Consider the following 69,175-nt stretch of genomic DNA (forward strand, 5'->3'; position numbering starts at 1 on the left):
TAAGATTTGGACATAAATTTCGACTGAAAAATCGGTGTTCAGATTTTAATGCCAGATTATTCTAGAGGTAAAACCATTAAGAAAAATACAAATCTCGTGAAAATCGGATGAGATTTGACCGAGTTATGGGGGTTCTAAACCTTCACCCATGTCTATATACGAATCTTGGGGTAAGATTTGGACATAAATTTCGACTGAAAAATCGGTGTTCAGATTTTAATGCCAGATTATTCTAGAGGTAAAACCATTAAGAAAAATACAAATCTCGTGAAAATCGGATGAGATTTGACCGAGTTATGGGGGTTCTAAATCTTGACCCATGTCTATATACGAATCTTGGGGTAAGATTTGGACATGAATTTCGACTAAAAAATCGGTGTTCAGATTTTAATGCCAGATTATTCTTGGGGTAAAACCATTAAGAAAAATACAAATCTCGTGAAAATCGGATGAGATTTGACCGAGTTATGGGGGTTCTAAATCTTGACCCATGTCTATATACGAATCCTGGGGTAAGATTTGGACATGAATTTCGACCAAAAAATCGATATTCAGATTTTAATGCCAGATTATTCTTGGGGTAAAACCATTAAGAAAAATACAAATCTCGTGAAAATCGGATGGAATTTGACCGAGTTATGGGGGTTCTAAATCTTGACCCTTGTCTATATACGAATCCTGGGGTAAGATTTGGACATGAATTTCGACCAAAAAATCGATGTTCAGATTTTAATGCCAGATTATTCTTGGGGTAAAACCATTAAGAAAAATACAAATCTCGTGAAAATCGGATGAGATTTGACCGAGTTATGGGGGTTCTAAACCTTCACCCATGTCTATATACGAATCTTGGGGTAAGATTTGGACATAAATTTCGACTGAAAAATCGGTGTTCAGATTTTAATGCCAGATTATTCTAGAGGTAAAACCATTAAGAAAAATACAAATCTCGTGAAAATCGGATGAGATTTGACCGAGTTATGGGGGTTCTAAACCTTCACCACCATGTCTATATACGAATCTTGGGGTAAGATTTGGACATAAATTTCGACTGAAAAATCGGTGTTCAGATTTAAATGCCAGATTATTCTAGAGGTAAAACCATTAAGAAAAATACAAATCTCGTGAAAATCGGATGAGATTTGACCGAGTTATGGGGGTTCTAAATCTTGACCCATGTCTATATACGAATCTTGGGGTAAGATTTGGACATGAATTTCGACTAAAAAATCGGTGTTCAGATTTTAATGCCAGATTATTCTAGAGGTAAAATTTTTAAGAAAAATACAAATCTCGTGAAAATCGGATGAGATTTGACCGAGTTATGGGGGTTCTAAATTTTGACCCATGTCTATATAGGATACAATATACATATGTGTGAGCTTATCACCCAAGGAAGCATAAATGCTGCGAAAAGTTTGATATAAATGTTAACAAAGATACTTGAAAATAAGTTTGAGGCCGATCAGATGTTAAGCAAAAATTGCATTCATACGCTTTTCGCGATTTTTCCACGCATGCGAGTGGAATTTGCCGAAACCCAGTATTACCAAAGTTAAGCGAAAATTTAAGCTCCCTGGCTCTTACGGCTTGGGATGTACGTCGATTATAAATCAGTCAATCAATCAATCAATCAGTCAGGACAAATAGTTCTATGTACAGAGATTTGTAGAAGCAGGCTGGCATGGTTGTAACAACAGGGTATCTACGAGTTGGTCACGCCCGACTAGAGCACTTTTACTTGTTGCTGTTGTCGTGGCAGTTGTTTATAGCATTGGCATTTTGGGGCGTGCGCCAATTTGAAATGTATTCAGAAACCAAACAACAAAAATTCAATAAATAACACAAACATATTCCGCTCAAATCGATCGGAAAGTCAATAAAATATCAAGTTTTATATGCAGCAAGTGCTTGAAGCTGTTGCTAAGTCACACACACACACACACACACACACACACACACGCACACCAACTGCATGCTAGTATCTAGAGCATGAAATTCAAGTGGACTTTCAGCAAGTGGCCAAGTTGATTGGCAGAGCGATTTGCGTTTAAAAACCAATTGGCTAAGCCGAAGCACATTTCGGGCAGAACATAAAATGCTTCGAGACCGGAAGATACCCTGCATTCCCTGACCAAACCTGAACTGACAGGGTGCCAGCCCAAGTTTGGCTCGCATTTAAAAGGGGCTTACATTAAATGCCATTTCATAGTTAAATATATATACCCCCTTTCACTTCTTGTATGATTGCAGGGTATGCGCTAGCTAACTACTAAATTGGTAAACGTATTTAATGAAATTTTGAAGTAATAATCGACTTTATTGTTTACATAATTCTAGAAAATCTTTCCATAAAATTTGAAATTCAGAAAATGTTATCTAAAATATTATTTTCTTATACTAATTTTATTTCAACTAAATATAAATATAGGATAGATATATATATAGTATATAGTATATAGAATATATACACTTGATATTCTGCACTTTTTACCCATTGAACCCATTAAAAATGGGTATTAGGGTATATTGTATTTGTGCGAAATGCAAATGTAGTAACAGGCAGAAGGAAGCATCTCCGACCCCATAAAGTATATATATTCTTGATCAGCATCAATAGCCGAGTCGATCTAGTCTATGAACGCCAGGATCTCAGAACATATAAAAGCTAGAGAAATTTTAGATGCTCTTAGAGCCTGCGCAGATCGAGTTTGTTTCCGATAAACGATAACTTGCTCTGTTTCCAAGCTATCGATAAAAATCGATATCGATATCATGTTTTTTGTGCAATTTTGGTAAATAATAAGAGCTAGAGTCACCAAACTTGACATATAGCTTCTAAAATAGAATATATATATGCATTTGATGTTGGAAGAAGAGGGTTCAGGGTTTACCCTAGTCGGGAGCTCCCGACTAGAACCTCTTACTTGTTTTCTCATAATATAAAACTTTTCAAATCTATGCGCACCTTTCAAAATTCACTTCGCGCCGCATTGTTGTGGTTGTTGTGCTTATTGCCAGCACACAAACAATGCCAAATGCAAGAAACTGCAACAACAACAACAACAACTGCAACTGCCAGCGACCAATTACTCAATTCGCATGCAGCCAATTCGCAGTTTAAAGTTGAAGTTAAATTGCATTTGTGGAGTGATCGAAGCTGCCGCCGCCCGAACTCGAAGTCTCTCCCCGCTGCCCGCTGTCACCTTCTGTCTGTCTACCGCCACGCCCCGCGCCCCCCGCCCCCCGCCCCGCACCGTTGCGCACTGCTTGACTACTGCGCGACACTCAAATTAACCAGTTAAAGACTAATTTTGACACACATACACGCACACACAGTCGTACACTATCAGGCTCACGTGCGGACATGCACCTTGTTGCCCCCTTTCAACCCCTCTCCCCCCCCCCCCTTACCGGCCTTGCCTTGCCTTGCGAGAGGGTGCGCGCTGTCGTCGGCTCGCGTTCGTTTCTTAAGTCTTTCGTTTCGCCTGACACTAAACTGTTGCACTAAAGTGTTTGTGTTGTTATTGTTGTTGTTGTTGTTGTTGTTGTGGCTTGTTTGTTGTTGTTTGCCGCCGCTTGTCGAATTGCAGCCGAGTTTGTTTTGGTGTCTGTTTTTTTTTATGCATGCATTGGGCTTTGCTTTACTAGTTGGGTCAGGTTGCAGATTCGAAAGTGGGTCAATTTATTACTGCAATGCATTTTTCACTCCGCGTGCTGCTCAGCTTTAGTGGGCCAGGTTTTTTCTTGGCGAGGCGCTCAATTTTGAAGGTGGGCGTCAATTTGAGCACAAATTTTAATCACATTTGAAGTCGTTTGCTTAAGCCATAATCATTAGCCAGCGGCCCGAAGGTCGACCAGGAATCCAACATGTGGGTCAAATGTTAGTTAAAAGCTGAGCACAGAATTGCATAACTGAGCAGCAGCCCGCGGGCAGAGGGTGGGCAGAGGGAGGGCAGAGGGAGCGCAGTGAGGGGGCATCTCTACTGCTACTCTAATGGGAATTGCAATCCGTATGTTGTTTTCTCTAATGGCTTCGATTTCGGCTTTATGTGTGAGAAAACGCGGCGCAGACAAAACGCATTGGCCATTGACGGTTTTTTATGGCTTTTGGTTGCAAATAATTTAAGGCATTGCGAATTGGCCATTGTGGGAGTTGCTTCAGCTTCATGCAATTTGTTCGAGCCGCTCGCTCGTTCATCTTCGCATTGGCAACAAAAGCGGCTAAGTTGAATTGAATTAACTGCATTTTTGTGGCTTGTTGCTTAAAGAAAAAAAAAAAAACTAAAATAAAACAAAGAAAAAGCTTCAAAAAACAACCACGCACTGCTTGCTGATCGCTGCTGTAACAGCTAGCAATTGAGCGTGCAGCAAGCAGTGCGCACTCTTTGATCGAGTTGGCAGCGCCCGTACACTTGCTGTACACTGCTTTCCAGCACTTGCTGCTGGACAAATTACTCATCGATACAACACCATCAAAATGATCGTTGATGGTTTAAAAATAGTTTACTATCATAAAATAATTGATATTGATTGTAAACTATTTCAACAGCTTTTGTGTAATCAAAACAGTCAAGCGTTTAATCAGCCTTGGCATGTTCAGCTGTTCAGCAGCCCAACACATTGCCAAATTAATAAATATAACTGGATAATTCCTAATCGACAACTGTTTTCTACGCTTACACATCAATAAAAAACATGATACGTCTTTTTGTGTATTTCAACTTTTAACGCTTGACTGGCAACAATTATCTGGTAATCCGATGCCCACTACTGGAGCTACCATTTGGTCTCTCCGATTCCCAAATCAAAACAGCGAAATAATCAAATATCGTTAAGAGTTTTTATTGCATAGAGTTATTTTTCATATAAACAAATAAACAATTATTCTAGTGTGTAAACAATTACAGCTAGCATCCTAGCCCAATTTCCAGTTCCGAATTTCGATAGTTGACTGCGAAAAAGAAAAAGTCGGAGACAAGATTATAGCAAACGCCATGTTTAAAATGCACTACAAACATAGAAAATGTATACATACAGACATACATACAATACATACAAACATTTTTCTGTTCTTTATCAGTGCCATGCACACACCCAGCGAAATACATATATACAAACATTGTTGCTGTACACGCTTATCCACATTTCATTATATCTCTTCCTTCTCCTCCTTTCTCCTCTCCGTTTTCCGTGACGCTGTCGTTACAGTTATCAGCAGCATGTTTTGCTATTACGGTAATCGGCAGTTCATTTCAATGGACCCCGACGACGCCCTCGCTGCTTGACCCCTTGGTACACCTAACCTCTCATAGGCTATGTCTGATCGTATATCGAATGCACAGACAAAGCCTAGTAGAGGCTAGATTTATAAGGAAATTTGTCGGGCGCCGCCCCTTGAAAAAAAAAAAAAAAACAAATAACGTGGCAACACATTTTTCTATGCTTTCCATGTCTCTTTCACTGAGGCTCAAAGGCGGACATTGAAGAAAATGAAGCGGGGGCGCAGCTGTGCAAAATCATTTGCCGCTGCGCCGCTTTCTTCTTGTTTCATTTACGTTTGCGTTTTAATTTATTAACTTGTTGCTGCCGTTTGCTTCGTGCTTTGCGTACGTACGTTTTTTTTTTTTGCTTAATATATATTTAAAAAGTCACGGGCCAACGATCTTTTTTTTACTCTTAGCAAACTTTCACTTTTCTCGCATTTATTTATCGCATTTTCGTCAAGTAGCAAATTAATTGCAAACAAATGAAATTGAACAGCCGACTTTTCGTGCGAACAAACCGAACGCCGATTCGCGAATGATTTAAAGCGAGGAGGCAGACTTCAGAAGACCGTAAAATTTGGGCCCAAACGCCAACTAGAATAACAGCAATAAATTCATATGTACGTTACGTATATGCGTGTTTTTCTGTATGTATGTGCACACACATACATATGTATGCAGTCTGTTACTGTGACTGAGTGCATTTAAAGTTCAAGTTCAATGCGACGGTCGCTGCTGCTGCGCCCGCTGATTGCTTCGTATTAGAATTCTTGCTTGGCTCTCGCGTTGTCGCCCAGCTCACACACACCCACACAAACGGCCTGACAAAGTGCACGTACACGCGAATCGATACGATCCGATCGTTGTGGTCGTCGGCGACGCCGACGCTGCCTTCTAGTCGCTTTCTATTTGGAAGCTCGCGCTGCTGGCACGAAGTTGTCGCTCTGCTCTGCTCTCTTGTTGGCTCTCTCGTCCGTGCCCCAAACCTTGTACCTGCTCGTTCATACGTCATAGACGAAACTAACGCTAGTTTCTCTCTGTTGCCATTGTTGATGTGTTGCTGGGGGCAGAAGTAATCCATGTCAGTAGAGCACGAACACTTTCGATTTTTTGTTGTTGTTCTATTTGACGTTGCGCGTCGCGTGGCGTCTGTTGGGCGTGCGCCTAGTTTTTTTTTTTTATGTTTTGTATTTTCTCTTTTCTTGTGCTTTATTTCGATCAAATTTAATTCAAATGTTTTTTTTCTGCGCATATATCACTTTTTAAAGGGCTACGCCTTATTTCACAAGAATTTTGTAGCTGTGCACATTCATACATATTTATTTGAATCAACTCTCGACTTGAACGATCTTGACACTCGCACAGTTTTGGTTTTAATAAACTCGAGTATGAAGCGAGTTTAAGCTTTTATACTCTCCAGCGGCGTCGACGGCCAATGGCGGCGCACGCAGCGTTGCAGAAAAAAGTTGAATTACGTGTGCGTGTGTATGTGTGTGCGTCTGTGAGTGTGTGCGCGCGATCGCTGCTTTCGTATGCTTCATTTTATTATTTTGTTGACTTTTTATATTCGAATTCTTGGCCAGCGAAATATGTACATACAGAAACGAAACGACGTCGGAATGAACATTTTGCATCTTTCGATCGTCGTTTATATTGGCAATGGCGATGGCTCTGCCGACATCGCGACTGCGCTGCTGCTGTTGCTGCTGCTGCACACACGCACACATGAATATGAGTTACTTGAGCATCATTTTGTTTTGTGTTGTTTCGGTTGCGGTTTTTTCTTCGCTTTTTGGGCAATTGTTTTGCTGGTTTTTTTTTTTTTTTTTGGGCGATTTTACACACACACATTGATATCTGTTCTTTCTGCAGCCTGCGTCGCCCACTCTCCCCATTGCCAGACGTGTCGTTGTTGCTTCTGTCTCTCCTCTCTCTGTCTATCTTGCCGCGTATTGTATGATGTGTTTGTATTTGTATTTGTGTTGTTGCTGTTTTTGCTGTTCTGCCTGGCATGGGTGTTGTCTGCCTTTTTCTGAGGGCGCAAATTAAGTTCGACTCATTAAACCGGTCAGCTAAAATAAGGCAGCATCTGAAACTTAAGTGAAAAGCAGTTCATCAAGGAATAAACAACAAATTTCCTGCTGTTTTTCTTGTTGTGGTCACTTATAAGCGTTTTGCAACAGTCCCCAAGTTATTGACCGACTTTGCTGTAACCCGAGCGCACATGAAACTTAATGCCCTTTTCGAGTAACCGAGAATAAGCAACCGGAGAGGCGCCAGATGACATACCAGCACTGGCGGGCACTTTAACGGTAAGCTGGGCAATGTAACTGTTCAGCTTAAGCACTGAATAGGACATTTTTCTCTTCCGTTATCAAACCATAATTATCGATATTACATATTTCAGCTGGTATTTCGAGTGTATGCATGTATATATGTGCATTGTGTGAATGTGCCCAAAACGACAACAGTAAAGTTGATAAATTAACTTGCACTCTCTATGCACGCGCTGGTTATGATTAAATACAATACATATTCATATAGGCTTCTGTATGTACATGCATGCATATTTACATATATCAGTCGTCGTTCCTGTTTTATCATGCGATCGAATACAATGAACTTAACGACTTTGCGCTTGTTTCTTTTTAAATAAAAATAATATACGAATTTAAAACAAAAGAGCTCTAGTCGAGAGTGCCCGATTGCAAAATATTCTCTGCATAGCTTCCAACTGCCGTTACTCACATGTACGCATACATACATATGTATGTAGAGTTAAAACTCTCCAGCTTTTACATGTTTTTGCCCTGCTGAGGATTATTTTCAAAATCTGAACTAACTTTGATATCATTTGTGATTTTATGTTAACAAATTTGAAAATATAAAAAAAAAACAGATTGATAATTACAACTTTAGCCATTAGCTTTATTTTTACTATATACTCTTCAGAGCCGTATATGTCTCTACCTGTATTGCATATATTTGCACAACTTAATTATACCCTTGTTACTCACTTATAAGTGCAGGGTATATGCATAAATAAAAAAAGAAGCAACAAACAAAAATTCTTTGTTTACGGCGTGTCCAACCTGTGTAGAATAAGCGATCAGAAGAGCAAAGTCTCCGGCAATGTCTCCGTCTCTGTCTACTTCTCCGTCTGTTGTTGACGCTTCAATTGGGGCGCAAATTGCAAAAGCCACAAGAAAAAAAACAACAACCAAATTGCAGCCCAAAACCGGAGAACATCAATTTTCGGGTGAAGAGTTTGCAATGAGTTCATTGGCATCGAATGTAGCTTTATGTAGAATTTATTTATCACTTGAAATATTTTGCTAACAAATTGCAGTCAATGACATTTGCTCTCCACACAAAAATACTTGCACATACGCATGCATATGTATGTACGCATATACACAAGTGTACACGCATGCACACAAAAGTTTTGGCAGCGGATGTGCTGCGCCTGTGTGCGTGGGCAGGAGATAGAGCAAGGGGTTGAGCCGAAAGGCAGAGAACAACAACAGGTCACGCAGGCGTGCTAAAGTTTATTCATCTCGCCCAAAATGCGCAGCAGCTTCAAAAATCGACAGCAAGTCTGAAATGTGGATTGAATGATGATAGGAAGGAGAGAGAGAGAGCGAGAGAGCGGCTCCTGCACACTTGTGCAAAGCTCAGACGACGACGACAACAACAACTAGCTACATTTGGAGTTGGCAATGTGTGGACTGAGATAACGAAGGTGGAGAGACGGGAGAGAAGGAGAGTCTACAACAAAAACAACGGCCAGTAAAAATTGTTTAATTATAAATTGTAGAAAAAGCAAAAATAGTCAAGCAAAGCATGGCAGCGAGCGTGCGAGCGAGATGGCGATACGTTTTTGTTGAAGGACACACACGGTCTTTAAAAGTGAGTAATGCACTGGAGGTTGTTGACTCTGTCTCTGCCGGTTGTTGTTGTTATTGCGTTTTTTTGCACTGCCCGCTGCCCACACATACATACATATGGAAGTGTGTGTTGGTTGTGTGTTGCGTAGAATCTTTGTTATGCGTTTTTATTTTTTGGCGCTGTCGTTTGATAGCGGCCGCTCATTTCGCTCTCTCTCTCTCTCTCTCTCGCCCGCTCTCTTTCTCTGTGTGTGTGTGTGTGCAAAGTCAAAGTGATTAAACTTTATGCGCAATTTATTTTGCATTCACATTCACCACACAACAACAACAACTTATTGTTTAATTTGAACTTAACGCGCACAACAAAAAAATAGCTGTAACAGGTTCGGGCTAACGACACGTATACGTAATTTTATGAGTTCAAACAGTTAATTTGGCAATTGCATTTGACATTTGCCTAACTTAGCCTGGGATTTACCAGTTATGATGTTATCTAAATGAATTATTCTTGTTGCTGAATCATATTTAGCTTATCTACAGGCAAAACTCTATTGAGGGAAGGGGAAAGAGAGAGTCATTTGGCTTAAATAAACATTAAGCAAGCAGTGCTCTGGCGAGCCTTTCTATGCAATTCTCATGCGGTTGTCATCTGGCTGTCAAATGACACAACCGCAAGGAATTCGCGTGCTTTCCGGCTCGAGTTAATGCCACACTTGCAACTGTGGCAAGTCGCACGAGGCAGCAACATGTGTCCAGATGCGGGTGTTAAAACGTTTCCCAAGCTGACTCACTGTCGCATTTCTGCAAGGGCTGCGGTTGCGGTTGACAACCAGCAGACGCCACAGAGAACATGCAATATCCAGACTCATATACCCTATACCCTATACCCTGTATGTGTGTGTACTTTGTTGTATATGAACAGATGCGCACAATATGGTGCATTAATTTTAGCTCCTGCCGGACGACACAGGCCAGGGACACAGTTGCCGTTGTTGCAGTTGTTTTTGCAGTTGTTGTTGTTGTTGCAGTTGTTAATCGTCTTGACAGGCAGCCTCGTCGTGCGTGCTGCACCAAGGCCAGTGCAATATTTTACACTGTGTAACGTCGCTTCTCGTCGTCAGTCGCCGACTTCCGTCAGCGTCTCCGCCATCCGCATCAAGTCCGCCACCGCCACCCACTCCATCCCCGCCCCGCCCCTGGCTCCACTGGCAGTGCGTCATATTCCGATAGCTGGAAACGTGAACGGGAATGGCAATGGGAATGGGAACGTACAAATTTTAGCTGGCGCTGCATTTCATGGCTGGCGTTTCAGTTTTCGCCTTGGCGACCGTGTGTTTTTTTATACCCTGTATCCATTGAGAACGATTAAAAGAAAAGGGTATATTATATATACCCTGCATTCATTGAACGACTGATGAAAAGGCAACTGCAGCTATTTCATCTCTTCCTCCATGCTGTCTGTAATTTTTGAAAACATTTGCTTATTTAACAGATAAATTGTATTTTTTAAATAGTGAAATCCTTCCCTGTTTTTGCAAAATCGATAAATATCGATTCTAGGTTTTTTGGGCTTATGGACGAATTGAAAAGCTGGGTGCAATTAGTTTTAATTGTATGTTTGAGTAGTGTTACACAAATTTCGAATATTTTGCATTTCGAAGAGCATTCCCAGTCTATGTGAAGTACAAATGTAGCTGGCTACAGGGTGTCTGCCAGTCGGGTAGATTCTTGTTTCTGTTACCGTCGTCAGTTTAGCCCTTATCCTGTCGGCAATTTGTGAATACATATGCTCATTTAACAGATAAATTGTATCATACAATTATCGAAAACTATCCTGTTTTCGCGAAATCGATAAATATCGATTATTATCGATAAGTCTAAGTTTTTTGGGCCTTTCGACGATTTGCAGAGCTGGCTACAATTAGTTTTAAGCGTAGATTCTAGATTGTGAATATTTTCCATTTCAAGTCAATGAGGAATTGGCTACAGGGTATCTGCAAGTCGGATAGTCTCGTGGCTGTTTTTTTTTTTCGCCCACACAGACGACAGAATCACGACTGAGGCAAGCTGCTCGGATATCGAAACTGATTTTTCATTGTAATTATGGATCTGATCGATACACTGTGATTCATTTGGGCTTCGGATTTAGGGCTTTAACTGATGCGACTTGAAGCTAGGGTATTATGTTCCGTTCATAAATAAAAAGTCTCGATTACGCCGTTTGGAATCGAGCATTAGAAAATTGCATTCGCTTGGGGCCCATGGCAGGGAGCGGAGGTGCTTCGATCCCGAATACCTTTAGAATGAAGGGGTAGAATCGGGTAGATTGACTTGCCAAGTTTACTGTGGAACTCAAGTCAGGTTGGATTCGTAAATGTACATACATATATACATATATATATTTTCTACTTATCGTAAAGCAACATGGAAAACCAGGATAATTTCCTGGCAACGAAGTGAGTAACCTCTTCGGCAATCTATTGTTTCCCCCCTTTGCCCTTTGAGTATCTTACAGTTTTTACTTTCTGGGAACCTTGGGCATGCTCCTTACCGTGATTATTCTAGCGGTGCCCGTGCTGCGACACAAACTCCGCATACAGCTGGCGAAATTCCATTGCAAATCCATAAACTACACGCCGATAACTTATTTGAAGGATGACATTTTGACGCACGTCTCGCGACGACGCCTCCGACTGGTGCGGCGCAAGACGCTCATCCTGGACATGGACGAGACCCTGATAGCGTCCGTGATACTCTACCAGGCGAAAGCGGCCGCTGCTTGCCATCGCAAGTACAAGGCGAAGTCCATCCTGGTGGGCACGCTTCCATACGACTTTAGCTTCTATCTGCCCCTGTCCGGGGCCAGCGTCTATGTCTATAAGCGGCCGCATGTGGACTTCTTTCTGGATCGTGTCTCCAAGTGGTACAATCTGGTGGTCTTCACCGCCGCCACGGAGATGTATGCCTCGCGGGTCTTGGACTTTCTGGACGCGGGTCGGAATATATTGAATCGGCGAATGTATCGCCAGGATTGCATCAATATCTGCGGCATTCGGGCCAAGTTTGTGTCCATAGCGCACAGCGATTTGTCCAATGTCCTGCTGCTGGACGATTGCCACATGGAGAACAGCTTCAATGTGGGCAATGCCGTCCACATCAAGAGCTATCGCATCGGCACCAAGGACGACGAGCTGCTCTGCATGCTGCCCTTTCTGGACGCCCTGCGTTTCACCCAGGATGTGCGCTCAATCCTCGGACGCTGCACCCGCTACGATTGCCTCACAACCTGCCTGGCCACCCAAATCTGTTTATCCAAAACCGCGGACTCGGAGGATGTCAAGTGTCTATAACCCGGGCTAACCGATCTACTTTAATGGGCACATACACAAACATTTTATCTATGTCAATTCGTTAGTTTTATTTCCCTCTCTCTCTCTCTCTCTCACTCTGTCCCTCTCTTGCAGTTTATCCAAGTCAGGCTTAGTCATCCAATGTTTTCGCACGACCTCCCGATTATTAGTCACTGGCCAAGTGATTCACTAGCGACAACGACTTCGCCTTGTGCAAGGTTGCTGCCCTATCAACCAACTATAAATCGAGCCCATTTTATGCAACAAGTGAAGAGGGCTCTAAACAAGGGCACTCGACTAGCAGATACTCTACACGACACTTAACGGTCGTAACATAAATTTGATGGGAATTCAATTTGTTGGGAACAGTTGGATGAATCCAAAAAGATTTTGTATCTACTAAACTAGAGCTTAAAATCGATATTTATCGATTTAAGACAAACCAGGCAAATGGGAAAACCAGGGTAGATTATCGATCATTTTACATAAATACTCTTATAAATATAAGAGTTAGAGACGGCAAATATGATATTTCATTCTTATGAATATCGATATTAATCGATGTTTGAAAAATTATCACATATGCAGCTTATGCATTGGTTTCGGCGGATCGGGGATTTATCGATAAGTTATCGATAATTTTGAATAAACATGATGCTGCTGTTGATACCCTGTACTGAGCCCTCTTCCTTCCATTAAGAATCATATACGCACATGTGACATATTCATATATTTACTTAGGTTTACAGGGTATCTAAATAGGTTAAAGGATGCTACCTTTGAGTTAATGCTCTAGACCTTCGAAATCTTAAACATATCCCTGGCTCTATTTTTCATTTATTGAATTTTGAAACCAATTCCGCGACAGCCTGGCAAAATGTTCCTTTGTTAATCCCCATGACCAGGCGCTGGGTGCGGCAATTAAGTCACCACCAGCACCACCAGCACCACCGCCAATGGCAGCGGCGGTGGCGGCGGCGGCGGCATTGTCGCCTCCGCCAACGACAGCAGCCACACACAAACAACAACAACAGCTCGAGGGGTGCGCGCATTTCCAGCGAAGATCATTATTGTCTCGTCGCGGATGCTGGCGGCATCCAAAAAAAAAGGAAAAAAAAACAAGCTCGAAGCAGGCAAACAAGTTAATGAACCCGTTGCCTCCGCCGCGGCTAACGTCGCGGATCCTTGAACTCGAGTCGTCCAACTAGTTTGGCTTTGGTTCGGCTTTTGGCAACGGCTGCAACCAGAACCAAATCTGTGGCATGAATTCTCTGGAATTGATCGAAATTTCATTTCATTGCGACGGCGACGTCGTCGTCGGCGGCGGCAAACTAAAAATTGAGTTCAACAGCATTCCGGTCTGGTCTTTCGGTTTTTCAGTCTGCTCCTGCGACTTGCCCCCGCCCCCTCTCTGTTGTCTGGAGCAGTGCTGCCATCTCGGCTGTTTTTCAGCTAAATTCTAGCTGTTTTCGTAAGAGAATTGCAATTTTAAATTGAATCGGCTATCTTATTGCATATGAATAACAGCCCTGTTTAATGCTAGTTGCTGCTCAGAAAGCTGATTCGGCTATATTTAGCTACTTTTTGCAGCGGCAGTTGGCAACACTGCCGTCTGGAGCTGTGCCCACACCAAAGCTAACAACCCTGTGTTTATTGCTAGATATGCTGCTCAGCTAGCTAATTCGGTAATTTTTAGCTAGTTTTTGCAACGGCAGTTGGCAACACTGCCGTCTGGAGCCATGGCTCCGACTGCGCAGCGACTGCGCTGTTAACTTTCCATTATCCTTGAGGCTGGAGTCATTGCCCCCGTCTCGCATTACACAATTGCAGCGGCCAGGCAGGAGCTGTGCATCTCGGATTCGCCTCTGGCCCCTGCCGCTCACGTTACACAGAACTCCAGTGGCCTACTTCCACTTGAATGAAATTAATGGGCATAGCAGTGGGTATATGGCCCGCCCGTCCTGCATGAAACAAAGGCTTTTGTGCCAATGAGCAGGGCAGTGAAGGCTCTCGATCCTGCGGCCAGCCAAAGACAAAGAAACTCATTTTGTCGCATGCGAAATTAATACAAAACAAATTCGAATGAGAGCTGACGGCACACACACACACACACACACACACACAACGGGCGCATATCTACGCATGTGTGTGTGTGTGTATATAATTTTATTTTTATAACTGACCTCGAACTTTTGTGCGATGTGATTGAACTGCTACTGCGGCGATATCTGTGTGCTGCAGCTCTTCCTCTCCCCCCCCCCCCCCCCCCCCTTCCACACCCCTCCCTTCGTGCAATATTTGCATGCAGACTGCATACGAATCGGTTGGAAAGCGGCCAGCGATAATGTCGCCGTTGTTGAGCTTGGAATAGGGATCGGAATCGGAATCGGGATCTGGATGCGTTTCGCTTCGACCGTTGACAAACAATATGGAAATTATTTAGTAGCCCGCGGGGAGGGGGGTGAGGACGTACAAATTCGAATGGCAAATGGTTAATGGCTGATGGTTAGTGCGAGTGCATTGCCTTAGTGAGGGGTGGATGGAAGGGGGGGGGGGGGGGGGGTGGTGCAGCCGACGGCAACGTTAAATGCATAATAAATGTGCGTTTCAAGAGGCTTGGAAATAATAAAATGCGTGCTGCGACTGAATTGCACTTTCAATGAGCTAAAACAAAAAGCAGAACAGGGGCAAATAAATGCGAGGAGCAGGCGATAAGAACCGCAGCGAAAGAGGGCGAGAGAGAGAGAGAGACAGCGAGTAAGAGTGTGGGGGTTGGGGGAGTGCATAGAGGGACGGGCTTAACTGTGGGAATGATCATTGCAATAGAACCCTTGGCTAAAGCAGGCCGGTATCGACCACGCCCATCTCAAGAAAGCAAAAACAACACAACTTTCATTGACATTTATAAAGCATTCAACACTGGCGTTGATAAAAAAAAAAACAAAAGAGAGAGCGAGAGAGAGAGTGGGAGAGTGGGAGAGAGAGAGAGCAGGGTACAGTTCTTTATCAGAAATACTCGCTGCTTTTCGGTATCTCTGCTGCTGTGCAAATATTTAATATAGTTTTTGCTTTATTTTCTTTTTAATAAGAAATCAAAAAACAAAATAAACAAACAAAAAGTTTCAATGGGCAGAGGCGGGTAAAACAACCTGAATTAGGGGTATTCACTGAACACCGATCTATCGCATTTACCGATGTTTAACATACGTTAAATCGGAATGATTTGATTTGGTTTCATCTGCGTGACCAATCCTGTGCAAAATATTACATTTCAAATTTTTTTCATCATAAACTGTTAGGATTATAAATAAAATTGTGCAATGCAGGATTCCTTTGGCTCACAAATAATTTAATTTAAGTGGAGACCCCTAACGCGCTTGTGTCCCCCCTCATGTACGCCACTGAGCAGCGGCAGCAGCGAGCACGAAAATGTTTGGCTGACGTCATTTGTCCTTGAATTCGTTTATTTGCCGCAAAACAGAATTTGCAAAATTCAATGCACTTGGCATCAGCAGCGGCAAAAGCCGAAAAGAACGAAGTTGAGAAACGCCAACAACACCAGACAACATGAGGATGGCGCAAGAGAGTCCAGAGAGTGAAAGCGAAAGAGCATAGCTGAAACAAAATCTGTGAGCTCTGTAAACATATTGTCTCGTTAACTGCAAATTAATAGGCAAAACGTTAGACATATGACACTAATCAGTCTGATTACGTTATTTAATTACTTCTTATTACAACGTGTTTTTTAATTAAATTCACGATAATTATAGCTGTCAGTTTCGCAACGATGTTAAAGAACGATGATGGCTTGAAGCTCGTTGCTATGAGACGCACGCCAGCCAAGTAAAGGCTTAAAATGTAAAATATTGTATATAACTGTGACGATTCGAAATCATTTACAATTTTAAAAAAAATTAGCTTTTTCAATAAAGCATTTCCAATAAATCAGCTAAGCACTAAAGCCAATATAAATAGTAGAAATAACACGAATTTCGCCAAAAAATACTATCGCTTGCAAATACTATCGATAATATCGACGATATTTCGCTTGGTTGTATTTCAATACTTATCGTTGCCGATAAAGTATAAAGTAAAGTAAAGCAAAGTAAAGACTTGGTTAAATTCATTTAAGCAAAACTGCAACTGCGACGCCTGCTACAAAAATAAAAAAACGTGTCGCTGCATTTATTATTCGCGCAAAGCCCAAAGCAAAGCGATAAACGTTTACAAATAAATGTAGTCGCAATACCAAAATTAGCCAGCTAAAGTTGTAAATGTATTGGAAGCAGCGCCCGTGCCAGGTAAGCCTCTGCTCCGCACACAACTTTATTACCTGCCGGAGCCATTGTTCTAGACGCGTCTAAATTTACATTTTTGACCAGTTTGTCAGTCGCACTTAAAACACATTTGTTTACGTTCCGTCACATGACTAAGAAAAAGAGCCCAGATATGTTATCAACGTTTTATCTGGTTTAACTGCGTTTGCCCTCTGCCCTGCTGCGCGCCGCGCAGTCGGGCGGCAGCAAAAAAACAAACAAACAAACAAAAAAAGACAAAGACAATAAATTTAAAAAGACAGCAAAATGAAGTATCAAAGGTTGTTCAAGTGTTGCGTTAATGCTGCTTTGCAAATGGGATTCCTCACCCAGTCAATTGTGGGTCGGGCAATGCCGGTCAATATATCTTCAAGTCTATTTGACATATGCCAAGCTCCACGGTCAATTGATCCCTTTATCTCTGGACAGATAATCAGCGCCAACTGATAAGCGAGAGATGGGCCAGACACTATCCGAGCCGGTGACCGCGAAGGAGTCATCGTATTGCCAGAATCAACAGTATCGCGTGGGCAGCAGCTGCATGCAGGGATGGCGCATCAACATGGAGGATTCGCACACACACATACTCGCCCTGCCGGACGATCCCAAGGCGGCCTTCTTTGCCGTCTACGATGGGCATGGCGGCGCGACTGTCGCCCAATATGCGGGCAAGCATTTACACAAATTCGTGCTCAAGCGGCCCGAATACAATGAGAACGATATCGAGAAGGCCCTGAAACAGGTAAGAGCTGCTGCTACCGGGGCATTAAAGGCCAACGATAGCATAATTCGGTTAACAGTTCGAACCGGCGACCTGCCTTACACATCCATAAGCCTCATTTTCATTTTTCATATAAGCCTGGATTAGTTCAATGGTTGGGGAGCACAAATAACAAGCGCTAAGCTTTAAAGCACAAAAAGTGCATAGTTCGAACCGGCGACCTGCCTTTCGGATCCATAAGCCCAGCCTTTGATTGAACCTCTAATTTTTCAAATACGATTGAATAAATCTAATGGCTGGGGCTGAATTCATTTGTGCTCAAAGCTGCAAAGCCCAAACAGTGCATAGTTTGAACCGGCGACCTGCCTTGTGGCACATTCACAAGTCCAGGTTTTGATAGAACCTTTAATTTGTCCCATTGGTTGGATTAATCCAATTGGTTGGAATCCAATTTATTTGTGCTCAAAGTTACAAAGCCCAAAAACTGCATAGTTCGAACCGGCGACCTGCCTTGTGGCCCATCCATAACCCAGGCTTTGATTAAGCCTAGAATTTTTCATAATTGGTTGGATTAATCCAATTGGTTGGAATCCAATTTATTTGTGCTCAAAGCTACAAAGCCCAAAAACTGCATAGTTCGAACCGGCGACCTGCCTTGTGGTTCTCTTCGCACACCTCCATTAACCCTGGACTTTATTTGGTTGGATTTATCCAATTGGTTGGGGTACAATTTATTTGTGCTCAAAAGTGCTTTATTCCGCATCAATAACAAGTTTGAACCGGCGACCCGCCTTGTGGGTTTCTTCGTGTTTTCCACACCAATAACCCTAGGCTGAGTCTGTCATATTTGGGTGGATTAGTCCAATTGCTTGGTGTCCAAGTTATTTGTGCTTCAAAAGTGCTCAATTTCGCATCATCATCATCATTCTGGACACTGTTCAACTATTCTGGCTGGAATGTCCTGCGTCACTTCTCGACATCATTCAATCATCATGTATCTCTGGAACTTGTAGGGTTTTCTGGACATAGACTATGAGATGCTGCACAATGAGTCGTGGGGCGATCAGATGGCCGGGTCAACGGCCGTCGTTGTGCTGGTCAAGGATAATATGCTGTATTGCGCCAATGCCGGCGACTCGCGGGCCATTGCCAGTGTCAACGGACAGGTGGAGACGCTATCCGTGGACCACAAGCCGAACAATGAGGCGGAATCGAAGCGCATCATCGAGGGCGGCGGCTGGGTGGAGTTCAATCGTGTCAATGGCAATCTTGCACTCTCCCGTGCGCTGGGCGACTTTGTGTTCAAGCGTGCAAACAAAAAGCCGGAAGAGCAAATAGTCACAGGTGAATATATACGGAAGAAAACGGCATTCATTCATTGTTAACACCTTGCTGTTGTTGCCTAGCCTACCCGGACGTGGAGACGCGCCAAATAATGCCGGACTGGGAATTTATTGTGCTGGCATGTGATGGCATTTGGGATGTGATGAGCAACGAGGAAGTGCTCGAGTTCTGTCGGTCGCGCATCGCCATGGACAAGCAGCCGGAGGAGATTTGCGAGGAGCTGATGAATCATTGCCTCGCGCCGGACTGCCAAATGGGCGGACTGGGCGGCGATAATATGACCGTTGTCCTCGTCTGCCTGCTGCACGATAAGCCCTACAGCGACCTTGTTGCACGTTGTAGATCATCCTCCGGGCAGCCAGATGTGAACACGGAAACGTCGACACCGGCGCCGACAGCAACGGAAACACCTGTTTTGTCGTCCCCCGCGCAATAAATATGTCTAAACCAAAGCGAAAAGTTCAACAATGCTAGTGACTGCTCTTACTTTGTTTGTAATGCCCCCTCCCCCATGCAAGATAATGAATGTATTATCCATCTAGTATTTTTCGTACCTTTAGATTGTGCAACACCATTATTAAAGCTGTTTATATAACTAACTCGGCCAATCGAAGTCCGCAAGGATTCGTGATACTCTATAAAATAGATTGGAAGCGAACACCTTTGATTTTAAAATCTAAAATTGTACTCCTTGTCTAATTTTAGAAATTGGATTTGTTGAATGATCCGAAATACGGAATTCAAATACCCGAAAAATTCCGATTTTAACATATTTAAAAAACTTTGAATGTACATAACTTGGTTAATTTAAGTCCGATTTCGGAAAGATTTGTCGTTTTGTGCTCAAGAAACCTTCTACAACTGATTGGCAGCTAAAATAAACCAATTGCGAATGCCAATCGAAGGTCTGAGATGAAAAAGCTATATCTTTCGAAAATCAGACTACAACTACCCGAGATATTCCAAAAATATATAAAAAGTTTTCTAAACACTTAACTTGGATAACACATATATATATAAATATAGCATAGATAAGTAATTATGTATTTGTATAAAGGAACATTTTTTGTAGTGTCGAAAAATCGTTGTAAATTCCATTGGGTAAACGATTTAACTTGGGATCGATCCAACATAGTCATGCTAGAGGCCTTTTTACATCGCAATAATAATGATACGAGAATTGAGAATAAACAATTGATTAGAAAAAAACCAAAACCAAAAACCGCGCCCGTTTTATTCGAGCTAATTTGGGGTAGATACGAGAGAGGCTGCTTCAGCTAGATTTATATGGAACAGACCAGAAGTTATACCCCTAGATCAAGATGTTTATTTAAACCGTCTGTTTATTGTTTCTGTTTTATTGGTTGACATGTTTTCAATAATCGTTTCGATTTGCATTTTCCACATTTACCATTTCTTCGGCTAACTACATTTAATCTACGTATGCGCTTTGTTGTTTTCTGGTTTTTCTTTTTATTTGATTCTCGTTTATGATACATACAATAAAATAAAATATGCATTTATGATTTGTTTTCTGTTTGTTTGTTTGTATGTGTTTCGGTCTTAGATGGTTCTCGTTTATCTTTCCTATAGCTTTAGATGATTTTTTGTTTGTTCAGTTTTTAGTTATAAGAGCTCGTATACTATATAAAGCGAGCACAATTTTCACTCCCTAGTATACGGAAAAAGAGTGGATCTTGTTTATCTTGTTCTTGTTCTTGCTGTTGTTGTTTGTCTGGTAATGTTTAATATAATTTATGTGTATACTTTTGCATAGGGATATTGTTTAGTTATAGTTACGTTTTAGTTTATAGTTTAATCATATATGCAATTTTATAAACCTTTTGTTTTTTTGTTTTTGTTGTTCTTGTTACTTTACATTTATCAATTTTGGTACAATTAATAATATTATTTATATACTCTTCGATTTTATTACATGTGTTCTATATATCAATTTCTTTAACAGACATTCTTTTGTTTTGTTCTTTTTTTTCATGGATTTTCTTTTCTTTTTTTTTATTTTTAGTGATAACAATGTGCGTAAGCATTTCTATGCAAGTATTTGGAACAGAAAAAAAAAAAAAATTAATGAAAAACAAAAATGAAATTATAAAATGTGAAAAAAAAACAAGTAAATTAAACCCTTCACAAGGGGCGCAATAAAACAAACAATATCCAAGTGTGTGAATATGGAAAGGCTTTTAAAACTAAAAACTATATATGAAATATTTTGATGGCAGTGCCAAAAGAATGAGAGAGACAAAGCAGAGCAGGCGTATTATTATATGTGAGTATAGATTATAGGGTATTCCCGAACGAGAGCTGGTCGTCAAGTGGGGTAAGTGAATGTCTTCCGATCAATATCAAGCTTTCGTGTTCTGATTAAAAAACTTCAACAATTCTACGAGAATTTATAGTACCAAGCAGCTGGCTGGGAATACCTTTAAAACTCGTCTAGTTATCATACAATATATAGATTTATATATATATATATATATAATATTGCGGCAGTGCCAAACAAAATAATAAATGGGCCATTATACCCCGCCGCCCTTGTGAAAGGCATATACTCTTTCAATAATAAATAATATGGTATACATAATAATGATGATAATAATAATAATAATGTCTTGAAAGCTATTTGAAATGACTCTGCCCGACAATTGGATAAGAACGAAGGGTTATTTGCTTAGTTCTGGCTGGTTTGTGTATGGATTTTTGTGTGTTGGGGATAGTTACATGCATATATAGTGTATAGAGCGTGTATTATTACATATTACAATTATTTTTGTTGTTTGTTTTGTTTTGTTTTTATCAGTAGTTTGTATAGTTTAACAAGGTGTCATGTGTCATTGTCAGTGTCATATGCGCTGCTTAAATATACAAAATAAATAACTTAAGAACTGAGGCTTTACAATAACAATTTAATTAATTTATTTGTTGCCTTAAAATTATTCAACATCAACAATGTTTCTTCTTCAACTTCATCTGCATCTGCATCTGTGCATCTGCATCTTCGCCTTCTTTATGTTTATCATATCTTATCATATCGTTTCGTTTCGTTACGTTTCTTTACGCTAAAACTGTAGACCTCTTCTCTATATAAACTCCTCTCTCCGAGACAACACCAAAAAATACATCGAGAACTGGCAGAGCCCAAGCAGCCTGGCCTAGTATAGGGTGTAGGGTATTTGGCAATCAATCTGGCAATCCATATTCCAACCTTTTTATTTATTTTAATTTTTATTTTATTTTTTTTTACATGCAATTGAAGAGTTCTTCGCTCTGCAAGTTGCATAATATCACACAGCACACGTGGCGTTTGTTGCACCTATTGAATGCCAGCTACACCCTAAGCCCATCCAGACGACTGGGTATGCCGGCTCTCTAGTCCCATCTGTTACTATCTGCCCGTCATTCGTCGTCGGCGCTAACGTAGTTTCACTGTACAGTGAGACGGTGGAGAACCAATTAAACAATGTGTGTGTGTGTGTGTGTGTGTGTGTGTGTGTGTGGGTGGGTGGGTGGGGCAAGGGCGTGATTGGGATGGTTGGGAGGAGGAGGGAGGCATACCAACTATAAGCTTATGTGTTGCATGTGTGTGTGTGTTTATATATATATGTGTGTGTGTGTGTGTGTGTGTATACACGCACACCACTGAGCAAAAGGGCGGGGGTTAGTCGTCAGGCCAGTTGCGACAGTCCCAGATGCTCATCTCGGAGCAGCTAGGACGAGCATCTGGACTTGGACTAGCGGCAACAATTGTGTTTAACAAATAATAAAAGTTTAATTATAGTAGGGTCTACTCAGTGGAGCGGGTATACATATATATGTATATATGTACATATATATATGTAACAGATATATATATACATATATATACAGATATAAATGTATTTAGTATAGGCACTTAGCATATTCGATTGTTTTTATAGAATCAAAATATATGTTTACTTTAAGTTAATATAAACACACACATATATATATATATATATGTATATAGGGGCATATATATATATATATATATTATGTATATTATATAAAATGTAGCAGGTGTTAAAAGTCTTGCATACTGGGACACTGGCTTGTGGGAGAGGCTGGGAAACACTTTTCATTTTGGTATTCTATTATATTTAGCAGTTATCTACTTTGAGAGAACTCTCACTCGAATCGAAGAAAGTGGAAAGGAAAACGCTTTCTTTTGTTTGTGTGTTTTTGGAAGTGAAATGGTAGGGCGAAGGACGAAACATCGCCGCAAGCAATCCGATTGTCGAATCGAATATATTTCGCCTAATCTTAAGAATATTGGGATATCTTAGAATATCACTTAACGCTAGCATTAGCTTATATACACATATATATATTTATATTTATATATATTCATTTATATATATATAACTATATATATATATATATATATCATGTATCGTATGCGCTTAGTCCCTACATAGATTAACTTCTGCCAATTTGTTTATGCCTTAAGATTAATTTACTTGCTTATACACTTGAACTTCAAAATCAAATTGAAAAGGTTTTTCATAGCTTTATATTCCGTTGCAGTTGTCTTGTGCGTACAAAATCATAATTGAAATGAATACGGATTAAAGTTTACAAACAAAGGAAATCCAACCAAAAAGCATAATGAGCATTAGTATTAAATACAATATTATTTTTTTTGTTTTTTCAACATTTTTATAAATTTTTTTCGTTTTTTTTTGTGTGGGTCAACCAAAGCAAAAAAAAAAAAGAAGTAAAATGTAAGAATTAATTGTACATAGTTATATATACGATTTTATCTATATATATATATATGTATATAATTTTAAATGCCTATTTGTGTTGTCCTAAACCGCATAGAAATTTCACTGCATGTGTGTGTGAGTGTGTGTGTGGGCGAGTCTGTGTGTGTTTCTTTATGGCACCTTTAGCTATCTTTTTGTTTAGTTTTTTAGTTGTTTATACAAAAATATTTTTTGTACATTTTTTTTATGTGTGTGTGTTGAGAGTAACACGAATTGTTTTATTATTAGTTATTTTGTTCGGCTTGTATAAAATTTGCATTAATTTGTTTTTGGTTTTAGTTTTTTTTTCTCGAGAAATGTGTGTGAAACCATCGAACTGAGAAAATTGCCCTCATATGTGTGGAAGAAATGCAATTTCAAGTTGTTTGCAATTATTTCCATAGACATATAAGTATAAACATAGAGAGTGTGTGTGTGTTTGTGTGAGTGTGTGCCAGTCTGTGTCCGTGTTAACAGGTTCCTTTAGGACATGAAATAAGTACAAAAAAAAAAAAATAATGCCCAAAGGTTCGAAATAGAACAAAAGACTTCAATGGTCGCTGCTATCAGACAAACTGATAAAGGTTATAATAAGAATATTAAAAAATGAAAAGAAAAAGATGTCTGGGACTAACGTATATATAGCCCGATCTGTAGTGGTAGAACTCTCGTATTTGTTTTTGGCTATAATCTATTCAAGTTTTAGCATATAAGCAAATGAAAATTAACGTTGATAATCAACACACGATAATGATGATGATCAACATGATTCACCAGGCAATGAGTAATGGATTATTAATAATGATTAATGCTATATTCTTCTTTTTGTTGTTGTTGTTGTTGTCGTTATTTAGCTAACATCTCGAACGGATGCAACTTGGCTGACTCCAATCAAACAATTTTCATTAATCGTAATCGTAAACTTAACTTGGGCATATAAACTTCTTCCCTCTCTCTCTCTTTCTATATATACGCTATATATATATACACGCCACATATTTATATATGTATATATATATATCTACCAATTCATCATCGTTGCACTAATCTACATGTGTTTTGTGTGTGTGTTAAGTTTAGGCTAAGATAAATTAACTTTAACTGATTATACATATATATATATGTATGTAGATGTGTGAGTCTCTGTGTGTGTGTGTGTGTTTTCATTAATGTTATGCACCATTATTCCTTTGCCTATGCTTTTATTATATTATATGATAACTGGTCCAAGCCGGTCGCCCTCTAATCTCTGCTCAGTGCGACGCCAACTGCAAAGGGGTATATATTAAATAATATATATTAAATAGAAACATATCGAACAGATATTACCTTATTTATGCCTCCTTGGTTAGCTCGTAAATATCTATAGCGCTTATAGATATAACAAAAAACGGCTTTTGTTTGTATTTACACATTGGAATTTATGTACAGAAGGGGGGGTTGGGGGTGATGCACCTGAAGCGGCGGCGGCGTCACCTAGCAAAGTATTCGTGTTTTTCACATTTGTCGCAAATTCGGCGACCTGCTTTGCTTTTAAGAGTTATTCGATCTCGATTTGCGACCGCCCTGATTGGCATTCGTATTGTGATCAGTGGATGATCCATAATGTTGCGGTGGTTTCTCCTTGCTCTGCTGGCGCGAGCTGCCAGCAATCTGCGCCGCATTCGGACGCGACTCTCGCTGAGCAGCATCTGTTATAAAGTTAATATAGATTAGTTATTGTTGATAGAAATTGGATTAGCTCACGATTATACTTACCCTTCTCCTTGGCACCAGCTCCGCCTGCCTGAGTCTGCGTGCCGCCGGCAACTTTGCCCGGCTGCGCAGCTGGAACAGCTGACGAAGCTGCGGCCAGACGCTTCTCAGTCGAGACAGTCGCTGCGACTTTGTCGGTTGTGGGCGTGGCGGCGGTGTCGCCAAAGACTAGTTCCAGCTTGTGGCTGGCCGTGGGCGAGACAGCGCCGTCCTTGATGGCCTCGGCGGCGGTCTTGTGGTGTTGCGCCACCTGCGCATAGCTTAGTTTGCTGGCGGTTGTCGCGGCCGCAATATTCTCCGTTGACACTGAATTGGCGGGGGATGTGGAGGTGGCGACGCTTTTGTGTTTGTTGCTGCTGGCATCTTTGCCGGCGCCAGGGTTGAGCTCCTTTTTGGTGTGTTGCGTGCCAGTCGCAGCCGGCTTCTTGTGCTGGCCCAGACTCAGCTCGTTCAAGCCGGTGGCCAGCGTGCCGCTGCAGGCGCCAGCGCCCGAGTTCGTCGGCATATGCCCGGCCATGGGCAGTGCACCAGGCGCGGCCATGCCGCGCACATAGTCATTTGTCATCTGCTGTTGCGACGGCTGCGGCTGTTGCTGTTGGCCATAGCCCTCGACTAGGCGCTGCTGCTGCGGCTTGCCGCCTTGTATTGGATGCAGTTCATCCTCAGTCTTGTTTGATTTATCCAGCTGCTGAGCAGCAGCAGCTGCCTCTTCACCAGCAACTGTTGCTGTCGTCGTCGTCGTGTTCGCATTGTTATTGTTGTTGCTCAACTTGTTGCTGGCATTGATATTTGGTGTTAGACACTTTATCACATTGATCGGGTTATTACTAGAGCTCTGCTTAGTAAAGTTTTTAGTATTGTCAGCTGGAGCTGGAGCTACGACTACCATCGCGGGCGTGGGACTAATCGCCAGATTGCGCTGCTGCTGCTGCTGCTGATATTGTTGCTGCTGTGGCAAATGCTGCTGTTGTTGCTGGCCAGGCTGCTGTTGATGTCGGTTCTGTGCGGCGACAGCGGCGGCATCCTTGCGCGCCTTGCCTTTGCCCGTGCGTACCACATCCGCGAGTCGATTCTCGGCCCAGCCAGCTGCCGGAGCCGCCGTTGAGGAGTTGCTGGAGGAACTATGCGCATTGCTCTCGGCATGCTGATGATTGCTTGAACGCGGCTCCTCGCCGCTGCATTCGGCCGCCGACGACGACGACGCGATGACGGCGGCGCCGTGTCCCGGCTGATGATGGGCCTGACTCTGATTGGCCGTCTGCTGCTTGCTGTGGCTCGGCCCGCTCGCCGATGAGGATGAGTTGCTGCTGGAGTTATGCATGGAAGCGTTGCTGTGATGCTGATGATGATGATGTGCACCATGTGCCGGCGCCGAGGTAGCCGGCAGCGGTGGAAAGGCGGACGCCTCTAAATCAAATTGTGGCGGCTGTGCCGGAGCCGCCGGCTGCTGCTGTTGTTGCTGCTGCTGCTGCTGCAACTGTTGCTGGTGTGCATTATGGCCCTGATAGCCCATGCTGATGCCATGGTGCAGGCCGCGCTCATTGCTGCTACCGCCGCCGCCTCCTCCTCCTCCTCCTCCGCCGCCGCCTCCTGCTCCTCCTCCTCCTCCGCTGCTGCTGGCGCCAATGTTGTTGGACATGTTGCTGTTGTTGTTATTGTTGTTGCTGCTGCTGCTGCTGACACCGAGCCCGCCGCTGTTGCCCACATTGCTGCCAATGGAGTTGTGATGATGATGATGATGATAATTATGGCCCGAGCTTTGCTGTGCAGCCGGCACATGATGCTGCTGCTGTTGTTGTTGCTGCTGTTGCTGCTGCTGGGCGGGCAGCGCGCTATGGCTGTGATTATGATGATGATGATGATGTGACATGGACGCATGCTGCTGAGCATGATAGTTGGGATTATAATTGTTGCCCTTGTAATTACCGCGATGCTGCGGCGGCGCCGGCTGCGCCTCATGACTGCCATAATGACTCTCGCGATGCGACGACTGCACATTATTCGTAGACGAGGCGGACGACGAGGAGAGCAGCTGCTGCGGCGATCCGCCATAGATCTGCAATAAACAAGCAATAAGTAAATCGTCCAAGCGTAAGGAAGAGAACCTTAAATTAACCGATGCAGGGCTCCAGTTTGGTACTTACATTAACTCGACCGCCTGGCGAGTAATTGATGCCGTCTTCGTCGCGCCGGCGACGACGTGGACGTGTCTGCCAGTGCAGCGGCTGTGGTTCCTTGCCGCCGCCAATGGAAGTGGCCAGCGATGATGAGGAGCTGGCCGACATGTTGCTACGACTCGGTTGCATGCCATGCGAGCCGCCGCCGTGCTCGACAACAACAACATTATCGCCGCCGCTGGCTTCCTGCAGCTCCACGGGCTGTGCAGCATGCACCACCAGGTGATGATGCGCCTGCTGCTGCTGACCAGGCTGCGGTGCCAGCGTCAACGTTGCTGCGTGCGAGTTGGCATATGTTGAGTGCGTTGAGCTGGCGGCGCTCGAGGAAGGCAATTGATAGTGCGTCTGCTGCTGCTGCTGCGGCGGCTGCTGTGGCTGATGGTGAGCATGGCTGTTGCTGGGCAGCGTTTGCACCTGGGTGCTGTAGTGATGGTGGCTGCCATAGCTCTTGTCCAGATTCTTTTGCATGCCACCCTTCCAATTGCTCTTGAGCGCATATCGCGTGGACCCAGCCGAGTTTCCGCTCACAATTTGCTGCTGTTGCACCTGCTGCTGTTGGCTGGAGCTGGCCGTCTGCTGTTGCAGCTGCTGATGCTGTTGCACCTGCTGCTGCTGTTGTTGTTGCACCTGCTGCTGCTGCTGCTGCAGCGGCACCTGCTGTATTGGATCCACAATGGCAGCCGGCACCACGCTGATGCCACGCAGCGTCGTGGGCATGATAATGTTGCCGCTCTGGATATGCGAAGACGTCTGTTGTTGTTGTTGTTGTTGCTGTGCATTGCGCGGCGGCTTGCTGCGCAGCTCGCCGCGTGGTCCTGTGCCGGTCAGGTTATTCGGATTGCCGCGATGATTGCTATTGTAGCGACCGCCGCCACCGCCGCCGCTCTGCGGCTTATTCGTCACGATTTGTGTGGCGGGCGGCGGTGCGGTTGTGAAATTGGCAGCCACAGCCTGCGGTGCCAGACCATTTGCTGCATATAAATTGCCGCCAATCTCATAGAAATTCTGGCCATGCGCCGCCGTCGCCGCGGCCACAGTGGTCGGTTGCCACGGCATCAGGCCTGTGTAGAACGGTTGCTGCTGAAAGGGCTACAAAAATGCGAGATGTTAGACAAACTGTTAAGAAAATAGAGCCTGGCATGGGTTCAATTCGGATACTGGAGCTTCTCATTATTGAGCCAAGGATTGTTCTATTAAACAATTCTCCAAGCCAAAAGATATTCTTACAACGGAGTTGCCGCCTCCTCGAGTCAGAAACACAAGTAAAATAACTAAGCTTGAGCTTATCCGCAACTCGATTCGATGCCGGGCTCCAGTAGCAAATATTCCCATTAATACTTACGATCAGAACCTGGCCACCGTAGGGCACCGTGGCTGGGGTTAGGGCGCCATTCCCGGCATAGACGAAACGTTGTGGTGCCGCATTGTAGCTGACGGCGGCAGCAGCTGCAGCGGCGCCAGCGGCAGCGGCTGGATCATAGACTGTGGCAGTTGGCGGTGAGTTGAGACGATAGCCGTTCTTGATATTTGGTACAGCAGGTATTCTATTGATAAATGACTTGGGCTTGATGCGCGCCATTATGGGCTTGCCCTGAAACTCTTTGACCTCCTCGCGCAAATACTTGAAGGCCTTCTGCGCATCCTCGTCCGACTCGAATGTGATGTACCACGAATTGTTGGCCGCAAACTCGCAAGCAATCGGGCGCGGGCAGTTGTCGCTGCTGAATAGCGCCTGTGCGAAAAAAGAAGGCGACAGGAGTTTAGATGGCCAGCTTCATATATATTTTGATCAAGTGAAGGGGAAGCCTAAATTGCCTGCAGACAAAAGGAAGGGCCTATGTGAAGATATGTCAATAGCTACAGTTGGTATTTCCCAGCCCTGTTCCGTCCAATACTTTTTCTTCAAATTTCAGTCAATTTTTAAACCCTTTTTCGCCCGTATGAAAGTTTATTCTATACTATACATATACATAAATATCTATACATATTAACTTGAGCTGCACTTTTCAATTTATATTTCTTTGCCAAGTGTAAAGTTCTCAACTTAAGCTAACTACAGTGAAACTCTACCTTTCTAGCCCGCAGACGTTGCTGTGCTTTGATCTTTCAGTCTTAATCTTAGTCAGTCAGTTCGAACATATATTACGGACATAATCGCAAAGTAATTGCTCAGCAAAGCAAGAGTCGGCGACCGAGGCTCGATCGTGATTTTGAGAATGTATATGAGAGTCATGTTGGTTTGGCGCGTTCGTCTCTAATTGAATTTGGTTTCGGTTGCTGGGTGAGCCGCCGTTGCCGTCGCCATCGCGTTTTACCTTGACGTCATCGAGTGGCGTGTTGTCGGATATTTCGCGCAATATGATGATGCAACGTTTGTGGTTGGGGCGCACGCGCAGACCCTCGTCATCGACCTGAACGTTGGGCGATTCGCGCAGCACCTCGGTAATCAGATTGATGTCCTTGGTTAGTTTCTTAACAAGATTAAAGTTGGCCACTGTCTTTATGAGCACATATTGATCGCTGTCCATTTGGGACACCAGATAAGTATCGGTTGCCAGATTCTCTCTGCAAAAGAAGTTTCAAATTAGTTTGGGTGTGCGAGTGTGTGCGTGAGTGTGCGCCTGTTACCTGCAAAAGTAATAGTCCAGCTGCGTGGCCAGCATCTGCTTGAGCTTGTCCAGCGGCATGCCGCATTCATCGGCCGCTAGCTGCTGCTGCTGCTGCTGCTGTGCGATGAGCTCGGACTGCTGCTGCTGCTCGAGGGCAACTAAATTCGTATTGTTAACGCCAGGTACGAGCGCCTCTGTGGTATAGCAGACGAGGTTGCCATCTTGAGTCTGAGCGATGGCTCCATTCATGATGGCGTATTCGGTATTGTCAAGTGCGTTTGCCTGAATGCTTTCGCCAGTGGACGGCAGCGGCAGCGGCGGTGGCAGCGGCTGCTGAGCCGGGTGACCGTACTGCAAATGCTGTTGTGCCGGATGCGGATGCGCCTGCAGATGCAACTGGGCCGTGGCCGGCGTTACAGCCTGCACCGTTTGGATGGTCTGCGTTGATTGTTGTTGTTGTTGCTGCTGCTGCTGAGCGGCGGCTGCAGCGGCAACTGCCACAGCGTGGGCGTGCGTATGAGAGATGAGCTGCTGCTGTTGCTGCTGATGTGGATGCTGTTGTGGCTGTGGATGCTGCTGCTGTTGTTGTTGCTGCTGCTGCTGTGAATGCTGTGCGGGCTGTGCTGTTTGGGGCGCTACTGTTCCTGTTGGTGTGCCTCCTGCTGCAGCTGCTGCTGCCGTGATTATGGGTATATGAGCTGCTGTCGGTGCTGCGATCTGTGTCGGGGTGCCAAACAGGTTGGTAGCTAACATTGCCGTTTCAACAGGAACATTGGTGTAAACAGGCGGCTGAATCTTGACAGCATCTCCATTCATATAGACGTAACCTCCTGCAAAAAAAAAAACTCTTAATCAAGACGCAATAACACTGATAAACAACACAACAGCCCTCTATTACGTTCTAAGAAATTGACACAGCTCCAAATACCCTTTTTAGTCAAATATAAAAGGTAAACACGACGCACAGTGCTGCCCATTAAACTCTTTTCAAGCTAAATTTAGCTGTATGCAGAGTTCTTCTGCTGGAAACAGTTAAGCCATATATTAATTTAGCTGGATTAAGCTAGTTTGTCTATGTCAAGCAACCCTGTTTGTTTGCAGTCAGCTAATTATAGCCATTTTTATCATAGGATTTAGCTACTCTTTTGAAGCGGCAGTTGGCAACACTGGCGCTGTAATTGGAAGCAGAGGCTCCAATCGGGCACTGAAAATTCAATAGGAATTGTATTGCTGACTAGACGCATTTCTTGTGGATTTCATTTATATGCGTATGTATGTATAGGCTTAATTGCACAAACAAACAAATGAACAGTCGCCGCCAGCTAATTTGATCCTAAACATAACCACAAATGCTGGGGGGATGGGGTGGCTTGGATGTAAGGGGAGCTGCGGCTGCTACTGCAAAAACTTTGCGTTTTGGCCTCACCTTAAAGTAATGCAGCATACGCAACGTATGTATTTGTATATATGTATATGCGTTCCTATGTACTCGCCTATATGCGTATGCATCTATGTGCATACGCATGTGTAAGTGCGGGGGCATTGTTTTGCTACTGTATTGGTAAATGTATGCATGTAGTTATATATATATATATTTATTTATTTGTATGAATGTGTATGTGCCCCGCATATTTTTTTAATTTATTAATTGAGAATTGAAATTTCTACTAACCTAGGTAATATTCCATGGTAACGTATGTTGGGGAATTGTCAAGAATTCCACACACACAAGCACACACTTAAAGACACAACTTGCTTCTTCTTTTTTCTACTCCTCTTTCAAAAACGAACACCCGACAGCCCCAAAAACTTGCACACACGACTCACTCACACACGCACACAGACTTGCACTCGCTCACACTCACGCACGCACACACACACACACACACACACACACACACACACACACACACACACACACACAACACACACACAACACACGCGCGCTGCCTTGTTGCGGCTGCGGCTGCTGCTGCTGCTGCCACCCAGCTGAGACTTTTTTAGTTGGAAATTTTGATTTTCACTTTATATATTCGGATTTCATTAGACTTGAGTATGATGCGAATTACACACAAATCAGCAGTAATTTCTTCCTTCGCACTTAATATTTATTTATTTATACTGCTGCAATTGCTGTTGGAACTAGTCGCTATCACTGTCTCCTCTCATATTCTCATCTCAACTCGTGCCTCATTTTCTTCCAACTTCGACCGTTGTCGTCTAGTTTTCCGTGTATCTGGCTTCAATGACTTAATTTTTGTTCTCATTTAGTTTTCTTTTCCGTGGCTATTTTCGCTTTTCTTCTTTGCCTCCTTCCCTTGCTTTTTTTCGCACTCAAATATACGCAGAATAAAAATTGAAATTGGCCCGAGAACCGAACCAGCAATTGATTTTTTTTTTTTTTGTTGTTTTCTCACGTCTAAGTTGCAACACCGCACCAGCAAAAGTCGTTTAAACAAAATACTTGATTGTTGCAAATGTTTTAAATAATATTTATTGGTTGTTTTCGACAACGAACTCGTCACGCGAAAATTTTTTTATAAAGCCAAAAATTTGACGTCTCATCGTTATAGAAAAACTTTCGCCCGTTCCTTTTGTCAAACGTTTCGATACACCAACGGTTGCACGGTTGCATGCGGCGAAAACACACACAAAAACAACAACTGACAACTAGGAAAGCGAAGCCAAAAAAAACTGCAATACGCGCACGCTTTTTGAATATTGAATGACACTGGTCACTAGTCTTATTTAGAAATAACTATTTCGACTGCTTTCTGGTTCTGTAACAAATTGTATAGCATACGTAATTTAGCGGGTTTGTGCTGGAACGCTGGGAACGAATTTTGAGAACCTTAGAATACATTTTGCTAATTAAACAAAATGCATACGCTTGGGCGTTCAAATGTCACCAAGAATGAGTGTCACAAGTTATAATAACACACAAAAAGAACTGTACTCACCACGTAACGTATTATTTCGTTTGCCAATGGACCCCTTAGCAATTATTTTTGGTTGCAGCTCTTTTGATAGACCATCGAATTGAATTGAAAACCACTTGTTATGTGTGTTCTCTCTGGTCAGAGCACTCGCAGCGATTGCGATTGCAAAGCGAAACACCACACGTTCCGCGTGGTGCGCGTACTCGTACTTAAAGACTTTGGTTTATTTTTTGAAAAAAAAAAAACAACAACTTTAACAATATACACAATTTGTGCATGAATTAATGTAAATTAAATTGTGATTTATGAATTACAATTTTACTGCTGCCGTCAAAACTACAATGTGTGATTGTGGTGGTTGGCGATAGGCACTGATAGTTTTCGGAAACAATGATAGAAATTCGATAAGTGAAAAATCGATTTCTTGTATTTTCGATAATGAGAACCTAATAGAAAATCTGGGCTTGCACAAGAACTACACATGACTTTTGTATGATTATTACAGTCTATAAATGTGAAAACGGGCTTGTCATTTAATTGTGCGTTGTTTGTCATCTGAATTTAATGAGCTACTGTAAGTTTTGGGCTGTTAATATTTGAATTTGAATGAGAGTGTAACCCTTGTTACGAGATATCGATATATCAGACATCCAATAATATGGGTATTTAAATATAATTTTGGTTAGATATTTAAATAATTGGTATAAAATGTTTCGTTAATAGAATATAGATGAGATATGAACATAGTATTATTACAGTTGTTTATATCAAATTTAAGTAGCAGAATACCTTTCGATACTTTTCGAAATACGTCATCAACATGGCGGCTGTAAGACTGACGCCGATACAACCTTGGAACTGTTAATAGTCACTGGCCAGGCCGTGTAACTATTTAATTTCAATACAAGGATTGGTTACAAATTGAAAAACCTACAAATATATATGAATACACTCGGATACTTATTTAAAATGAACATTTAATTTTATTTAACTTGTAATATTAACATTGTTCGCAGTTAATGGTCTATTGCTTTTGTCTTTATATAAATGTTTTTATCAAGAGTTTTAGTTGATCGGAACAAAGAACTTTAGCAAGTTTGGTGTACATATAATTTATATATATATATATCTATATTTATATGTGTATGAGTGTGTAGTTATGTATGCAGTGCAAGACTTGTATGGATATCCACACCTTTGTTTCTCCCTTGGCATTAGTTTAGAAGCCGTGAACTTTCAATTGATCAGGCTTCGCTAGTCCCACCTTGGTCAACCATTGGCAGATGTTTTCACGTTGATCGCCCTGCAGTTGCAGAACTTCACCATACTCTGGATGTTCAATCACAGTCCCATTGCAAGCAAATTCCTAAAGAACAAAATCGTTTAACAAATATTCATTTGTAATTGAATTTAAAATCAATATCTGAGCATTTGGCTTGCCATGCACAAACCTTTTTACAGGAGCGGACTATTTTCTTCAAGTCATATTCTGCGGATAAGCCCTGAACAGTGGTCAATGTCTTGCGACCGTTCCTCTGTTGGATTCTTATGTGCACGAGTCCGTCTTGAATATCATCATCATTGCCCTTGATTGCATCAGCAAAGGGGTCTGAAATATAAACAAACATATATATGCATGAAAAATCTGTAATCACACCCGTGCTGCATGTCTACGTCCCATTTACATAAATATGTATGTACGTATGTTTGTAAGTTCACATTGATGACTAGACTAGCCTGTGCCAGCAGCCATTTTATGTGTACATGGTACATACATACATACATGTGTAAATTACGAGCTGCAAGTGTATTGGGTAGAAATGAAAACGTGCGCTGTCCTTACCACGAGTGTTTAAATTCTGGATGGACATACGACAATAAAAAGAAACCACAGCCTAAAACAAAAACTGTCTGAAACGTTTTAATACAATTCTTTACTTGAATTTAACTGTAATTTAACTTTTTTTTGCGAATAGAGCTTCGGAAATGTGTCTGACAAGTAGAGATGGCTTCAGGTATCGATACACCATGCATACGGCGATGGTCATTGCGGTGTATCGATATATGCTGTTTAGCAAGCCTGGGCGCTTAATCGCAGCCAAGTTCACCATGCGCTGTGTCTGCCATATTTCTTTCCTGCTTGTCTTTCAACGAGAAAAGGTAGGCATTTTGCATAATGTCTTGAATTGGTTAAGTTATAGCTTACATAGCGTAGTGAACAATACAAAAAGATGGCACTTATGCAAACTGAATCAGTTGCGCCTTGTTAAGCACAGCGGTGGCCGCCAATACGAGTTATATTGGAGGTAAAATTTTGTGTTAAACCTCACACGTGTATGGCGGCTGCTAGCGGCCCATTCTATGATGAACGATTTTGGCAGAAGAGCTCTTGAAGACTATATTCATCACCCAAGACTGAAAAAACTGTTGAGGCCTGCTTTTGGATTATTGTGACACCACGTAACTATATTTTTTACCATTTTCTCATTTCATGTGCGCCCCAATGTTGCTGCCCTGCCTTGCCTGTGTGTCTTGCTGCATTGTGGCGATAAAGGTAAGCACATGTGCAGTGAATTGGTTATAGCCAGTGTTGCAATACAGCTGTTTTATACAAAATTGGACTTGTTTTAGAAGTCAATCGTCAACATTGGATTTAGTTATTTTTTTTTTAGCAAGCTGTGTTGCCCATACACTGGTTACAGTTTCTTAAGTGATGAACGATTTAACGGAAGAGTTCTTGAAGACTATATTCATCACCCAAGACTGACTTCATAAAATAACTAGCTTTATTCTGCAATTGATATAAAACTAACCTGACTTTTTCTTCTATTTCATGTTCTCGTCATCTTTTCTGCACCATTTCCTAAACTTCCTAAAGGTAAGCACACGTGTAAAATATGAGTTCGAATGTTTCAATCTGATGAATGATTTGGCAGAAGAGTTCTTGAAGACTATATTCATCACCCAAGACTGAATATCTAGCATTCAATACACAATTATGCGACCTTTACAAATTGATACTAACCAGGATTTTATTTTTGCAGACGTACGATGGCAACCTCTTCGCACCTCAATTGGTTGATCATTCGCAACAACAACGCCTTCTTGTTGAAGAAGCGTGATGTGAAGAAACCTTTCAGCACAGTAAGTGTGTGACATTCGGTTTAAGTAAAAAGTTGCCTGCTGTTTAATGATGTTTCCAATTTATAAACTTTCACAATGATATTTGAATACAACATGATAGTAACATTAATCTGACGACACTGGCAAATATTTACTACATTTTCCAATATATCAGCATGTTTGACTAATAATCTAACCTCATCTCCAAAAGGAACCCAGCAACTTGGCCAATGTCAGCTCTTACCGCTACAGCGGCATTGTGCACAAGAAAACTCTTGGAGTTGTGCCCGCTGCCGACAAGAAGGGCTTTACTGCCGTCTTGAAGAAGGGCAAATATGGCCAGCGTCCCGCCAAGAATACAGTGCGTGTTAACTTCAAGTCTGGTCCCCGCCGTTCGCTGAAGAAGCTAAAGAACCTCTTGACGGGCACCAAGTACCGGAAGGATCTGACACAGGTATAAGCCAAAATATAATCGAATAAGGCTGATCTCTAGATTCTGATGATATGTATATTTTTACTACTACACCAAGATCGCAGAACGATCGTGTTGAATATTCTTTCTGATTTGATTTTCAAATGAAATAACGATATTTATCTCGATAGAATACTAATGAAAATCTAAATATTTGTTTACTTGCAGGTAAAGTTGCACATATATATTAAACCTGCTATTGATGAAATCTTTTCATGATGAAATCTATTTAAATACTACCAAGATCGCAGAAGTGTCGTGTTGAGCAATCTTTTCTGATTATTACTTTATATAATTATTACTTTCTTGTATTAGCTTGTAAATGAGCATATTTTAAATGTTAATTTGTCCACAGGCTGCTCTCCGTCGTGCTTCTGCCGTTCTGCGCTCCCAGAAGCCCGTTCAGGTCAAGGCTAAAAAACCCGTTCAGGTTTCGTCCAAGAAGCCCGAATAAATGTATTTGATGTGGGAAAAGTGAGGAGTTTTCTACTCGAGAATAAAAAAAAAACACGTTAAACCCTACATCAACCCATCGAAAGTGTTTTGTTTATGTGGATCCAAATAGTAAAACGACTTTAATAATTATTATTAATTAATGAATATTGACAATCGAGTCTTATGTACAATTGCTACGGCTTGCCAATTATGTTCTCAATTGTAAAGAGCGTCGTAGTCTTTGACCTGTTGCCGGCCGCCGAGTTCGACGTGGGCGTGTCATCGCCCAGCAGTTCCTGCAAGCCTTTAAATGCCTCGTCGTTCGATGGAGGTGTGAAGGCGCTCGGGGAATGTGGATCTTCACTCGGGACATGGTCTGCGGCGCTCTGATTGGTTCTGCTTGAGCACGGGCTGCGCGGAGAAATGGGCTCTTTCCGAGTTTCGTTGTTAAAGAGATTGTTGAACCCGAAAGACACCGATAGATACTGGCGATGCAGCTCCGTGATGCGATCCGAATAATTGGGTCTCAGTGCAGCCGGATTAGCCTCGCCGCAGAATATATCAAAATCAGCTAGCGAGTCGCCGGGGGATCTGATCTCGCCCATGGTGCTGCCGTCGTTGCTTGCATTGGAATCCTTCGGGAATATGCAAAACAGTTTGCTTAGAGATGAGTTTAGCCTTTTTGGAGAATTCAACACACATACCTTGCCGGCGTCCCGTTCGTAGCGGCTGGTGCTGGTGCAGTGTCTTCTCCGTGTGCGGCGCCGTCGGTAGTTGCCCTGCTCGAACATGTCCGTGGCGGAGGCATCCAGCATCCAATAGCTGCCCTTGCCGGCGCTGTCATTGTCGTCGATTGTGTTCTTATCCCGCGGCACCTTAACGAAGCAATCGTTCAGCGACAGATTGTGCCGGATGGAGTTCTGCCAGCCCTGCTTGTTCTCACGATAGTAGGGAAATCTGAGAGGTAGATTGGAAAAATTAGAACTTATTGATCGGGTTTAATCAAATGCAGTCGAAGCCATAACATCGATATAATTTAGGGAACCGGCTTCCTGCCTTGAGATTTGGTGAGTGAATCTTATCTTTATCATCTATTCAGGGTTTGGTTCAAAGATGGGCTTGCAATATATTTATTATTTTGTCTACAAATGTGACAAGGGATAGAAGGCGGCATTTCCGACCTCATAAAGTATATATATTCTTGATCAGTATAAACAGACAAGTCGATATAGCCATGTCCGCCTGTACATCCGTCCGTCTGTCTGTTCATCCGTGCGTCTGTTTCTGTACGGCTGTTTCTATGCGAATTAATCTCAGCTTTAAAGCTATCGTCATGAAACTTTGCAGAAGTCCTTCTTTCTGTGGCCCACAGTACATATGTCCGAACCGGCTGGATCCGACCACTATATCATATAGCTACCATAGGAATGATCGGCCGAAAATTAGGTTCTTGGATAAAAAACTTTTTTTATCAAGATATCTTAACCAAACTCGATCCGTCGAAAAGTAGCTTTTTGTATGGAAAACTTGTTTGTTTTTCAAGATATCTTAACCAAACTCGGCATTTATTAGTTTTACCATGCTCCTTATATACATATCAAATTCTATCAAAATCGGCCCACTATATCATATAGCTACCATAGGATCGATCCGTCGAAAAGTAGCTTTTTGTATGGAAAACTTGTTTGTTTTTCAAGATATCTTAACCAAACTCAGCATTTATTAGTTTTACCATGCTCCCTATATATATGTCAAATCCTATCAACATCGGCCCACTATATCATATAGCTACCATATGACCGATCCGTCGAAATGTAGCTTTTAGTATGGAAAACTTGTTTGTTTTTCAAGATATCTTAACCAAACTCGGCATTAACTTTTTTCCCCGTCCTTTTTAGATACGGGCGAAGTATAATGAGTATAATCGTCGGCGTGCCGAAGATAGCACTTCTTTCTCGTGAAAATTGAATGAAACTTTTCACTTTTAAATTTTGTAACTGCCCGTTCTACTGAAAATATTGCATGTTTTCAATATTTTCACAGAAAATTGCGGGCTACATTAAATTGGCATCTGCCACATCTAGTTAGATAAGTACAATAGTTGGGGGCCAAGTAATTTATGGCTTAGAGCTGGGTCTAATTGAAAGGTTTCTTATTTTGAGCCTAAATATTTTGAAAAAACAAAATAATTCGGATTTTCTTCGGTTGTTTCTGGGGCAGCTGCTTTCAGATTTGAAAATATATTGAAGCAGTTAAAAGATTTGGTTTTCAAGCAGTTTTGCAGCCTTGATTTAATATATGTGAAAGGATGTTTGGTTTATCGACCCAAACTGGAAACGCGCCAAAATAATTGGACGTCAGCGTTAATTCATAATTTTCTGACATCTCGACTTATTTATGTATAGGAAATTATATATATTTATTTTCAACAGATAATTTCCATAAATATTTTAATGGGAAGTAAAATACAAACATGTACATGCATTAATATTTTTCTGGGCTGTAAACAAACCATTCGACAAGTCTACTTAACATCTAACTACTTTTATGAGAAGGGTCTTATGAGCCTATATATATATTATTGATCTGTATAAACAGGCAAAAGGAGATTCTATCAGTTGCAGGCAATTCATGTAATTGAAGATTGGGTGCAAATTAATTATAATTTTTTTTCGCGATATATTTTGACTAAACCTTAGCATTTAGTTTACGCTCCTTATCAGAATCTGTTAACATTGGACTAACATATTATAGATATGCTCTGCATCTGAAGGAATCGGTTGAAATATAAGTTTTGTATCAATTATTAGTTATTATCCTGTTCCTCAAGAAATCTTTTCTAAACTACGAACTTAACTAATCTTTCAACATATTTGCAAGCTCTTTAAAAAGGACTTTTATGTGATCTGGTTTTTTTTTACCTCGGTAATTGGGAATCTGGAATATTGTTACTTTAAAGTAAACGCTTACATAATTAAATTCGATCAACAAATACGAACATATTATATATATGAGTAGGATCTGTTGTACTCGATCGATAAATTTGTTTTTGAATTTAATTTTATCCTGTTTCTCAAGAAATCTTTTCCTAAACTCAGCAATTACGAGCTTAACTAATCTACCAACATATCTAAAAGGAACGTCTATATGATCCGGCTTTCCTTACTAAGATAATTGAGGATGTGGAATATTTATGCTTTCGGGGAACTTACTTATCCATGATAAACTTGTAGATGCCGCTGAGTGTCAATCTCTGGTTGGGGGCGCTGCTGATGGCCATCGCGATCAGCGCAATATATGAAAAGGGCGGTTTCTCGGGTCGATGATTGCTGTGCAAAAATGAGATGGGCAGCGTCCAGATATTGTTGTGCAGCGCCAGAATGTTGTCCATGCCCTGGTAGTAGAACGCGGCCGGAAAGCCGTTGCAGGCCAAGCCATCTCCGACGGTAACGCCTGCCAAGGGATTCGTGCCTCGTAGATACTCGGGACAGGCCAACAAAGTGTTGACCAGTTGTTCATTATCCTGAAGGGCTGAGGCGTTTGTATAGCACGCAGAGGGTAGCATATTAATTGTCTCTTATTATATTTAAAGCGCCTTTTAAGCACTTTTTAGTGAGACACCTTTTTCTTAGTTTCCCAGAGACACCTTTTGTTTTTGTTTTTTTTATTGAAAAACTTTGCACTTAATCACAGTTATTTAAAAGTATTGTCAGCAGTTTCTTAAAAATATTTTTCAATATTTTCCAATCCGAGCGATCCGTGCGCATTGAAGTCCGATCGACAATTAAATGGTTTTGTGGGAGGGCAGAGCACTTGCAAGTAAAATCCAAGTATTTTGTGGCGAGAGCGCATCAGAGACTATAAATACACACACACGCACACACACACAGGCACACACATGGGAGAGTATGTAAATATATAGATCAGCAGAGAGCATCTTCATTAAGCTAGGATTTTTTTCTGATGGAATTTAGTATTTTCTTTTGATCCTTTCCATCCAAAATTTGATCTATTTTTGAACTGATCTGCCTCTCAAGATCCTCTCGCTATATATATATATATATGAGATAAATGCAGACACCTCATTGGTGCATTCAGTTCAAAGCAGGGGCGTCTCTCTCTCTCTCTCTCACACACACACACACACACACACTACACTCACATATGCCCAGCACATTGCGATGAGATCTTTGCCTCTGACTTTTCTTTTTGTGGGCGGAGCCTTCTTGCCGTGTGGGTGTATTCAAAGTATTCGAAATTGTTTTATATACAAAAATTGATGTGAAAATGCTCGACAAATGAAAAGTGAGCAAAATTCAATGGGAAAAAGCGGCTGTATTGAACGTAAAACAAAGTAATTTTTGTAAATTAAATAACTTTGTTGTTTATTTAAAGTCTAGTAAACTATTTGGCAATGAAATAAGATAAGATATTATTTACAGAACTCTTTAGATGAAAGACTTTCAGTTAATATTCGTTAAATATTTTTGGGTATATGAGCTTTAAACTTGTACTTAAAACAAAGTAATTTTTGTAACTTAAATAACTTTTTTGTTTATTTAAAGTCAAGTAAACTTTTTAACAATGAAAATTGCGCACAGATAAATATTATTTAAAGAGCTCTTTAGTTGAAAGACTTTCAGTTGATATTCGTTTAATATTGTTGGGTATCTATAAAAGATGAGCATTAGACCTGGTTTATCTGTAACCTTTGCGCTATCTGTGGAACATAATTCCAATTTCCTTTGGTTTTTACGACCTTTCACGAGCAGCACTCCGAGTAGGAGTCGGGAGTCAAGTGCGCCATTCCCGTAGAAACGAAAGCCGTTTACCATATCGCAGGCGGTCGTAAAATGATGTTGTATACAATTTAAATACAGGACTACGAGAATTGTTTTACGATCGAAGTCTCTGTTTGTGCCTCAAGTAGAAAGCAGAGTCTCATTTAAGGGAAATAAAAACAATAAATACAAACCAATTGAAGTTGAGTTGCGGCAATATGCCCCATGCAATCCACACATGTCCGAGTCGGACGGCTCTGCAAACTCTGAACTGTGATCTGGCACAAGGATTTTTCACGCTCTCTCTTTATTCCAAGATTTAACGATCGCTTACCGCGGCCAAAAATGGGTCGTAAAACAATGGGTTATCCTCGGGATCGAGTGAACGTGTCTCTCTCTGAGGTTGGCTGTGATTGTCTCTTGCTTATTTTTAGATCTATGCTGGGAATAGTATTGGAAACAAATAGATTTACATTTTATTGCCGCAAAAAGCAAACATTTACAAGTCTGAAACAACATTGTTTTTCGTTCTTTTCTTCCATCCGTCACGTTAAGCCATAAAACGCCCATTCGACTATTTTTCTTTGTTGCTTTGTTTTGTTTAGTCAAACCGCAAGTTAATCAAACCGAAAAAACATCGACAATTGCATTTATGGTTTATATAGTCCGTGACATCTTGTCGATCGACGCGTGTTTCTTGGATCTTCCCTGATTTATGGGAACTACTTATCCCATATCCCCCCATATCAGCGAGTCAACACCTTGTCAAAAATTTGATTGGCTCACTCGACGTGCAGTTGCATTTAAATCAAAACCAACAAATCGTAGATCAAATTCACACCCTCCGATTTTGTAGGCTTTTTGTCAAAAGTGCCCCGCAACAAACATAAACTACTCGCTGTGTCTAGAGATGAGCGCGTGTCGTGCTTATTTCCCCACAACGAACACGAAACTAAATGATTCTATCACGCACGGACAGCTCAATTCTGTCGAGAATAAATCTAAGTTTTGTTTCTTGAAGTATTTTGATTATGCTAAAGATTAAATTTAATAGTTAATATTTTATTAAAATTCAATTAAGTTATTTATATTTTATGCTTTAAAGTCTTTAAATAATTAACTTCTCTTCAAATTCGAAGAATAGAGAAGTCAAAATCTTCTGTTACTGAAAAATATCTTTTTCTATCTCAATCTCTAGTTCACTTTTATTATTTAAATTCATGCCTTTCGAATCTTTTATATCGAAAAACTCGAAAGAGTCGTTTTTAGATGGAATCTGCGAACTATCGACTGTGCTTGAGTGAAAAGTTATATCTGATTATGTTGTTTTTTTTTTTTTGTAAACATGTAAGAATAGGAAAGTCGGGATCTTCTTTTACTGCAAAATATTTGTCCATGTCAAACTCTATTTTACTTACGCCATGTTTAGCATCGCAATAGTAATTTTTATGGTTTTAGGTGAAAGCAAACTATCGACTGGGCTTGGGAAGTTGTTCGTGTCTGTATTGTTTTTGCTGGTTATATGTTATTTTTAACGAAATCAAAGATTCCTTTTTTCGTGTGGGAAACCCGCACGAATCACGCACGTATCACAGCTCTGAACGGCCCATGTCCATCTCTAGTTGGGACCTATTTATAGGGTAGATGCCGTTAAATGCAGTCACAGGCCCTATTTGTAGAGCTGGGCTATTAGCGGCGTGCTGTTGTTTGACAACAAATACACGAAGCTATATGGCTACAACAACATTCTTCTGAGCAGCCTGCCCTCCTTCTCATCATCATCAAAATTGTTGTCCTCGGCGGCGTCGGCGGCGTTACACATCATTGACAGCAAATTATCCGCATTACCTGAATTGTCAGAGCGGGCGGCCCCATTTGGCCATTACGGCGGTGTGAACGTGACCTTTGGTGGCCATTAAATGGCACACTTTGAGAGCCAACGCATTTGTATGCCGCCCGGAATCGGAAATTTATGCGATTCTTGACACTAGTTGCGTGGCACAGCTCTCCTCTTCTTCTTCGCCCCCCTCAACTTTGTATAAATATATATAGTATCTTGATGAGCTTGTTAAGTCAGCGGCAGGATTCGGAATATGGCATAAAACGTGTTCCATAAAGTGGCTATTGACCCGCAGCCAATAGCAAATCTTTCGAATGTCAACGAATATTTAACTGGCAGGTGCTTTACGGAGGAATCGGGACTTTTATTAAGAGTTTTCTCTGGACTTTGAAAAATCGTAAAGTACTTCGATATGTTCACTGAAATCAAGTACGAAGATAGCCAAAGTCCAGCCAATCTCGGACTCAGGTTAAGAAAGCGTGAGAATGAAGAATTTCTTGGAGAATTCTTTTTAAAATTCTGAACTTTCCAAATACAAATCTTAAATACAGTTTTTATTCGCTTTTAAATCATTTGAAAATATTGTAATATTCGCGAAAGAAATGCTGCAAAACCGAAAGGAAATTTGCGGGAATCCCGGTTCACGGTTCGAACCAGCATCTTTCTCTTCTACAAAAGCTTGTTGTAGGCTTCACCTAATATCATATACAATTTCATCCCTTAATGAGTAACTCTTCATTTAAAGTATTTTCTTTTGAACCAAACTATTTTACTAAAAATTTCAGTTCGGCTGTGCTTTAGAAAATTGGTTTTGGTTAAGGTTCGGATTATCATAAAAATAATATCGGAATGCCGGGTTCTAGACCTGGTTCGGTTAAAGACTTATCAGACTGAAGTATTAAAGAAACCGAGTCTTAAAAAAGAAGGAGGCTTGCTTGAATTGTATTCCAGTCTAATAACAACTCTAAACTTAAGTTTCCTGTGAATATTCAAGCTATCTAAAACTGAAACTGATTGAGTTGCAATATCTGCTCTATTGAATTTATGAAACATATTCATTTGCAAGACAATCAGATGTGAAAACTGAAGCGATAATTGTTTCCGGGATGTAATTATTGTACCTGTTGGAAGGGGGTGGGACCTGCGGGGCAGGTTATGATCAATGAGGTTGTGCCGCAGAGCTCATTTAGTTTGTTTTCCTGAGTATGAATCTCAAAAGATTCGCAAATTAACGGATGCTCAAGAGGCTGCAAAGAAATATCAAACAGTTTTGCCTCGCACAGCTTTAAAAACAATAAACTTTCAACAAGCAACGGGCCAGGTCCAGGTATTTGTGTGTTTTTTTGTTTATTTGTTTAAATTTAGAATATCGACCACATTAAAATAGCAACTGCTTCAAAAGCTTCTCAAGTGGAGAATCATTAAACAGATTCTCAAGATGTATTATATGCTCGGGCATTGTTAACTGCCTCTCTGCTTGTTCTTCCTGCTCTGCCCCGCCCTTCCTCTTCGTGGTTGACCCCGCGGGTAATTTGCACTTCAAAGAGTCCAAGCGGCGGGTGTTTATGCCATCCAACCAGGCCAGCTGCTGGGCTCCAAAGAGAGATCTATGGCATTTATGAGTTACAGCGGGCCGTTCCCGTGTGCTAATGAGCTCCCCTCAAACCACCCCTACCACTCCCCTTCCTGTTCCAGGTCAATTATCACAGCATAAACCCACAAATCCCGCGCACTTGGCACTTGGCACTTGGCACAAATCCCCCAATGTCAGCTTGGGAGCGGGGGGAGGGGCGGGGGCGGGGGGCGTTCCACGCACCTGACATGCCATCATCGATCCTTGTCGTGCCACAAAGCAGATGTCAAATCTCTAGTTGACAGCCACTTTCATTTCGATGCATTATTAAAATGCGGCAACAAGGCAACATCCTGCCACATCCTACCTGCCCCCCACCCTGCCTCCCTCTTCAATCAGGTGCGACCCGGGCGAAAGCGCAGCGCAGACATCTTGGCGACTGCCAGAAACAGCTCGTGTTTATTTTCATGGGAAAACTCAGCGCAGCAGAGGGGTAGAGAGGGGGGAGAGGGGAATGGGGGGGGGGGGGGGGGGGAGATGCTGCTGCTGCTGCACTTGGCAATCGTTTGCCGTGTTTATGTGCCGTGTATGTTTGTATGTAAATAAGAGTACGCAAAACTTCATGCAGTGCCGGGCAAGGGTAAGGGGAGAGGGAGAAGAGTGGCTAGGGGAGAGGGAAGGGAATGGTAAGGGGGAACAGGCACAGTCTGGCGGAGCATTGGGCTATGGAACACACGCATCGCGTCAGCGGCAAAGCAACAAAGGCACGTGTAAACAACTCGAGCTAGTTTTGCCCCGATGCAGCAGCTCCCCACAGCTGACGATATAAGAATGCAACTCTCTTTGGCACGCCGAACTACGAAATACACTATAAACATTTTGAAGTGCCAAAGTGGAAGAGAACTATTAAGAACAACTCTTACGCTCACGTAATTGAGCAAACGATAATTTTAAAATGCAGAGGGTGCATCTTGTCTCTTTAGTTTTTCGGATATCCTTACAATTTGGAGTTTGAACCAAGGCGTTCACTTTAGGGAGTCTTGTGAACTATAAATAATAACTCTTACTCTCACATAATTCGGCAAACGATACTTTTAAAATGCAGAAAGTGCATCTTGTCTCTATATTTTTTGGTATATTCTAAGAAATTTGAGTTTGAACCAAGGTTTTCACTTCAGTGAGTCTTCTAGATACGTGATCAATGTACAGGTGAAACCTCTAGAAAGATAGTCTCTCGAAATCGAACAGACAAAACCGCTGGAAAGATACTCTCTCATAATCCACCATGCGATACTCTGGTTTTATGTCTCTAATATCTGGGACATCAGTTGTGTTTATAGCCTTTATCTTCTAGTTCCTAGGATATCAACACAGGCTGCGATTCGAAACTTGAACTATTATTTTTGCCTATTTTAGTGAGTCACCTACATAAGTGATTATTCCTTACGACGAATCTGTAACGAAACAGAAGACTGAGTGAATTCGAAACACGTTATCCGTAAGGGCGAAAAATAGGTGGAAGACGAGTTTTGTAAATTTTTTGTACAATTAAAAAAGCTGGTTAAATGCTGCTAGTATATTGCTGCATTAATTGTGCCCAGCTACGCGAGTTTTTGGTCTTAACCCAATGTTAGGGTATACAATAAAAAAAGGGCATCTATGAGTTTTGTTCGCACAAATGCAGGCCGCCAAGGCGTGGCGCGGCAGACAAACTGGCGTCAAAAGTTGTTCGAGGTTGGAGAAAAGTGGGAAAAGGCCAGGGAGGGTGGGGGGTCTGTTATGAAAACAAGAGGCAGCCAAAAGCACTTGGCACGGCTTGCACCTCGTTGTAGCCCGAAATGGTAAATGGTCGACAGTTTGATATGCGGTTTGGCAGCGCCAGCAAAATATCAGTTGGCGATTTTGCAGCAGCCGAAGCCGAGCGCCAGTTGCTGCTGATTTAATTTGGAAGCGAGGCGGCTTCCAGGATTCCAGCAGCTGGTCAAAATGGGGCCGGTTTTTCTGCTTTTAGCATGCATTATTATTATTATTTTCTTCTTTTTTTTTTGTTTTGGGAAAAGAACTCGTCAAATGTTTACAAGCAAATACGCCACATCATCAGGCTGAGACCAGGGACAGGGTCAGGAAAATTTATAGTTTTTCTTTTGCTCTGTTGTTTTTTTTTTTTTTTTCTGTGGCGCAGCTTGTTAGTCTGTGGGCGGGGCAGTGGGCGGTGGATTTGGGATTAGAAGCAGGGCCGGCCGCGGCCAACAAAAGAGGGGACAATAAGTTGGAATTGGAATTCGCTTTGATCTTTTCGCACTTTTAAAAATGTTTGGGAAATCTGTGTAAAGGCATGAATCGCTTTTCGGAGAAACAATAAAAAATTAATGGCAGCAGTTGCTGTTGCCATTGTTTTTGTTCTTGTTGTTGTTTGTTTTTTAAATTTTCTGTTTGATAAAGCGCGCCGCAAACAAAATGGGTGGCAAAAATAAATGCCCAATAAACGCCACGAGATGTGCAACTAGTTCTGGCCAACTCGCCAACTCCCCCATTCCGACTGCTCCCCTCCCTCTGGCTGCCCACGCTGTGGCAACTGCTGCTGCTGCTGCTGCTGATTTACATTTGATTCGATTTCAAGCGGAAATCTTTGGCAATTGCAGATTAATGCCCTGACAGCTGCCTGGCTGGAGCCGGATCGGAAGCTGCTGGCATCTCAGGTGTCAGGATACTTGGCGCTGATTAGATAAGCATTTGCGGCAAAATGTGTTAAGCTTTGTTTGGCTTTTGTTTTTGTTCGTGCCTTTAAAGCCAACTTTCTGCGGGCCAAATGCAGGCGAGCTGCTGCTGCTGCTGCTGCTGGCAGCAGCAAATGGCATTTTTATTGAGCCATTAAAATTTTTCGGCCTCGACTCAAGTGTCTGAACGATACGGATACGGATGCGACTACGGATTGGCTGGCTGCTTGCTTGGTGCGCGGGGTCCTTATATTTTGATTAACGTGCTGATGCCCATGTTGCTGGGTTCCTTTTTGATACCCTGAGCCCATCTAAAATGGGTGAGTGCATGATAGTTTTCCGCCAAGGTTTGTAACGGGCGGAGGGATGCTGATCTACCAATAATTTCGGAAGCTGGAGACTTGAGGGATCTTCGAAAAGATAGATAGCTCTGCTTGAAGGAAATCGAGAAAAATCCATGTCCCCTCCTTATGAAATCTCGTAGCTTATAAGAGCTAGAGATCCAACGATACCTTCCCACATTTTCATAGCTTAAAAGAGTCAGAGATCGGACAATAAGTACCAAAGTTTATAAAAAAAGAATTTCTCATAATGTTGGCTTATGGGAAGGGTATGCAGAAGGAAGTTAGATTAATTCTTACGGCAGCTCTTCGTTGTGTTCTGGGTATTTTCTAGTTGTGCACACCCGACTAGAGTACTCTTCCTTATTTTTTTCGCTTTACTTTTCGCATTGCCCACAAAATGCCACCTAAGGGGATAAAGTTGTGAAATATTTTGGGATTTGTGCGGCTTAGGTGAATGTTGTCCCCGCAGCCTCAGCCTCAGCTGTAGGTGATTAGGCAGCAATCCATATTTTTTTTTTTTGGCGATCGTCTTGGCCAAACGCGAACAACAACAACAAACTGCGGTCATTTGGGCCCAAAGATTTATGTACATATTTGTTTGTTGTTAGGCCAAAGCCGCCGCCTCATTAGCTGCATTTCAAAGTCCCGGTCGCTGGTGCTGGATCTGAATCTGGGTGTGGATCTGGGCCATGTCCTGGAGGCGCGTGCGTGTCGCTTATCACACGAATGTCATTACGCACCTTGGCGGGCCCATAACTTTGAGACCCAGACCCCCATCTCCCCCCCTTCAGTGCTTTTTAGACAAAACCAAAATGTGCGAATGCGAATGCGAATGCGAATACGTGAGTTCTGCAAGTTATGTGCGCGTAAGTGAATGAAATTACCGTAAGGCATTTAAGCAATGCAAGAAAAGCCGCTCCGAATAGATACATAAATGACAATGCCAGGCAAAGGCGACAGGCGACAGGCGACAGGCTTTCTAGCCACACCCCTTCTCCAGCAGCTATTTTGGCCACAAAACGTTTAAAGACGCAGCTCAGCACTTGGCATAAAAATCCTGTCAGCCCCTGCACTGCGAGAAAAAACCAAGCACGCCGAGCATTCAAATTTCTGATCAAAAGATCCTAATCGAATTTGACAAACGTTTAGCCAGGTTCTTTATTTGTTAAACTGACAATACATTTCCTATTTCTAGAAATTTCTGATCAAAATTTTTCTTTTCTTAACATTACCAATTAATTTTTCATTTGTACCTAAATTGGTTAAATTCAAGAATGAAATGTGTAAAATGTAAAAATTTTAGGATGTAATGTAAAAAAGAAAGATTCTAGTTTCACGGTCGGACTTTAAGTTCTTTAGGATTCTGAAGCTGGTTCAATTAATTAAGAATTGCACGAACAATATTGCTGAAAATATTGTAAGCCTTAAATATTTTCATAAACAGGATGCGGGCTAAAATTCTCGTATCTAAAATCAGTTTCAATCAAATGTAATTGATTGCAATTATTGCAAATTTTGCGGCTAATTTAAGAATATTCAAGTAAATATTGTCAGATGCAAAGTTTTTCTCGGAGTGCATCTGCTTGGCTTGGTTGTTGCTGCTGTTGATGCTGTTGCTCCTGCTCCAGTTCCTGCTGCTGGGCTGGGTTGTAAGGCGCGCTTATCGTTTTGACAGGAATATCTGCGCTTTCTAAATGCCGACGCCGTCGTTTATGATGCTTCTGCTGCGCTTGCGATTGAGTTTCACCACCAACAACAACAGACCAACGTACCATCCTAACCCCCATTCTAACCCCAACCCCAATCCTCCAGCTCAATGCCACGCCGTAAAAACGTGCTGTGCCTGGTTGTTACTTTAATGGCTTTTACTCCCCACGAATCCAGAGAGTCGTCAAGCGAATTATGGAAGCTGCTTTTGGCTGCTTTTCCTGCTGCCGACATCGTCTTCATCTTTGCGTCGGAGTCGTCTTTGCCTTTGCCTTAGCCTTAGCCTTAGCCGGGGCTTTGTTTTTCAGCACTTTTGTGTGCCTGCGTGTGTATTTAATAGTCTGTGGCTTGACATTGACTGCCTGCTTATATATAAACCTATATACCTTTTCATATATATAGACAGACTTGAGAATTACTGCGGCTTACCTGCTCGGGGCCAGGCCATTCGATTATCGTGTCAAATTTTAATTACTCAAATTACAATTCGGCTTCTAAAGCCCGCGACTTACTTTTCGCTGCCAAGTTGTCAACACTGTCAAAGCCTCAAGTCATTAAACATCCAAGACTACCTAGGCCTAGGCGACCGACTGGTCCATTCATTTGGGAGGGGGAGGTGCTCAAAAAAAGGGGGGGAGGCACTCAAAAAAGAAAAGATTTAAAGCATCTTCTAACAATTGACTTGGCGAACTGTTCAGGACAATCTGGAATGAAATCCATATAGATATATATAAATAATGGCCAAACTTTGAAAGTCAAGACAGCTGAAAATGTTTTTAATTATAGAGATTTATTTTATTTATAAAAGTTAAAAAGTTGTATGCGTACAAAATTGATTGATACGTATTTCTGACAGTTTTTTTTTTTGTATTAATAATTATAATAATATTTTATATTTATTCTGCTTCAGTCAGTTTCGCGTATTCCGTTTTACTCCTTCGTCCTTAATCGATTTTCAACTATATTTACAACAATATTTCTACAATATTTATTATATAAATTTTTCCTGCTTAGTCGATTTTGAATAGTAACAAAGCCTTTGTACATAAACATCCAAAATTATTGTAATAATAATCAACATTCGATCGATTTTTGTCAGTTTGATGTATATGTATGAAATATTTTTATTTTGCAATTTCCCTTTTGTTCCTTCGTCCTTAAACGATTCGCAATGCCTGCCGAGTATCAAAAACGAATAAGTTTTGGAAATGTTATCTGGTTGGGCTGCCAATTCGGGCTAAAAAATTATCCATAAAAGGGTGGGTGGGCTTGGACCGTGGCCAGGGGTTGGGCGGGGGTGTGGGTGGGAGTGCTGCGATGTGTTGGGCTTTTAATATGCCTAGATTGAGCCCGATTATGCACGCACTATTTATAAAGCGTCTTTGGGTTGGCCTTGCCATGACGTCTGTATCCTAATGAACGCCTTTTTTTGCAGCATACGCTTCCTGTTGTTGTTGCCCCCTCACCCCGAGACACGCGCACCCCCCATCCTCCCGCTGGTGCCCACTTCGAATTTTGCGCTGACATTGATTGATTATAAATCGGCATACATTGCAAATCTAAAGCGCACACAATAACAAAACTGTTTCTGTTGTTGTTCTTGTTGCTTTTCCTGTTGTTGCTTATCCTTTGTGAATTGTTGGCGCTGCGGTTGCTTTTGTTTGGGCTGTGACAGCTTTTAATCTAGCCTAGCACGAGCCAACTGTTGGCCAGTGCTGCCAACTCAGCTATTTTCTAGCTAAATTATCCTTTTTTTTAAGTTGAAATTGTGAACTTAATGTTTGCATGCTTACTAGTCTATCAGTTTGCAGAAGTCTCTCTTTCTGTCGAAACCGGCTGGATCGAACTACTATATCATATAGCTGCAATAGGAACAATCGGTCGCAAAGAAGGTTCTTGTATGAACAACTTTTTTGTCTAACCATACTTGGATTGGGCCTGCCGTAGATAGCTGTTCCTTCTCGTTACCATTGGATTTAGCTACTTTTTAAAGGCTGCTGGCAACACTGGCGCCAACTGCGCTGCCAGCAAAATGAGTAGCAACAAATGCTACCAAAGTGCCCGCCCGACAAACAGATAGACAGACAGAGGGACAGACAGACAGATTTGAAAATCACTTTAGTTCATATTCGGACAGTGCCTGAGACTTTAGCCAGTTGTCATTCGGTGTTATGGCTCTTAATGGAGCTGCGGTCCAGGGCGCTAATGATGCGGCCAGTGTTGACCTCAGCTTAGCGGCCAAATGTATGTGTGTCTATGTGTGGGTGTGTGTGTGTATGTGTGTGTGTGCCACACGCTGCGTATACGCAATATGCGATCAAAACTGATGCGTTGCCCGTTTGATGGCACGTTTTTGATTCCAATTGCCGCTCGTTTGTAGTTCGAGAGTTAAGAGTCGACTTTATGCGTTTTGCTGTGCTGTTCTGTTCTGTCTGGCCTATATAGGTTGTTTGGCGCCATTTTACGTAGCAAAACAAAAGTTATGGCCCAATTTTGTAGACCCAACCCCGACCCCAACCCCGATCCACCCGCAGCAGAGCTGGGTCTTGTAACAAGTGGGACATTTGCCAGTTGCCGTTTGTTGTTCTAGTCGATGCTGCTGCTGCTGCCAGCAATAATAAAAACAAAAAAATAGAAAAAAAAAACAAACAAACGACTGTGCTCCACTAGGAGATACCCAGCCATAACCAAGCATGCCTAGCAACAGTTCGTTCTAGTTTTGGGAAACGGGACGAAACTAAAAATCTTAATTTTTAATTTGATATATATATAATTGATATATATATCAAAATCAGTTTTATTGAAAAGCAAAGCTGTATAAAACAGTTAAAAGAAATAATTCTAAGTCTGAGCTCTTCGTCTTGGTCGGAAATGCTTCCTTCCGACTGTTACATACGCTTGCTCTAAAGCATTAGACCCTTTTGGATATATTCAATGGGTATAAAAATAAAGAAAATGTTTGCTTCGGAAGGCGCCATCCTTTTTATTTTATTTGATTTTTTTTCTTTGCCTTGCCTTTTTGCCTTCGGCTTGGACTTTCGCCCTGTCCGAGTTTTATGCGTAAATCGGCATAAGTATATGTGTACATAATGCGATACATAGTTGAGGGGAGGCGGTGGGCGGCGGGCGGCGGCGGACCAACTGTTCTATGATAATTTTAAGCAACAGCAACACAATCAACAACAACAACAAGAACAACAAAAACAAGGACAACCATCAGCAAAGTCAATTACGTGGCGCTTTCACAAATCTTTGCCACAACAATCGTGTGCGTCGGCATTTTGGTAGGCGTTCCCCTTGTTGTTGGGCCACGTGGGGTTGCTTTCCCACCCATTGCAAATTAATAGAGAGCACACGCATTCACACACACACACACACACACACACACACATTCACACACACTAACACACTTCCTCCCACACACCCACTCGCATAAAATGTAATGTCATAAGTGCTGAACCTAAAACTCTTCGCTTAACATTTACCACTCAGATCCTTGCCGCACTGCTCGCAATAGAAAAGTCCCTCCTTCTTGCCCCTGGCTTCACTCTGGGTTGGAGCTAAAGATGCGGATTAGTTATGCTTTTGGTTGGATGGCTGCCGCTGCCTTTGCCTTTGTGCCACGGACTCTGTTTAATTCCCTGGTTATGCATGTATTGTAGTTTCCTTTCTATTTAACAACTGCATTCATGAACGCACAAATTGGCAGACAACGTGGCAAGGATTTGTTGTTAACTGTTGCTTGGCATTCCAGAAGCATTAGACGGGGTTGGCTTATTTGTTTGCGCCAAGTCAGCAACATCAACAAGCGTTTCCTGGCAGGTCCTTCAAAGAGACAACAGCGATTCCTTACTCATATAATTTATATATATATATATATTTATATTTAATATTGTATATTTATATTTAATATGTATTTGGATCTCTCGCCATTTCAATATAGTCGCAGGAGGGTTGGTTTTACGGTCAAAAACTTTTTCAGACACAAAAATATGCACAAAAGCATAGCTTAGTTTTCTTTCTTGTTTCAAAAAGTTTTTTGTTTATCAAGATATCTTGACCAAACTCAGCATTCATTATTTTTACTATGCTCCTTATATATATATATATGTCAAATCCTATCAACATCGGTCCACTATAGCTATAGGAACGAACGGATGAAAATTAAGTTGTTGTATGGAAAACCTTATTTTTTCAAGATATCTTGACCTCGGCATCTCTAAGTTTTACTATGCTCCCTACATGTATGCAAAATCCTGTTTAGATCGGACCACTGTAAGTGGTAAGTGGGTTGTTGTATGAAAAACTTTTCGGTTTTTTATGATATCTTTACCAAACTCGGCATTTATTAGTTTTTCTATGCTCCTCATATAGTGCCAAATCCTATCAAAATAGGACCACCATATATAGCTTCTTGTGTGGGCGACTTTTTAGTTTATCCAAATTTGGCATTTATAAGTTTCACTATGCTTCCTACATTCGTGCACAATCTTGTTTACATTGGACCACTATATCAAAATAGCCGCCATAGGAACGATCCGTCAAAAAGTAGGTTCTTGTATGGAAAACAAGAAATACAAAACTTTGTCAAAAGCATCAAAATTTACCAAAGCATAGTCCAGCCCATGTTTTTCTTTTTTTTTCTTTAATAAGATATTATAAATAGGACATTTTGCTTAGAAGTTTGTACAAAATTCATAATATCTCAATAATTTGAACTAATTGAACGTGCTTTATGTTTATTAAGTATGTTGCCGCATGTTTGGGGGAATGCGAAGTATTTGGTTGGCAAGAGTTTTAAACTGTTTGCTTCTTTTCAAAATTAATTAAACAGGAATCTGGGCAACTGCCTTTATAGCATAATATAAGTATTATTAACTCAATATTATATGTCTCTTAAGACATTGCAACTGTAGCCAAACTTTAAAGCTCGTATTATTCGTATTATGGATCTGTCACTAGTCTCGTTTGAATATAGTTGGTTTAGTTACAGATTTCTTTTCTGGTAGCAACTGAAGCATCTAATTGTCAGGTTGGGCCACAAGAGCGCAGAAAATCCTAGGCCGTAGCCTTACGCAATTTGGGGCATGCTTTCGCTTGTGCGTCTTGTTGCTTGTTTAGATGATCCCAGCAATGAATAGCCAGCTTAGCCCAAATGGAAGCCCAGTCACAATTTCAGTTGCAGGCGCTTCGTTCGTGCTAAAAACCAAAATTAGGGGTGGCAAAAACTGTGGGCGTTGACGGGGGCGTGGGCGGGGGCTTCGGTTTTGGCTTGACAGTCGCATTAGTGTGCCCTTCTTACGGGCCATAAAATTTAAAAGCGAGCAAAGCATTTTAGCTCTGGTGCAATTTATTAGGCCGGCTCATCGCGGCGCGTAACAATTGCCTTCATCTGTTGATAAATCCTTGGCATGCCACCAAGTAAATTGAAAATATATTGTGTGTGTGCTTCTCTCTCTCTGTGTGTGTGTGTGGCCCCCACCAAAAGGTGGACCCTGTCTCTGGCCCGGCAATGAGAATGTGCAGCCAACTGTGGCGCAGTTCTAATTATCCACGCACATGTCTCTGCCAGCCGAGAGTGCGAGGCAGAGACGTTGAGCTGGCTGGCTTAAAGCTGCAACGTTAAGGACACAGCGACTCCTTTTGGGCGACAATGGTTGAGGTATCGAGCGCGCTTCCGCTCTCTGTCTTTTATGCAACTGCATTGGCCGCCCGCTGCTAGCGGCATTTAAAACAGCAGCCAACAGACAGAAGCCGGTTTCCAAGCAGCCACCAGCTGTGCAGCTGCCTTCGCATCCGAAGTGGCAGGAAAGTTATGAATTTTAAACATTCTGTGCCAGCAAAAAACCGTCCCTGCAGCCATATTCATATATTCTTCGCGACTGCAAAATTTATAGCACATCGAAAAATCTCCAGCTCTGGCCAGGGCGTTTTCTCGCAAAAAGGTATAAAAAGTTGAAAAACTTTATTATTAAATTTAAAGGTAAAACTCACACAAAAATACTTTCGACTTTTCTAACTGCTTCTTGGAATCGATGATTGTCTCTTATTTAATTGGGAATGCGCGAAGTTCGCCAAATGTCGACATCTGTCTGCAAGCACTTTCTGTACCTGTAGTTAGTCAGGCCGATGGAGTACATGGGATTGGATGCCTTATAAAAGTGCAGTCCTCGTCCAATTTTGATAATATAGCCATTGCTTAGGCTAAAAAAAGAACAGATAAGATAAGTTTTATGTTAGCTGCAATAACTTAGAGCTTACAATATTTTCCGATCGTGCAATGTGTCTTCGTACTTTATGTAGAAGGAGATCTCTCGGCGCTCCAGATCCGCCTTGATTTGGCCTAGGTTTGTTGATTGCTGTTCCGGATTTGCTGCATCCTTTTTGGTGACCAATCGCACATACTTCAGTTGCTTGCAATTGGTTACAGCCAGCTCCAAGAAGCGTATAAGATTTTGGTACTGCAACAAAGGGTTTTAATATTAAATTCAGTTGTTCGTAAGCCTTTACGCTTACCTGATAGTTTTGGCTTAGGTAGGGCTCCTCGAGCATAATCTCTATAGTTTGATTGGTCATATATTTGCCGAATATCTGATCGTAATCGTTTCCAGTATCGTTCTCCTCGATCGACAGGTGGGTTACGACTTCGCCCAGCATCAGTTGGCCATTGACGCGTGCCTTGATGGCATCCGCTCGATCCATATACTCTTTGATTCTTGTTAGAAACCCCTTGCGCTTCACCTCATCCGGCTCGGTGCTGACGAACGTCATCAGCTGGGCAATGCCATCTTGATAAAGCGTTTGCGCCTCCAAAATTCGTCCGCTCTGATCGCACTCGACGGCGCGTATCAACAGCGCCTTTGCTTGCAGTGCGGCGCTCATCTTAATCAGTCTAACTAGCTTAGTACATTCCCAAGAGTTGCACTATATAGTTTAAGTAAATCTAACCGATTTGGATGCACTTAAATTTTTCCTATTAAAGACAAATAACGTTGAAACTGTTTTGAGCTGCAGTCAGCTGTTCAATGTGGCTGCATTTGACTTCATTTAAAATACCGAATGCAAAAAATACTGAGCGCACAAGAAATTGATAATGTAGTTATATATTTCACTTTACAATGAACATTAGAAACGGAAATTAATAATATATTAAGTGACTATGAATTAAAAAAGGATTCATTATCATGTTTCGATTTAATGCAACAAATGTAGGCAACAGATATACTTAATACCAAATCGGTAAAACGCAATTTTAAATACCGGAAACGGTCAGTGTCGAAAGTATCGAAAGTATTTTGTTGCGGAAACGATAATCGGATAGTTTGCTGACCGTTCACATTTGAATTTTGAATGGTTAGTTCGCTTGCTATTAAAGTAACCAGTCGAATGTCATAAATATTCACTTTTCGTTTTATGTTTATGCCACTTACAAGCAATTACCTGAAAACGAAAGCGTTTTATCGTCAGCTAGCAGACGGCAGCCGGTAGCCGTATCCCTGTCGACCTCTTTGTCGTCTCAACGGACACAGGACACTCGTAAAGAAATTGAATTTCACTAAGCCAAATATTAATTTATTTGTGTTTTCATTTCTAGCGCACTGGCAGGTGATTGACCACAAGGGGGTAGGGCTGAAGCTGCTGCGGGCATCCATTCGAAATCGAACTGCCCCCCCCCAAACATTTGCCGCTGCGCGTGTTCTTTTTTTTTTGGGTGACTCCTGTCCAGTTCTTTTATTTGTGCCATAAATTTTAAGCCATTTGGGAGCTGTGAACGCGAACGCAAACTTAGCTTTCGCATTTTAAATGTTTTTGTACCCTGTAAAATGACAAATTTGTGTAACAGACGGAAAGGACACATGATTGATCCCATCAATATTTGGTTAGAGTTTAAAATTTGTTTAACTTTACTAAAAAGTTAACCGAATATATGTTTCGGCTTTATTTTGAACCCATATTTTACCAGGCACTCCAGTTTAAATACTTTGAAAAATATTATGTTCGACATTTTCGAAAATTTTTCGACATTTGTTTAAATTTTGTGGGCTATGATTAGTCTAACTGTTAAAAATATTCCAAAAATGTAATTCCTAAGTTTTGAATTTCAAAGAACTTTGCCAAAACTGAGCTGAATTTTACGCCTTTTAGCCTTTTGGTTCAGATTTGACGTTTATTTCGAAAATTTGTTGGAATTCTTTTTACAAGTTCTAATATTTTTTAAAAAACTATTTATTTGTGAAATTAAAGATAATATTCTTGTTAAAGTTCTCTTATATTTATTCGATTAATCTTAACCTTTTTGATTACATATTTGGGTTTTTTTTATAATGTTAAATTATCATTAAGTTTTTCGATCTTTGGGGGCAAGTAAAAGGCTAGTTTTCCCCTTCTGCCACTCAGTTCGCATGCTCGACTAACTTTTGTTTGGAATTAACCGAATTGTATCTTGTAAAACACAAATTCAAGTGGGCTAAAGCCGAAGCTGTTCAGGCTTCAAGCCTAGAGCTTCTTCACATGTCACCCAATAATGCCCTGTGATGTGCGAAGCCACTTGCCATGCGGGAGGTGGTGGGAGGAGGGGGATAGGGGAGGGGGGGGGGGTGGCCCAGCTGGATTGCGTCTTGCCTCTCCCTCTTTCTCAGTCCAAGGCAAGGGGCAATGGTTAGCTCATATTACGGGTATCTTGGCGCCAGCTTTTTATCGACGATTATTTTCCTTCAACTTCTGGGTGTGTGTGTGTGTTTGTGTGTGTGTTGTTATTGTGCGTTCAATATTTGCTTGCTACTGCTACGATTCTCTCTCTTTCTCTCTCTCTCTCTCTCTCATTCTGACTGTGCATCCTTTTCGTTTTTTTCCGCCACTTTTGCAGCCTTTCTCGTTGATTTTTATTTGTTTCTCTTTCAATTTATTTTGCCATTTCGTTTTCCTTTCTGCTGTCATTGTTGTTGTTGCCATTTTCATCGCTTTTATTACAAATACAAGCAGCATACACAGACACATGCACGTGCACAGACACATGTACACACACACACACACGCACATATACAGCGACACATGTGTGTAGCTCTAACATTGGCTGTCCTTCACAGCCGCTGTGCGTGTCGTTCTCTCTGGCTATGCGTGTGTGTATGTGTGCGCGTGTTAGTCTGTGTCTGTGTGCGTGTGGCTGCGTGTGTTTGTGTGTGTGTGTGTGTGCGTGTGTGTGCGTGTAAGTCTGTTTGTTTGCTGCTAAATGTGCGCTCAGTCCGCCACTCATTTATGTCGTCAACGCCCCCGCCCACACGCTACGCCCCCTCTCTCCCCTCTCCCCCTTGCCACACGCCGCCCCCACCCACTGCAGCTTGTTCGTTAACGTTCAGTTTTCCACTTGATGCTATTTATGTTTGCCTCCATTTTTCAAGAAGGATCAAAATTTATATTGGCTAAAAAGTCCCTCGAGAGCTTTCTCAGCACACATTTACAGTTGTAACAAATTGTAACACAATCGTAACTGTTTATTCTAGGGTTGCCAGCCCAAATCGTAACCTCATGAACCCAGCCAAGACATTCGTCCTGCCAGCTTCGCTTTGGTCCTGCTCGATGCGAGCAATTGAATTGAGCTGCAATTGTTTTGATTTTCGGCCCCCAAGGCTGCCTCGTGTTATCTCACACTCAGAAGCCCAGCCCCATCGACATCTACACGTATCCTTGTATCCTGGCCCTGGCCATATATGAGCTCTTTGGCATTTATCGCCGCACTTTCGTCAAGTGTGCGAAAATGTAATAAACAATTCGCCAGCATCTCAATTTATGTTGGTCGCCTTTAAAGGTAATTTCTGCTCCTGAGCGAGATTCCTCGGTGCCTCTCGCTTCCACGTCTTGGCCTTTGTTTCCCTTTTGTTGCGCGTCAGTTTCCAAATTAAGCACACAAATTGATGATGTTAACAATGACGATACGAAAATTGACTTGCTGCATGACTGGCAAACAAGTTTTTGGCGGCCAAGCGAAACGCACAGCACCCGTGCTCTAGAGATGACCCCGCGGTCATCGGTTCCTTACTAATTCGAAAAGGCACGAAAAAAAATTTGCTCGGCCTTGTCAGTGGAACGTTTTGTGCTAAAAATTTCATATTCCATTTTGTATTTTACCTTTCCACTAAGTTAACGTCCGTGGAAAATTGAAATCTACCCAACTTGATTGCAACTTTTATTTATAAATATGTTTTCAGTGCATCGTATGAAGAACCAAGTGTTGGAATCCACGCTTTCCGCCCAAGAACTTTTCAAATACGTACCGAATAAATTCTCACAAAGATCTTTGAAAATGATTTTGCAGCCAATCGGATTGTAAGCAACAAATTTGCATACAAATGTTTTTCGCGATTTTTTCACAAATACGAGTGGAATTTGTCGAACCCCCCTTGCTCTTGCACCTTCATCACATAACTTAACTAGAGTGAAAATTTTCTAGCCTCCTAGCTCTTACGGCTTGGGCTAAGGGTTGATCAATCAGTCAGTTAGTCAGTCAGTTAGTCAATCAGTCCGTCAGTCAGTTTGTTAGTCAATCAATCAGTGAGTAAGTAAGTCTGTCAGTCAGTATGTAAATCTCGAATTAAAGGTAAAACATGCGAGCTATGAACTTGAGTCAAATGTTATGCCCGATAATTTTTTACTGTGGCCTGACTTTGGAGATTGTGTTCGTCACGGAGGAGTCATCAAACAGAGCACGAATCTGTCGTGACACGAAAAAAAGCACGCTTCGCGCCCAGCTCTAGGCAGGAGCATAGCGAGCTGCGGGCGCTGCCAAAATGGGAATGGGCATGGCCAAGGCAATGGGCGATGGGATTGGGTTTGGGGAGTGTGGAGCTATCGCAGCCATATTTCATATTTCGACCAAGATGGCTTTAATGTTTTCACATTTGCTTTGTTGGCTTTGATGGACGCCCCAACCCACTCCCCTTTCCCTCCATAGCCCTCCGCAGCAGCCAGTGGCTCGACAAATCAATTGAAAACTGACAGTTGTGACTAAACGGCGCATATTTCCTTGACATCTGCGTTGGAGTCTGTCTCTAGCCCAGAGAGAGAGTGTGTGCATGTGTGTGTGTGTGCGTGTGTGTGCGCCTCTGTGTGTGTGTTTCATGCATATTTCTGTATTGGATTTCAGTCCATTACGCGCAGAGTTTCGGGAATTGGATATTGGCTTTTATATGGATATATGTCCTGTTGGCCTGTTGCCGCTGCCTGCTCCCGCCCCGACTCCCACACCCTCCTCCTGCTCCTGCTCCAGCTGCTGCTTCAGCTTTGTGCATTAACAAAATTCACGCACGTTAGGAGGGGCATAAGAAAATGTCAGGGGCTTGATTTATCCTGTCCAACGCTGCGTGTTTGGCCACAATCAATCGATTGTGTTGCCGCCGCAATCCCCCGGGCTGTTTATAACTGTCGTTCAGGGCGTGCCTAGGCTCAGGACGTGCCTAGGCCTAGGCCTGCACCCACAAAAAACAACAACAGCAACAATTTTGAATAGACTAGTCCGTATAGTATACTCCAAATAGGAAACCGGGCAACAGCTGACCGCACAGTGTGCGATAATTAAAATCCCTGTAATTAGTTGCATAGACTAAACGCAGGAGTCCTTCCCACCAGGAGGAGCTGCTCCTAGCTGCCATATCCGGCGCTTTACTCGGCACATGCTATCTATTTTTATGGACATGTGCGTAAGCGATCCGTGCGAAAAATGGGCGCTTCGCGGCAATTACCTTCAATCCAAAACAGCTCCAACAGATTCATCAGCTCCGATAAGCGCCAGCCCCCTCCTCAAACGATTCGAGCTTTTTTTTACCCCGCCTACGCACCTTTTGGCGTCATGCAAATCAGCTTGGCTTGGCCAAGGACCCCCCCACACACACACACACACACACACACACACACACACACATGTGCGTAACACGGATTCGACCTGGCCAGACAACACCTGACTGTCCCTCTAAATGTTATGAGAGGGCCGTTCCAAAAGAGAATCAAGCTCCACTCCCAAAGCCAATCGAAATGAATTCCCTTAAGCTGTCCACTTCTTTGGATTTAGTCGAAACGCAACTGAATTTGGGTTTAATAGAACTTGATTTTGTAACGAAATGTGAAATGGTTAAAAATTATATATATATTCTTGATCAAAGTCGACTGTATCTATATAGTAGATGTATGTTTTCATCAGAGCTGAAATATAAATAGTCGCTGGTTCAAAGCGACTTTGTGAGCCTGTTTTCTGAATCCAGTTGCTGAATGTTTTCATCAGGACTGGCAAAAAAATAGTCGCTGGTTCGATTAAAAGTTTGAAGCGATTTCTTGCCTTAATTCGAGTTTCTAGCCTGTTTTTTCACATTTATCGACAGTTTCTTGTCGACGCATGTTTTCATCAGAACTGGAACAAAAAATAGTCGCTGGTTCGATTTACAGTTCAAACTGGTTTGGCTTAAGGTTAGGTTCGTGAGCCTGCATTTCCACATTCATTGACTGTATCTAGTTGACAAATGTTTTCATCAGGACTGGTAAAAAAAATAATCGCTGGTTTGAATGACGCTTCGAACTGGCTTACCTTAAGGTAACATTCATGAAAACAATGCAATATTTAAAATTATATCTAGCACATGTTTTATACCTCCAAAAAGGGGACTTAATAATCGGCTATTTAATTGTTGTTTTATTTATTTATTTCGAATGAGAAGGGTGGCTTCTTTTTGAAATGCCCTCGCTAGCGGGGCGAGTCTATAGACCCGAAGCGGCCGGAACTGGCGAACTTTATCATTGCATTGCGAAATGTGAATCGGAACATCCGCTTCTAAATGCCAGGCACTTTTTTCCCAGTCCCTGCCATGCCCCGCCCACCCTCTAATTGTACTTAGGTAGTGTAGTGCATAGCTTCCTTATGTAATGGGGTTACACTTGGCGTTGTCTCTCAGCTAAATTGAAATTGAAGTTGAAATTGAAATTGACCAAAGCTGCGAAAGCGAAGCCAATGTTTGCCGCAGCTTATGTAACACTTATATAATTTTGCCGCCACTTTCGAGATTTAGAAAAATTTCGTTGACTGTTTTTATACCCTGTAGCAAGTGACAGTGGGCAAGACAGGGTATTTTGCATAACGTCGGTACGAAATTCGATACATCGATAAATCGCAAGAAACACGAATTACTCGGGACGAATATAAATAGTGCAAATTTTAAAGCTACATAGGCTATAAAGCCTTATTCGAAAATATATGAGAAATATGTAAGAAATGTGGACTGGAATTAGGCTGTAATATAGGTTCGACTCTATGTACAGGGTGTCTCCTAGCCAGGCACGTACGGCTAGAGCCCTTTAGCTTGTTTTCTCTCTGGTATTGTCTTTTTTTCATTGTGTTCTTTTTTTTTTTTGGCGACTGTTTAAGAGCGTTTGTATTAAGCCAGCTGGACGGCGTTTCATTATCAGGGGGTGGCTGGGTGGGAGTTGGGCGCATGGTAGGGGGGGGGGGGGCGTTCCACTAGCGAGAAGTGTGCAATGTAAATAAATGGATAGGAAGAAATCAACGTTAAAATAAATGACACTAAAACTGGAGACTCTCTTTTTGGTTGGTTTTTTTTTTTTTATATTTTTATTTTTGTTTTTGTTTTTCTGGCTTTACTTTTTTGTTGCTGTTGTTGCTGCTGCTGTTTCTCTTCGCGCTGGCTTGCTCTTCAATTGGCTATTAAGCAAATTGATTCAGTTAAATTTATCTTAATGCAATCTCCGCTCCGTCCAAGGCAACTTGCCGCCGCCCCCACGGCCAGATAGTGCATAATTTGAAGGGCATAGTAAACAAGGCAACAATTCACGCGCAACAAAGGCAAAAGACACACGTACTTGTAGATACAGACCGACACATGCCAGGCGACAAAAAGAAACCAGAAGCCCAATCCCTGTCACAGTCATAGTCAGAGTCATAGCCACGGCCGCAAACAAAGTCCCAATGCCAATAGCAATCCCGGGATCTCAATTGAGCCTACAATTTCTGGCCGCGGGGATGACAACAACAACAACAACAACAATCCGGACGGAGACGACGCCCATAAACCGCTCGAAGCGTGAAAAACAAGGGTGAATGTGGAAAGTTACAGAAAAAAAGCATTAGAAAATATATCTGGCATGGCTTAAAAAGCGCGCTGTTGATTGTTTTGCTGGATAACAGAGCCCTTCCCCCTCCGTCTCAGCAGCCACTAGCCGAACCCTGTTGCCAGTTGAGACCCCAGCCCAAGCCCAAGCCCCAGCCCCAGCCCCAGTTGAATCCCAAAATTCCAGTGACTTTATGTTGTCGCCAGTTCCCCATCCAAGGGTTGCTCATTCGCCGGCTAACTATTTGGTATATGTGTGCCACTGGGCACACTGGGTAAATAAGCCATCTTCGTCTGAGGCGGACAATCTAGTAAAAACCATCGGGCATGGAGCTAGCTCATCCCATTGATCGGGGCCATAAACAGCATTTTTGCTACTGCGATTGCCTCATAGGCAAATCATATAAATTATGCTCAATTTTTGCTGTTGCCTTTTAATAAGCATAAAACCTTATGATATGTGAAAATGTGCTCAACAAACGCCAGCAACAACATGGACAGCTGCAGACTTTCACGAGTTTTATCAGAAAAAGCATATACATACGAGGCTAGTTTTGCGCCTTGATGTTTGCTTCGTGAATTTGGTTTTCCACGCAGACAAATTTGGTTTAATGCTGAATACTTGCGCTCCAGGGAGATGCTGTTGAATAGGTTGGGTACCCCAGACCCATTAAAAATGGGTAAAAGAGGAAGGAAGCCTCACAAAGTATATATACTCTTGATCAGCATCAATAGCTAAGTCCGTCTGCCCGTCTGTTTGTCCGTTCTTATGTATGACCGCAAGGATCGCAGAGCCTATACGATCTAGAGACTCTCGCAGTACCAGTTTGTTGTCGATAATCGATAACTTACTCCGTTTCCAAGCAATCGATACAAACCGATATCAATATCCTGTTTTTTGGGCAATTTTGGTAAATAATAATAGCTAGAGTCATCAAACTTGACATATAGCTTCATTTGATGTTGGAAGAAGAGGGTTCAGGGTATCCCCTAGTCGGAAGCTCCCGACTGAAACCTCTTACTTGTTTTAAAATTATTTTTCTCTCCATAATTTGCATCATTTCTCTTGAAACTTGCAACTGCAATTGCTTTCCATCCAGTTGAAATGTCTTGACGTATCCATTGACAGCTTCTTATTGAAGTAATCTATTGCGAAAGCCCAACTGAAAGTGGCCCATTATGCAGGGCTGGAATGTTTCCCAGCGCTTGCAATCATCCCCCCTGCTGGCTTTTGTCTCTCTTTCAGCTGAAATGAAACGCACTTTTCAAGTTTGTTTGTTTTTTTTTTGTTTAATACATTTTTTCAGATTTTTTTTTTATTTGTATTTACTATGTTTTGTTTGTTTTTCTCATTTACTACGCAAGTTGTTTTGCATTTTTCGCATTTTTCATTTTTCATGTATAAATTTGTCATGTGTTATGAAAATATAATATAATATATACTTATGTACGTTTATGTTTTACAGAACGCTTGGCTTTTCTTTCTGTTCTATTCTTCATGTCGTTTTAAGGAGTTAGTAACTATGCATTTAACTTTGCCATTGCTTTTGAATTTGTATTTGTAATGCTTTAATGTTTATATAAATGTGTAGGTGTGGGCCTCTATAATGCTGGATTATAATAATATATATAAATCAATTTGGTTCAAGTACTTTATATATATGGTATATATATATATATATATATGCTGTACTCAGACCTCAATGGAAACCACGCATCGAACTGAAGACATTTTCTGTTATATTATTAAATTGTATTTTCTTTAAATTCATGATGTTGTTTGTTTTTGTTTTGCGGCTCAATTTCAACAACTTAGCTTTATAAATACGAAACGATTTGTTTATGTTTTTGTTTTTGTTTTTTTTTTTTGTTTTCTAAATTGAAATTGACCAATTTGCAAATTGACGTTTGAAGGCAGCCGCCAGCAAAGCAAATGATCTTATTTATGGCAAACATAATAATTGATTTTTACCTTTCTCTCTTGATGCTGGCGTGCCAGGACTTGTGTGTGAGTGTGTGTGTGTGTGTGTGTGTGTATTGATGTACATGAATGTCATATACATAATGCGTACAATCTATATAAAATGTATAATGTACCAATGTATAATATCATCGCATAATAAACACATTTTCCGTGTATATAAGTTATAATAATAATGCATAGTATTTTCTTTTTTTTTTTTCAATGCAATAAAATACATAAGTATGTATGCATGTATGTATATATATGTGTGTGTATGTGTGCTTTTTATTTATTATTTTTATTTGTATTTTATTTTCTTTACTTTTTTTGTTGTTGTTAGTAGTTCTAGGTACAGAATTCTTGCTGGCTCACTAAGGTGCTGTTAGTCGTACGTCTAATTGTAAGCTTATGCTAAATTTAGGCGCACTCGCACTTTGTGTACTTATAAATGTATCTGTATCTTGTCGCGTGTATCTTGTATCTGTTGTTCTTGTTGTTGTTAATCATAATAATAATAATATGTAATTGCCAAGCTACTTTCTCTACAATGCTACGTTGTGTGCTCTAAATACAAGTTTCAAATGATTTATTTCTACGCTATTTCAACTATGCCTCGCGGGTGTGTGTGTGTGTTTGTGTGTGTGTGTGTCTCGCTCAAAATAGGTATTGCTTGTAGGTTCCATTTTTGTTTGTATATCTATCGCAACAATGCACCTATATGCAAAAACATAAGATGAGTTTTCATATTCGTTTTCATATTCATAATCATTTTACATATTCGTTGTATAAAGTACATCAATTGGTCTCGTCAAAAGCAGCACAAAAGTTGCGATAACAATATGCCAAAAAAACAATTCTACCTTTATATATACATATATATGTATAATATATATATATATATATATATGTATGGTATATATATTGGTAACTAATAATATTTGAATCAATTCGTTTTGCAGCTAAATCCAAAAGGTGCTACGGCTTATTTAATTATTTATATTTACTGCTATTCAATAAATTAAAAGCTAAATTTGTATTTGTATGTATATATATATATATATATATATATATATATATATATATATATCCAATATATGCATGTATATGTATGTAGTATGTATGTATATTTGGTATTTAGAGTGCCATATAAATAATTTGGGTTTTCGCTTACTTATCGCAATAGTTTAACGAATTCCAAATATTTACTCAAAGTTACAATGCGCTATAATACTTTTTTGGTTACCTTAAACTCGTAATGCTCTATTGCTCAATGCTCATTGCTCATTGTTGCTCATTGCTCATTGCTCATTGTTATAATTAATTCATTATTGCTATTGCTTTTTCTGTTAGTTTTCGTTGTTGTTGTTGTTTGTTTATCAATTATGTTAGAGAGTACTCATACCATATACAATAGATGTAAATATAAGTTGTTATTTGTTTTTTTCATAATATATATTCGAAGTGTTAAGTCTTTTATTTTGGTTGTTGTTGTTCTTCTTCATTTTGTTAGCATATTTATAATTAATGTTTAGATTTGATGCTTTTCAATAGCTTAGTTTTCTCGTTTTCGTTTTCGTTTTTAATTTTGTTTTCATTTCTGAAAATTGTTGTGTTAACGTGCCAAGTCTTTTTATTGTTTAATCATTGCTGATGCTCATTATTTATACATAATTTTAATTTTCACTACGTGTTCGCTTTCTTTCGTGTTTTTTTTTTTGCGGTCTACAAATGATAAATCATAAATATAATAACACTAATAATAATATCCTATGTACAGACCCAATGCAAATTAAATTACTTGGAATTAAATGTGCGGCACTCGAATATTGCCAATCTGGTTTAGGCTGGGGAAGGGTTGGTTTTTGGGGCTGGGTGTGATATTCTTACATTTTCATTTTATTACATTACCCATTGTTTGGGTCTCCTCCTAACGAGCGCTCGTTAAAACGCATTGACACAAAAAGGACAACATTGTTCTGGGCAACAATGAGGGGGAATAGGGGGGGAAGGGGGGGGGGGGGTCAGCAACAGATAATGGAAACAATGGATCATGAACCTGATGCTACCCAAATACTGAATTCAACAATTGCAAGTATTTAAAGTTGCGCTGGCTCCGTCGATATACAACTATGTAGTTAATATGCTATGCTAAAAATGTATAAACTTTAACAATTTCACTTTGTTTTTGGTTTTAACAATATGCCATGATCCTTATAATGTTGGACGAACCGATAACATGTGTGTGCGTGGCTGACGAAACCTATCAAACCGAAATGAAAACCATAAAACGGGCACTTTTTGAAAACAAAAATGTAACCGCCGATTTGCTGGACTAAAGCTTTTCCAAATATAATCTATATACTATATATATGTGTTTTCGTAGATGTATATGCGTTTATTTAATGTTCTACGTGTCTTTTGGTTATTTTAAAAATTTCAAAATTTGAAAATATTTCTTGCTTGCGGTTAATCTCCGCTCAAAAGTATCTCAATTAATATATATATATATATATATATATTTTTTTTTTAGCTTTTGTTTTTTTAGATTTACAACTACCTTTTATTGCTTGTCGATACACGTTAAGTTGTTTTTAATTTCCTGGAGCTCATTTCAATATTTTTGTTTCTTTCTGTTATCAATTGAGCAAAATTAATGATAACTAATGATACTTTGTCAGCTGTCAGCTTTATAATTGTTTGTGTGTGTGTGTGTGGAAATATCACAACATTCGAATTGCTTTCGGTTCTTGTTTTTATTTATATATCCCCTATTTTGTGATCTAACAAAAATAATGCCAACAGGATTTTAGAACTCTACTTCAATCACTCGGTGTAAAAATTAAAAAATTAAAAAAAAAAGAAAGGTTTAGAGTCCAGTTTTCTAGGTTTAGTTAGTCTTGAAAATCATAAAACGTAATTTTGTTGAAGAATGAAAAACAATTTGTTTTTTTTTTTGTTTTTTTTTTCTT

General features: G+C 41.3%; 7 protein-coding genes and 3 non-coding genes across 12 annotated transcripts; 6 read left to right on the forward strand and 4 right to left on the reverse strand.

Moving 5' to 3' along the window:
• The first annotated feature begins 11,497 nt into the window (after positions 1–11,497).
• Positions 11,498–12,561, forward strand: LOC115766958 (CTD nuclear envelope phosphatase 1 homolog). 2 transcript variants are annotated; one of them, XM_030711046.1, is made up of 3 exons: positions 11,498–11,515; positions 11,575–11,610; positions 11,670–12,561. In XM_030711046.1, exons 2-3 carry the CDS (start codon positions 11,579–11,581, stop codon positions 12,502–12,504), a joined length of 867 nt encoding a protein of 288 aa, XP_030566906.1. In that variant the 5' UTR covers positions 11,498–11,515; positions 11,575–11,578; the 3' UTR covers positions 12,505–12,561. The 2 variants fall into 2 exon arrangements, with proteins under 2 accessions (XP_030566906.1, XP_030566905.1); XM_030711045.1 differs by lacking the exon at positions 11,498–11,515 and having other exon boundaries at positions 11,528–11,610.
• Positions 12,562–16,614: 4,053 nt separating this feature from the next.
• LOC115766951 (probable protein phosphatase 2C T23F11.1) lies at positions 16,615–20,107 on the forward strand. Of its 2 annotated transcripts, XR_004018343.1 has the most exons (5): positions 16,615–16,805; positions 17,250–17,562; positions 18,555–18,885; positions 18,948–19,379; positions 19,446–20,107. XR_004018343.1 is itself a non-coding variant. In XM_030711038.1 (4 exons), exons 2-4 carry the CDS (start codon positions 17,278–17,280, stop codon positions 19,319–19,321), a joined length of 990 nt encoding a protein of 329 aa, XP_030566898.1. In that variant the 5' UTR covers positions 16,615–16,805; positions 17,250–17,277; the 3' UTR covers positions 19,322–20,107. The 2 variants fall into 2 exon arrangements, 1 of the variants encoding a protein (XP_030566898.1); XM_030711038.1 differs by having other exon boundaries at positions 18,948–20,107.
• Positions 20,108–23,927: 3,820 nt separating this feature from the next.
• LOC115766961 (la-related protein Larp4B) lies at positions 23,928–32,073 on the reverse strand. The gene is made up of 9 exons (XM_030711049.1): positions 31,880–32,073; positions 30,227–31,037; positions 29,914–30,163; positions 28,941–29,330; positions 27,566–28,687; positions 27,096–27,477; positions 25,425–27,023; positions 24,996–25,357; positions 23,928–24,934 (listed from the first exon to the last, which is right to left on the reverse strand). Exons 1-8 carry the CDS (start codon positions 31,893–31,895, stop codon positions 25,200–25,202), a joined length of 4,728 nt encoding a protein of 1,575 aa, XP_030566909.1. The 5' UTR covers positions 31,896–32,073; the 3' UTR covers positions 23,928–24,934; positions 24,996–25,199.
• A 2,065-nt stretch (positions 32,074–34,138) lies between these two features.
• LOC115766959 (eukaryotic translation initiation factor eIF1) lies at positions 34,139–35,145 on the reverse strand. The gene is made up of 3 exons (XM_030711047.1): positions 34,990–35,145; positions 34,598–34,755; positions 34,139–34,512 (listed from the first exon to the last, which is right to left on the reverse strand). Exons 1-3 carry the CDS (start codon positions 35,015–35,017, stop codon positions 34,366–34,368), a joined length of 333 nt encoding a protein of 110 aa, XP_030566907.1. The 5' UTR covers positions 35,018–35,145; the 3' UTR covers positions 34,139–34,365.
• A 352-nt stretch (positions 35,146–35,497) lies between these two features.
• LOC115766992 lies at positions 35,498–35,575 on the forward strand. The gene has a single exon (XR_004018348.1). It is a non-coding gene; the product is annotated as a small nucleolar RNA CD11 (small nucleolar RNA).
• Positions 35,576–35,846: 271 nt separating this feature from the next.
• LOC115766991 lies at positions 35,847–35,920 on the forward strand. Its single transcript, XR_004018347.1, has one exon. It is a non-coding gene; the product is annotated as a small nucleolar RNA CD11 (small nucleolar RNA).
• Positions 35,921–36,053: 133 nt separating this feature from the next.
• LOC115766990 lies at positions 36,054–36,128 on the forward strand. Its single transcript, XR_004018346.1, has one exon. It is a non-coding gene; the product is annotated as a small nucleolar RNA CD11 (small nucleolar RNA).
• Positions 36,129–36,171: 43 nt separating this feature from the next.
• On the forward strand, positions 36,172–37,249 carry LOC115766960 (60S ribosomal protein L28). The gene is made up of 3 exons (XM_030711048.1): positions 36,172–36,290; positions 36,481–36,723; positions 37,097–37,249. Exons 1-3 carry the CDS (start codon positions 36,198–36,200, stop codon positions 37,193–37,195), a joined length of 435 nt encoding a protein of 144 aa, XP_030566908.1. The 5' UTR covers positions 36,172–36,197; the 3' UTR covers positions 37,196–37,249.
• A 121-nt stretch (positions 37,250–37,370) lies between these two features.
• On the reverse strand, positions 37,371–40,741 carry LOC115766983 (fork head domain-containing protein FD2). Its single transcript, XM_030711081.1, has 3 exons — positions 40,389–40,741; positions 37,881–38,133; positions 37,371–37,811 (listed from the first exon to the last, which is right to left on the reverse strand). Exons 1-3 carry the CDS (start codon positions 40,739–40,741, stop codon positions 37,371–37,373), a joined length of 1,047 nt encoding a protein of 348 aa, XP_030566941.1.
• Positions 40,742–54,816: 14,075 nt separating this feature from the next.
• Positions 54,817–57,147, reverse strand: LOC115766924 (MIT domain-containing protein 1). The gene is made up of 3 exons (XM_030711009.1): positions 56,655–57,147; positions 56,400–56,599; positions 54,817–56,342 (listed from the first exon to the last, which is right to left on the reverse strand). The coding sequence occupies exons 1-3, from the start codon at positions 57,018–57,020 to the stop codon at positions 56,189–56,191; spliced, it is 720 nt and encodes a 239-aa protein (XP_030566869.1). The 5' UTR covers positions 57,021–57,147; the 3' UTR covers positions 54,817–56,188.
• Positions 57,148–69,175: the final 12,028 nt, after the last annotated feature.

Source organism: Drosophila novamexicana, unplaced genomic scaffold (genome assembly GCF_003285875.2).
Source record: "Drosophila novamexicana strain 15010-1031.04,08,12 unplaced genomic scaffold, DnovRS2.1 tig00001292-arrow-arrow-pilon, whole genome shotgun sequence".
Taxonomy (NCBI): domain Eukaryota; kingdom Metazoa; phylum Arthropoda; class Insecta; order Diptera; family Drosophilidae; genus Drosophila; species Drosophila novamexicana.

Coding starts and splice junctions, on each gene's coding strand:
- LOC115766958 (XM_030711046.1), top strand. CDS start 11,579: ATGGAAAACCAGGATAATTTCCTGGCAACGAA. Junction 11,611..11,669: donor GATAATTTCCTGGCAACGAA/GTGAGTAACCTC, acceptor AGTATCTTACAG/TTTTTACTTTCTGGGAACCT.
- LOC115766951 (XM_030711038.1), top strand. CDS start 17,278: ATGGGCCAGACACTATCCGAGCCGGTGACCGCGAAGGAGTCATCGTAT. Junction 17,563..18,554: donor TCGAGAAGGCCCTGAAACAG/GTAAGAGCTGCT, acceptor TGGAACTTGTAG/GGTTTTCTGGACATAGACTA. Junction 18,886..18,947: donor GGAAGAGCAAATAGTCACAG/GTGAATATATAC, acceptor GTTGTTGCCTAG/CCTACCCGGACGTGGAGACG.
- LOC115766961 (XM_030711049.1), bottom strand. Junction 27,478..27,565: donor CGCCAGGCGGTCGAGTTAAT/GTAAGTACCAAA, acceptor TGTTTATTGCAG/ATCTATGGCGGATCGCCGCA. Junction 25,358..25,424: donor AGCTGGTGCCAAGGAGAAGG/GTAAGTATAATC, acceptor ACTTTATAACAG/ATGCTGCTCAGCGAGAGTCG.
- LOC115766959 (XM_030711047.1), bottom strand. CDS start 35,017: ATGTCCATCCAGAATTTAAACACTCGTG. Junction 34,756..34,989: donor CCAGAATTTAAACACTCGTG/GTAAGGACAGCG, acceptor TTTATATTTCAG/ACCCCTTTGCTGATGCAATC. Junction 34,513..34,597: donor TAGTCCGCTCCTGTAAAAAG/GTTTGTGCATGG, acceptor TTTGTTCTTTAG/GAATTTGCTTGCAATGGGAC.
- LOC115766960 (XM_030711048.1), top strand. CDS start 36,198: ATGGCAACCTCTTCGCACCTCAATTGGTTGATCATTCGCAACAACAAC. Junction 36,291..36,480: donor TGAAGAAACCTTTCAGCACA/GTAAGTGTGTGA, acceptor CATCTCCAAAAG/GAACCCAGCAACTTGGCCAA. Junction 36,724..37,096: donor ACCGGAAGGATCTGACACAG/GTATAAGCCAAA, acceptor ATTTGTCCACAG/GCTGCTCTCCGTCGTGCTTC.
- LOC115766983 (XM_030711081.1), bottom strand. CDS start 40,741: ATGCTACCCTCTGCGTGCTATACAAACGCCTCAGCCCTTCAGGATAAT. Junction 38,134..40,388: donor TACAAGTTTATCATGGATAA/GTAAGTTCCCCG, acceptor TCTACCTCTCAG/ATTTCCCTACTATCGTGAGA. Junction 37,812..37,880: donor ACGAACGGGACGCCGGCAAG/GTATGTGTGTTG, acceptor ATATTCCCGAAG/GATTCCAATGCAAGCAACGA.
- LOC115766924 (XM_030711009.1), bottom strand. CDS start 57,020: ATGAGCGCCGCACTGCAAGCAAAGGCGCTGTTGATACGCGCCGTCGAG. Junction 56,600..56,654: donor ACCTAAGCCAAAACTATCAG/GTAAGCGTAAAG, acceptor CCTTTGTTGCAG/TACCAAAATCTTATACGCTT. Junction 56,343..56,399: donor TTGCACGATCGGAAAATATT/GTAAGCTCTAAG, acceptor TTCTTTTTTTAG/CCTAAGCAATGGCTATATTA.